Below are 72,089 nucleotides of genomic sequence, written 5' to 3'. Positions count from 1 at the left end.
ATGATGTGGAAAAACTAGTTCATGCTTTTGTTACCTCCAGGTTGGATTATTGTAATGCCTTACTGTCTGGATGTTCCAATAAGTGCATAAACAAGCTCCAGTTAGTTCAAAATGCAGCAGCAAGAGTCCTTACTAGAACTAGAAAATATGACCACATCACGCCTGTCTTATCCACACTGCATTGGCTCCCAATCAAATTTCGTATTGATTATAAAATACTACTATTGACCTTTAAAGCACTGAATGGTCTCGCTCCACAGTACCTGAGTGAACTTCTGGTCCTCTATGACCCGCCACGCCTACTTAGATCAAAAGGTGCAGGCTATCTGCTAGTACCTCGTATAGTGAAGGCTATATCAGGGGGCAGAGCCTTTTCTTACAAAGCCCCACAGTTATGGAACAGCCTTCCAAGTAGTGTTCAGGAATCAGACACAGTCTCAGCATTTAAGTCTAGGCTGAAAGCATATCTGTTTAGTCAAGCCTTTTGTTAATGGTGTTTATGAGGTAAAGGTGTAGATCTGGAGGATCCTCAGACATAGAGTGTTTTTGTAAACTGGGATGTATGGATGCTGTCAGTCCCCCACTCGCTTGCTCACTCGAGTTTGTTGACGGTGTAGTGGCTGCTGCTTTATGTCCTGGGACTCCCTCATGGCTGTGTTACCTTCTGGCTCTCCCCTTTTAGTTATGCTGTCAGTTAGTTGCCGGAGTCCCTGCTTGTACTCAGTGCAATATGTATACTGTTCCTACTTATTCAGGTGACATTGGGCATACCTAACAACCTGTGTCCCCCCCCCCCCCAAAAAAAAAAAAAATCTGTCCCTCTGAGTTACATGTCGATCCTGGGATCAAGATGCTGACCTCTTCTGCTCCTCGGACCTGCCTGATCCATCCTGGTGCCTTGTGTCTGGTTGGAGTCTCATCGCATCGCTCCTGTGGAGGATGGCCCCATGTGGACAGTTGGGGGTCGTGCCTGGAGGACGCTCTGGACTCTTGCAATGGTGCTTTTGTGGCTGGGGACTGCAGTTGACTTGCTGACTTTAGGACTGCAGTTGACTTGCTGACTTTAGGACTGCAGTTGACTTGCTGACTTTGGGACTGCGGTTGTCGTGAACGGTTTTGCACTCGGGTTTCCATCAGTGGGGGGTTTATAGCATCAACAAAGCTGACCTTATGCTAGGACTGTTAATGTTATAGTCATGTTGTCTGTTGTTGCCCAAATGAGGATTGGTTCCCTTTTGAGTCTGGTTCCTCTCGAGGTTTCTTCCTCATGTCATCTGAAGGGGTTTTTCCTTGCCACCATTGCCACAGGCGTGCTCATTGGGGATAGATTAGGGATAAAATTAGCTCATATTTTAAGTCGTTCAAATTCTGTAAAGCTGCTTTGTGACAATGTTTATTGTTAAAAGCGTTATACAAATAAACTTGACTTGACAATATGATGGGGGCATGACATCAATTGTCTTACCTTACTGTGCAAGGTGTTTCATTAGGAGAGGAGCTCTGGTGCGGGCCTCGCGGCCCATCTCCGTTTCTGTGCATCCTAATGAAGCAGTCATCATAACTAGCGATGGACGTCCGCTGCCGATTAGAAACACCTGCTCTTTCAGGCTCATTCTTGACTGACAGGAGCGGAACCCGATATCGTCTTCTGCTGTTTGAAGGTTCTGAGATACTTTTCTGCTCACCATGAGTGTAAAGAGTATTTGAGTTACTGTAGAATTTCTGTCAGCTCCACCCACTCTGGCCATTTTGTTCTGTTCTCTCTCATTAACAAGGCGTTTCTGACCACAGAACTGCTGCTCACTCGATGCTTTTTTTTTCTTTCTCCGCACTATTGTGTGTAAAGCTCTGGAGACTCTAGTGATCAGCAGTTTGTGAAATCCTCAAAAACGAGCCCATCAGACACCAACAACCACACCATGGTCAAAGTCAGTGAGAAACTCTTGATTTGTATCTTCATGATTTTATGCATTGAGTAACTCAAACACTCTTTACACTCATGGTGAGCAGAAAAGTATCTCAGAACCTTCAAACAGCAGAAGACGATATCGGGTTCCGCTCCTGTCAGTCAAGAATGAGCAAGAGATCAGCTGATTGGTTCGAACGGCATGAATCAGCAGGGGCGTTTCATGTTCCTATTAAAAGGAACTACTGAGTGTATTTTTGAAGTATTTATAAATAATTAATGTCCTGAAAGTGATTTTACATGTATGCAGTTCCAGAGTTTCATGGGACCTTTTGGATGTTTCTTTCCCCCCGGGAATCTCACATAGCATCTGGACCCGATAGTGAACACAGAAAGTAAACAGGAACGTATTTTGGATTCACCCTTAGGAATTAATTAATTAATTAGTGGATTTTTTTTTCTAGCAAAAATATATAAGGCAACATTACTATGGGTTAAAAAGCAAAAAAAAAAAAAAAAAACCCTAAACTTTAAAATTAAAATAAATCAGACTCACTACTGTTTCTTTATAGGACCATCTGAAAACCATGTGAAGGCAGTGTTACTATATACTACAATACACCAGAGAGAGAGAGAGAGAGAGAGACTGTGTGTGTGTGTGAGAGAGAGAGAGAGAGAGAGAGAGAGAGAGACTGTGTGTGTGTGAGAGAGAGAGAGAGAGAGAGAGAGAGAGAGAGACACACACACACACACACACACACACACACACACACACACACACACACACACACACACATCTGGCCACAGTGCTCAGGAAACAACTGCTTCACTTCACTGCTGTCATCACCTAGCTGTGTGTGTGTGTGTGTGTGTGTGTGTAGAATGTCTGCATTAGCCTGACTCAACACGTTTGGCTGTAATTAAGGTTGAAACTTCGTTCCCTCTACAGATGTACAAGACAGCCAGATCTGAGTAAACCTCTGGACAGCAGTGTGGTGGAAGCTGTTGAACTCTGTGGCTTCCAGATGGCTTCAGTGTGAAGAGTTGTGTGTGTGTTAGTGCACCTGTGTGTATACATGCACGCATGGCTGTATGTGGCTGCTTGAGGACAAAAAAAAATAAATCAATCTGGAGATGGCTGAGAGGGCTACTATGTTGGAAAGGAGATGTGACTCAGGCACACCACTTTCACACTCACCCTCTCTGACACACATTTCTACTTGACCACATCTCACGCCCTCTGAAGCTGCACTGCCTTTTGCCCAACACTAGAGGGCAGTGTGAGCCTGCTGTCTAGCATGCCGGTCTTTATTGTTATTGACCCCCAGGATGGGGACCACCAACATCCAACTGGTCAGAACAGCTCCAGCTTCATGTCCATCATATTCAGTGTCAATGAGTTTTCCAGAACAGCAGCTCTGACGACACTCACATCTGGATTATATGAATGCAATCAACACATATGTTTGTGTTTCTAGAGTAACAACTCAAAGAACTTCTATGGTGGATCATTGATGGAGTGATTGTGTCTTAGATGTTCATTTAACGTTTATGGAAGGAGTCTCCAGTGTGAGTGCTTTGTAACAGTCAGTAAGTTTTGAGGTTTTTTTTGTCTTATTACTTCACCCATGATGGAGTAAGCGGGGCGAGATATTGTAATCAGTGCAGTTTGTTTGCTTATCTGTTTGTTTGTTTGTGTGTCTGTCTGTTAACAATCTAGTGTCGAGACGGTTGCACCGATTGACTTCAAATTTTCAGGGAAGGTGGCCAATGGTCCATAGATTACCTGATTAAATTTTTGGGGGTAATCTGGTCAAGGTGAAGGTCACCGGAAAGGTCAACCTTTCGGTCAAAATAACATTTTCCATTCTAACTCAAAAACAGTTGCCGATAGACAGATATTTACTAGTATGAGCATATAGGAACTCCCATATGGCCTTTCATTTGGCACCATGATCTTTGACCTTGAGTTTGACCTTGAAAGGTCAAACTCAAGGTCATGGATTTTCAGAGGGCTGTAACTTGAAAACGGTTGATGGTAGACAGATATTTACCATTATCAACTTATAGGAAGTGCCATATGGGCTTTCATTTGGCACCATGATCTTTGACCTTGAGTGACCCTGAAAGGTCAAACTAAAGTTCATGGGTTTTCAAAGGGCTATAACTTTAAAATGGTTCATGATAGCCAGATGTTTGCCATTATCAACGTATAAGAAGTCCCATATGGGATTTCAGTTGGCACCATGACCTTTGACCTGGAATGACTTTGAAATGTCAAACTCAAGATCATGGATTTTCATAGGACTATGACCTGACAGCTGATGATTGAGAAATATTACCATTATCAACATATAGGTATAAAATAAGCGCTGCCGGGCGAGGTTTGTTTTGTTAACCTCAGTGGAGAAAAAAAAAAGACTGCGTTAAAAAAAGAGATGACAGTTGTTTACAGCTGTTCTAACACAAGCGATAACAGAAACTAACTTGTCTCCTGGATATTCCATACTTGGTCATTTATTGGTTAATAAATAAATAAAAATTGCAGTTGTTGGCAAATTGCTGTGAATTAAATTAAGAGGGATAGATCAGTTCAGGGTGTGCAATTATAGCAAAATAATCAGTGTTATTCTATCCACATTCGCTGGATATGAGCATGCTCTGATTGGCTACTCTGCTACTAGGATATCAGCTCATATACCGTGAGGAGAGAAAAACAAAATGGTGGCACGCATCAAATAATAATAATAATAATAATAATAATAATAATAATAAGTTGAATTTATATAGCGCCGTTCAAGAAACCCAAGGACGCTTTACAATTATAGACAAAGAAAAAAAAATATAAAGGAAAAAAAAAGTCAGATATATCACTTTATCAAGTATTTAAAAAGTATTAAAAAGAAACAGAAATAGCTAAAGAAGATATTTTTTTGTTTTTTTTCCCCCCAATAGCTTCTGGTCCAGACTCCAGCCCAGTCGGTGGCAGTAATGCACCTTTAAGTTGGTTTGCCAACCGCTAAAAAAAAAACCCTAAAGAAGAAGAAGAACTCTACTTGAACACAACCCCCCCCCCAAAAAAAAGCAACAAAATATGGAATAAGAGTATTTGATGCAAAGAATGTATCTTTTTTTATTTTTCAAGATTTATTTTTTCCACATTTTTCACAAATTGCTCCTGTCATTTCGCCGGTTTGTTTACACTCTATGCAGAAATAATTTTGTCAGACGTTTTGTATGAAGTTCTTATTCTCATCTCATTATCTCTAGTCGCTTTATCCTGTTCTACAGGGTCGCAGGCAAGCTGGAGCCTATCCCAGCTGACTACGGGTGAAAGGCGGGGTACACCCTGGACAAGTCGCCAGGTCATCACAGGGCTGACACATAGACACAGACAACCATTCACACTCACATTCACACCTACGCTCAATTTAGAGTCACCAGTTAACCTAACCTGCATGTCTTTGGACTGTGGGGGAAACCGGAGCACCCGGAGGAAACCCACGCGGACACGGGGAGAACATGCAAACTCCACACAGAAAGGCCCTCGCCGGCCACGGGGCTCGAACCCGGACCTTCTTGCTGTGAGGCGACAGCGCTAACCACTACACCACCATGCCACCCTGTATGAAATTCTTATTTATCGAATTTGCAAAAAATAAAAATGATCCCTTTCTCAAAATCCAGTGAATGTGGCCAGAATAAAACGGTTATTCCACTCAATCTTGTTGTACATGGATTATAGCCAACTCGGTGCTACGCGCCTCGTCGGCTATCAGCTCATGTACAACTCGATTTTGTGCAGGGTTTGAATTATGAATTCATCTTTGTGAAGGTCTCTTTTAAAAAAAAAAAGGAAAGGTGTGTGGATGCGGTGAGTAAATATATAAATAAATGGCCTAACAGGTGCGCTTTCCGTGAGTGAGTGGCTACCGTATGTGGTTTGTTCGGCTATACTCGCATACACACAGAGTAGTCTTTTTGTTGTTGTTGTTGTTGAACATGTTTTTGATATTTTCCTCTCGCCTACACTTTAAACAGAGGGAAAATGGGTTCTACTAGTAGAAAATAAAAGCCATTCTCTTACCATCACACAGACAAAATAGTCCAAAGTGGTCCGTTTTCAGCAGGCTGTGGTCATGATGTTTTTCTTGAAAACTTAACCAACAAATGAAACCAAGGTCAAGTGGTTCTTCTTCTGAAAGGATTAATGTGTGTGTGTGTGTGTGTGTGTGTGTGTGTGTGTGTGTGTGTGTGTTAACGTTCGCAAGCTCTCAAAAGGATAGGATATTCTTTTGGAAAACATGTTTATTCTTATTCTTATTATTATTTAAGGCTATTTGTCTATCTTTAATGTAAATATTACTCAGTATATTAAAGGAAAATGAGCTTTATTTGTGATCAAAAATATAATGATGCTGCATTTTTAGAGACGTCCAGAGATATACGATTTTACTGCTTTCCACATAATCTGAACCATGATTTTGTGAAATAACAGTTAATTGTTCTCTGCTTTGCATCAGACCATATCACACCACCCTGTCATGGATTATTCTCCGATAGCAGCATGCGCCATCATGTTTTCTTCCATGAGCATACAGTGGTGCTTGAAAGTTTGTGAACCCTTTAGAATGTTCTATATTTCTGCATAAATATGACCTAAAACATCATCAGATTTTCACACAAGTCCTAAAAGTAGATAAAGAGAACCCAGTTAAACAAATGAGACAAAAATATTATACTTGGTCATTTATTTATTGAGGAAAATGATCCAATATTACATATCTGTGAGTGGCAAAAGTATGTGAACCTTTGCTTTCAGTATCTGGTGTGACCCCCTTGTGCAGCAACAACTGCAGCTAAGCGGTTCTGGTAACTGTTGATCAGTCCTGCACACCGGCTTGGAGGAATTTTAGCCCGTTCCTCCGTACAGAACAGCTTCAACTCTGGGATGTTGGTGGGTTTCCTCACATGAACTGCTCGCTTCAGGTCCTTCCACAACATTTCCATTGGATTAAGGTCAGGACTTTGACTTGGCCATTCCAAAACATTAACTTCATTCTTCTTTAACCATTCTTTGGTAGAATGACTTGTGTGCTTAGGGTCGTTGTCTTACTGCATGACCCACCTTCTCTTGAGATTCAGTTCATGGACAGATGTCCTGACATTTTCCTTTAGAATTCGCTGGTATAATTCAGAATTCATTGTTCCATCAATGATGGCAAGCCGTCTTGGCCCAGATGCAGCAAAACAGGCCCAAACCATGATACTACCACCACCATGTTTCACAGATGGGATAAGGTTCTTATGCTGGAATGCAGTGTTTTCCTTTCTCCAAACATAACGCTTCTCATTTAAACCAAAAAGTTCTATTTTGGTCTCATCCGTCCAAAAAACATTTTTCCAATAGCCTTCTGGCTTGTCCACATGATCTTTAGCAAACCGCAGATGAGCAGCAATGTTCTTTTTGGAGAGCAGTGGCTTTCTCCTTGCAACCCTGCCATACACACCGTTGTTGTTCAGTGTTCTCCTGATGGTGGACTCATGAACATTAACATTAGCCAATGTGAGAGAGGCCTTCAGTTGCTTAGAAGTTACCCTGGGGTCCTTTGTGACCTTGCCGACTATTACTTGCCTTGCTCTTGGAGTGATCTTTGTTGGTCGACCACTCCTGGGGAGGGTAACAATGGTCTTGAATTTTGTGAAGATCAGACTTTGATAGATCCCTGTTCTTTAAATAAAACAGGGTGCCCACTCACATCTGATTGTCATCCCATTGGTTGAAAACACCTGACTCTAATTTCACCTTCAAATGAACTGCTAATCCGAGAGGTTCACATACTTTTGCCTCTCACAGATATGTAATATTGGATCATTTTCCTCAATAAATAAATGACCAAGTATAATATTTTTGACTCATTTGTTTAACTGGGTTCTCTTTATCTACTTTTAGGACTTGTGTGAAAATCCGATGATGTTTTAGGTCATATTTATGCAGAAATATAGAAAATTCTAAAGGGTTCACAAACTTTCAAGCGCCACTGTTTACTAATCCTGATCCAACCCAACTACACATCTTTTGCAAGTACCTTTCAAGCTGTGACACTACTGGGATTTGTTCTGGTCTTTTCATTTGTGCTGTATCAAATCCCAAAGTAAAGTAATAACATCACTGATTTACAGTACATTAGGTAAACTGAGTAATAAGTTAGAAAGTGATTCTTGTAATCTTTTCAGTTGTCCCAAGTTGTGTTTGTGCCACAGAGGATGAATATGGATTTGCACTAGATGCCTGCCTGCCCTTTGACCCCAACCTTGAACTCTGACATTTTGGATAAAGCCCTAATAAAGAGCCTTTGCACCTCCATCCTGCTGCCTGTGGCTCCCATGTGTTACACTATTTATTTGACAGAAGGCTCATTATTCTTCTTTGGCACATGTGCAGAAACCTGGAACGTGATGCTGACTGATGTGTGGCATTGATTTCGATTCACCTATTCACCTATATTACCACACAAAAATATACTGAAAGAGAAGAAACCCATTTTCCGATCAAATCTTGACTGAAATATAGAGAAACTAATATAATCTTTTAACGCAGCACGACAATGTTGTTGTTGTACAGTTTACGCCAAGGCCTTTGTAACGATATTCATAGAAGTGTGTGTGTGAGAGAGAGAGAGTGCAGGCAGTCCACCAGAGTTTTATGAAGTTATTTGGTGTTAAAATATGCCTTAATGGATTGCTGGGGATTCATTTCTTACAGAGCAGGAAGCAGACCAGGAGTTTTTCAGGACTATTAATTTGACCGCATGGTGTTATGCCAAAGCCTCCAGGCTGGAACACATTTTTGAGGATGAACGCAAGACGTTTTTGCTCTGTGTGTGTGTGTGTGTGTGTGTGTGTGTGTGTGTGTGTGTGTGTGCACATGTGTGAACACTGGCTTTCCCTCATTCCCTCCTTTGAGCCATAGATATAAAAGTTGGGTGAAGTTGAGGAAGTACAGAGGATAATATAAGTGCAGAGGATGTGAAGATAAATTTTCCCCTCATATAGACACACGTATAAGGGATCTATCCATTTTTCTGCTTTACGCTGAATACGCTCATATAAAAAGACAAGCATGCCAGAGCACTATCTTCATGTTGAGGAAGTAAAAAAAAAAAAAAAAAAAGATACAAAATAAAATCTCTAGGGCATACTGTCATTGGAAATTATTCTCTCCACAGTCGCTGGATATGAGCAATCGCACGCTCTGATTGGCTACTCTACTACTAGGCTATTAGCTCATATACCATGAGTAGAGAAAATCAAATTGGCGGAGCATATTGCTGAACCAACCGAGGATGAAATAAAAACTCTACTCAAAAACAACCCCCCCCCCCCCCGAAAAAAAAAAATGCAACAAAATATGGAATAAAAGTCTTCAATGGTAAGGACATATCTTTTTTTAATTTTTCAAGAATTATTATTATTGCATTTTTTCACAAATTGCTCCTGCCATTTCGCCGATTTGTTTACATTCTAAGCGGAAATGATTTTGTCGAACATTTTTTATAAAGTTTTTATTTATCGAATTTGCAAAAAATAAAAGTAAAAATGCTCTGTTTCTCAAAATCCAGTGAGTGTGGATAGAATAAAACAGTTATTCCACTCAATCTCGTTGTACATGGCTAATAGGCAACTCGGTGCTTCGCGTCTCGTCGGCTATCAGCTCATGTACGACTCAATTTCGGGGAATAACTGTTAAATAACCAGCAGGGTGGTACACCATATCAATTTGCTAACATGTACAATTTATTATTTATTAAAGAATGATAGGTTGTATGTTTTATCTATTTATAGTTACATTTATTGTTGTGGAACGTCCAGAAAACAAGGCAATTTATAGAATAGAATGCCTTTATTGTCACTGCACAAATGTACAACAAAATTTAGTTCATCATCGGAGAGCAAAGCCGCCACCCCATGTTAACCTAACTGCATGTCTTTGGGGGAAACTGGAGCACCTGGAGGAAACCCATGCAGACACAGGGATAATACGCAAACTCCACACAGAAAGGCCCCCGTCGGCCACTGGGCTTGAACCCAGAACCTTCTTGCTGTGAGGCAACAGTGCTAACCACTACACCACCATGCCACCCTGTTACTGTTATCATTACACTTATTAACACATACAGTATGTTTAATAGCTCCCACTAGTCATTCCTTCACAAATCTCTCTTTTTTCTCTCTTTTGGATTTGATAAGATTTAAAAAACACACACACACACACACACACACACACACACACACACACACACACACACAACCCCCCCCCCCCCCAAAAAAAAAAAAACAGCATGCCATGTTCCCGAGAAACCATATGTGCATCGTTCTCCATCCTGTCCTGAACTTTACTGTGTCAACAGTTCACATCAATCAATCGACAGTTACACAATCAATCAATCAATCAATCAATCAATCAATCAATCAATAAGTAAATAGGTTAAGTATTACAAGAGTTTTTTCTTTCTTTTTGTATTTGTTTTTGGCTTATCTTTCCTGCTTTTTGCCTTTTTTGTCATTACTCTTTTACTTCTATTATCTCTGTTGTTCTAATTTTTATATCCCCTTACTTCTTATACGGTCTGTCATTCCTGTAGTCTGGGAGGAGTGGAGGGAAAGAGACAGGGAGAGAGGAAGGGAAAAAGAAAATAGGGGCGGGGATAAACGGTGGCTATTTTGAAGGATCTCATCTCATCTCATCTCATCTCATTACCTCTAGCCGCTTTATCCTGTTCTACAGGGTCGCAGGCAAGCTGGAGCCTATCCCAGCTGACTACGGGCGAAAGGCGGGGTGCACCCTGGACAAGTCGCCAGGTCATCACAGGGCTGACACATAGACACAGACAACCATTCACACTCACACCTACGCTCAATTTAGAGTCACCAGTTAACCTAACCTGCATGTCTTTGGACTGTGGGGGAAACCGGAGCACCCGGAGGAAACCCACGCGGACACGGGGAGAACATGCAAACTCCGCACAGAAAGGCCCTCGCCGGCCACGGGGCTCGAACCCGGACCTTCTTGCTGTGAGGCGACAGCGCTAACCACTACACCACCGTGCCGCCCTTTGAAGGATCTAAAATATTAAATTTTTTTAAAGACTTTTTGTTTGTCACATTGTTCCGTATGTTGTTTCAGAGTATTGGTGTCTTCAGTATTGTAGAAAATGGTAATACAGAAAAACCTATGAATGAGTAGGGGTGTGTAAATTTTTGACTGGTATGGCATATATATACACACACTACAAAATCACTGATACTGTATAAATCACTTAAGGAGTTAATTTGTACTTTAAAAATCTCTCTCTTCGTTTTGTTCATTACACATCTTGTATTCACTCTCTGTGCTCTATTATCTTTGTCTATGTTTTGTTATATTGTGCAACCTTTGTGTTGGTATAATAAAAAAAAAAAAAATCGGTTAACGTATTTATGTCCTGTATGTACTGTTTACATGAGCTTTAATAAGAACCTGTATGGTTTCAAATGAATGGAAAATGTCCAGCTTTGTGTTTCCATGTCTTCTCTTCAGTTTTCTCACTCTGCAGTAGCTGAAGCGTGTGCATAAATGATGAAGAAAGAAAGAGGAATGTGACCCCAAGCACACACTTACACTTTTATATACGCCCATATAAACTATCCCTTACATCTTGATCTCATATGCTGCATTCCTTAACTGTTTGGAACATGCCCTTTCTGAATTCCACTCAAATCTCAGAAGTATGCATCAGTGCCATCAGATGAGTGGCCGCCTACAGCATAAGGGAGGTAGGTGTGTGTGTGTGTGTGTGTGTGCACGCATGTGTGAGATGCATGTGCCAGATCCTGACACACTTCTCCACCTGCATCTCCTCTCACTCCCCAGATTTGCCCAGTTCATTTTGATGTCTGGAGTTGGGAATGATCCCACATGGCTGTCTGAAATATTTGTGCTTCCCAAACCCAAGACTCACCATTACTGCAGTAGATAATCTCACCTAATCTCACTAGAAATGTGGTTCTAATCTTAAAGTACTGTATGTCTTTACTTTTCAACACCTGTCTAAAGTAATGATTTACCGGTACAGTATCATCTCATGATCTTCTTCTTCTTCTTCTTAAGAAGAGAAGATGATCCAGTGTCAGACTGAAGAATTTTGGTTTCCTTTTGAGTCTCGGGGCTTTTCCTTCAACACTGATTACTGTAAAGTTTCTTTGTGACATTTAACAGTTATTCCACGTAATCGAGTCATACATGAGCTGATAGCCGACGAGGCGCATAGCACCAAATTGGCTATAATCCATGTACGACGAGATTGAGTGGAATAACTGTTTTATTCTATTCACATTCACTGGATTTTGAGAAAGGGATCATTTTTATTTTTTTGCAAATGCGATTAAAAAAAAATTATACAAAATGTCCGACAAAATCATTTCCGCTTAGAATGTAAACAAACTGGCGAAATGACAGGAGCAATTTGTGAAAAATGCGATAATAATAATTCTTGAAAAATAAAAAAGATACATTCTTACCATGAAATACTTTTTATTCCATAGTTTCTTGATTTTTTTCCCCTATTTTTGCGGTTTTATTTTCAAGTAGTTTTTATTTCATCCTCCGTTGGTTCAGCAACATGCTCTGTCATTTTCTTCTTCTTCTTTTTTGTTTTTTTTGGTGGTTTGCAAACCAACTTAAAGGTGCATTACTGCCACCGACTGGGCTGGAGTGTAGAACAGGAGATATGGGGGGGGACTCTTCTTTTATCTATTTATGTTTCTTTTAAATAGTTGATAAAGTGATATATCTGACTTGATGCACTCCACCATTTTGTTTTTCTCTACTCATGGTATATGAGCTGATAGTCTAGTAGTAGAGTAGCCAGTCAGAGAGCGTGATTGCTCATATCCAGTGAATGTAGATAGAATAATGTGTATTATTTAATATATGATAATACACAAATAAAATTTAATTGAACCTAATGGTGATTTTTTTCAAAGATGAATGCTATAAGTATATGCTCAATGAAGCAATGTAGAGTTTTTATTCCCTATTTGTAGTACTCAGAAAGGGACTGGTAGACAGGCCTGAGAGGAGTTACTAATCTACTAATCCAATGTTTTTGGGAAGTGGGAGGAAGACATCAAGCCCACATGGACACTCAGTGCGTTTACATGTACATAGAGAAAATCGAATTTCTGCCATAGCTCGACTGAAACCGAAGTTCTAAGTGCCATGGAAACACCTTAGCTCGGCTGAAATCGAACCGAACTGGATTTCTCGTAATCGAGCTACGCGACCTAGATTATGCGATTGTAGCTGAGCTACTTAGTGCATGTAAACCCTATCGAGCTACGTAGTCGAGCTACTTACTTCAGCACCGCCCCTTCCAGAAGTGAGGAGTGACAAGACCACAAGCGGGAAACACAACAGCCTTGGTCGGCATGACAACAGTAGTAGAAACGTGCACTTCTGGAGCAATGAGGAGACAGAGTTCATGCTCATTCAGCTTAAGGAGTTGAATATATACACACACACACATATATATATATATATATATATATATATATATATATATATATATATATATATATATATCGATGTTGTTGTCCTCGTCATCATTCTTCTTGTGAACACGGAACTGATAACTTTGTTTATACGCTTGAATAGCTCTTCTTCATGACGACAACCGGAAGTGTACCAACACGATGGGGCGTGTAGCGCCCCCTGTGGCTCTGGTGCACAATGTACCTCACACAATAGCTCGATTTCCTTGTGTGCATGTAGGATTGGATTTCTCTGGCACCCCTGCTGGGACCCTTAGCTCGATTACCGACAGTAGCTCGATTTGGATGTGCATGTAAACGCACTGAGTGTTACTCCTTTTCGACCAACAGGGGAGCAGATTCTTGAACCAGTTCCGTTCAGGATTCTTTGAATCTTGGTGTCAGCTTGTGAACCATCCCATGTTTTCGCTAGTTTTGTTTATGGGGGAAGCCATGACCGAAAGGTTAGAGAAGCAGCTTTGGGACCAAAAGGTCACTGGTTTGGTGCTTCTGCACAGAATTGATGAATGGCTTCCTCCTTGTGTAATACAGTTTCAGGTTGCATTTCTGGATGAAGCAGCGAACTTTGTTAAGTAACAGCAATTTTCTGAAGTACTCCAAAGGCCATGTGGCTATATTTGTCAAATTAGCATGACAGTTTTTCAGGCAGTGCTGCCTGAGATCTCAAAGGTCACGCACTTTCAACAGTGGTTTCTGACCTCGCCCTTTACTCACTGAGATTTCTCCGAATTTCCTGAATCTTTTCACAATATTATGTTCTGTAGATTTTGAAAGACTTAAATTCTCTGCAGTCTTGCATTGAGAAATGTTCTTTTTGAATTGACTAACAATTCTCTCAGAAATTTTGGCACAAAGCAGTGAGCCACGCCCCATCCTTGCTTGCAAAGACTGAGCCTTCGGTGCTGCTCCTTTTATACCCAATCACGATAGCATTTAACCTACTTATTGTGGAATCTTCCAAAGTGGTGTTACTTGAATATCCTAAAAACTTTTCAGCTTTATTTTGCCTCTATCCCAACTTTTTTTGAATGTGTCCCACGCATCAAATTCTAACATCATTTATATTTACAAAATACAATTAAGTTGGTCAGGGCAGCACAATGGTATAGTGGTTAGCACTGTCGCCTCACAGCAAGAAGATTCTGGGTTCAAGCCCCGTGGCCAGCGAGGGCCTTTCTGTGTGGAGTTTGCATGTTGTCTGCGTGGGTTTCCTCCGGGTGCTCCGGTTTTCTCCAAAGACATGCAGGTTAGGTTAATTGGTGGCTCTAAATTGACCGTAGGTGTGAGTGTGAATGGTTGTTTGTCTCTGTGTGTCAGCCCTGCAATGATCTGGCAACTTGTCCAGGGTGTACCCTGCCTCTCGCCCATAGTCAGCTGGGATAGGCTCCAGCTTGCCCACGACCCTGTGCAGGATAAGCGGTTACGGATGATGGATGGAATTAAGTTGGTCAGTAAAACTACTGAAACAATTTTCTTTGTACATTTGTCAGTTAAATAAAGGTTCACGCGAATTAACAAATCACATATTTTTGTTTTTATTGCCTTTTGGAAAATATCCCAACTTTTCTGGAAATGGGGTTAGTAGAATATCCAGATGTTTAATATGTGTTTTTATACATATCCGGATTTGCATCAAAAGCTAAATCAATTGTTCCTTGGCCCATGGCCCACCTTTCCTCAAAATTTCATCAAAATCAATTCACTGGTTTTTATGTTGCACTGGGAACAGGCAGACAAACAAACAAACAAAACAAAACAAAACAAATAAGTGGCAAAAACAACTGCAATAATCAAAATCTTGGGCGTCACCTAGAAGAGGACTGGTTTCCCTTTAGGTTAGTCTTATAATTCTTCCTTTTCAAATATGAGATAGTATCTCAATTCATCCATCCATTATCCATAACCGCTTATCCTGTGCAGGGTCGCAGGCAAGCTGGAGCCTATCCCAGCTGACTATGGGTGAGAGGTGGGGTACACCCTGGACAAGTCGCCAGATCATAGAGACAAACAACCATTCATACTCACATTCACACCTACGGTCAATTTAGAGCCACCAATTATCCTAACCTGCATGTCTTTGGACTGTGGGGGAAACCGGAGCACCCGGAAGAAACCCACAGAGACACGAGGAGAACATGCAAACTCCATACAGAAAGACCCCCGTCAGCCACAGGGCTCAAACCCAGAATCTTCTTGCTGTGAGGCGACAGTCCTAACGACTACGCCACCATGCTGCCTATCTCAATTCAATTCACTTTTATTTATATAGCTTTTAATTTTAACAATAGACATTACAGAAATGTAGATCTGTAATGCACAAGCCAAAAGGTAACAGTGGCAAGGAACAACTCCCTGAGATGAGATGAGGAAGAAAAGGAAATCACCCTCATCTGGATGACGTCAGGATTGTAAATCTTTACAGTATACAGGTGTAGAAGGGTGAAGAGAAAGGATGTTCAGGAGCAGATTGTAAATATGAGTCCTTGGATGAGCACAGGATGGTCTATCTTTTGTTCTTAGTGACAAAATATTCTTCAGTATCCAGGTGATAATATCCACTGGGGCAAAGGAATAAACTGCTTTTAAGTTTTTTCCCCTGTCACTGTCACCTCAGGTTTGCTTATAAACATCTACTGTATATATTATACGAGATTGAAATTAGAGAATATCATCATCAATGTGGCCTCAGCCGAGCTATACGCCTGGTGGCTCAGTCATCACGATTGTTGATGCACGATGTTAGTTCAGAGAGACTCTGAGCCCCAGTGTCCCTCATTAGTGTGTCTAGAAAGGTGGCTGGAGGGCAACCCCTCCTCAGATGATCATGGGTTGGGCGGCACAGCATCAACTGGCTTGTGGGAAGGTCAGGGTGGTGATAGCAATGTCCAACAAGGCCAAGCCTCCTGTAGAAAATCTTGTCCGGGATGTCACCATACAACTCCAAATTGGTGATATGGCCTCTCCGGTTGATGTTAAGTACCCTAGGAAGCATGTGCATGTAGGTGCCATTTAGGGATTTCTCCAGTGCAATTGTGAGGGTCCAGCCCTCACAGCCATAAAGCAAAACAGATTCGACAGTAGCTGAGAAGAAGCAAAGCTTTAGCTGTCTAAATAGAGTCGATCGCAAGAAATGGTGAAACAGCGTCCTTAACGTGGAACCGTACAGCAGTTTTTATAGTATTGGCTCTGATCACTGTGTTGTTGTTATGAGGACACGCCTAAATCTGTGGTCTCCCAAGTGACTCCCTGCCAGTAAACAGCACTACGACTGGAAATTATTGTCTTTGAATCCTGACCTGTAAACAAGATACACCAGGGAAGTACGAAATAGTGGGGCGGCACGGTGGTGTAGTGGTTAGCGCTGTCGCCTCACAGCAAGAAGGTCCGGGTTCGAGCCCCGTGGCCGGCGAGGGCCTTTCTGTGTGGAGTTTGCATGTTCTCCCCGTGTCCGCGTGGGTTTCCTCCGGGTGCTCCGGTTTCCCCCACAGTCCAAAGACATGCAGGTTAGGTTAACTGGTGACTCTAAATTGACCGTAGGTGTGAATGTGAGTGTGAATGGTTGTCTGTGTCTATGTGTCAGCCCTGTGATGACCTGGCGACTTGTCCAGGGTGTACCCCGCCTTTCGCCCATAGTCCGCTGGGATAGGCTCCAGCTCGCCTGCGACCCTGTAGAAGGATAAAGCGGCTACAGATGATGAGATGAGTACGAAATAGTTTCCAATTACTTGAAGTTGAGGAGGAAGACCCCTCTGAAAGATACGAAAGGTTCGTCGATGCTCACATCAATGCAGCTGAGAAATGGGTACCTAAAAGGACAAGGACAGCTTCCACAAAACTCTTACGTCATCCTGAAATATCTTCTGCAATGCAAAGGGTTAATGCCGCTCAAGCTTCATTTGCATTTGCAATTAGAGAATAGACTGTACAATAAAGATTATATTATATTATACTACCTTGATTTTCTGTAGTTAATTAGGTCGTTAGTGTATCACTGACATTTCGAACCGAGTCTAGTTTTTGAGATCGCATAATACAGAAAATACCTTTTAAAAAATACTGATAAAATGTTTTCTGTTTCTAATTGGAAGTATATATCTATGTAATTTTAGCACTGTGGTTAAAGAATATTTACCCAAACAACAAATTACAGTATATCCTCAGGATCAGCCATCCAAAAGGAACATTTTCTGAGCTTCGGGGTACTTTTAAGATCTTGATGTTTTTATCTTGACAGGCAAAGTGCAATTGTGTTTGCTTTTTGTCATTCTAAGTGGTTCTGCTTCGCTGAAGACCATTCGAGAACCAAGAACTGTTGTTATCGTTGGCTTCAGCAGTGAGCAGAAGTTAGTGAGCTATGTCCCGTGTGCGCTTAAAACGTCTCAGATCAAAACACATTACAGTTCAGTGTGTCAAATCTGGACGGCTCAACTTCAAAGTCAGCGTAGTCCCTACTGTGAGAGAGAGAGAGAGAGAGAGAGAGAGGCAGCAACAACTGAAGAACAAGACAAGTGATGGAAGGTGAAAGTTGAATAAGAGGTGAAGATTATTTTTATCAGAATAGAAAGGATTGTGCCAGCTGTCTCTGACAATGTGTGTGAATATTTTGTGTTGGTGTGTGTGTGTGTGTGTGTGTGTGTGTGTGTGTGCAGGGGTTATTATGGTGTTGTATGTCCTCTCTTCACTGGCTGACTGCACCTGAGACCAGATACAGTTAATTATCCACCACACACACACACACACACACACACACTAGGGGTGCATGAAGCAACCAGACTGACAGAAGAACCTTCCCCTGGAGGGACACAAGTAAAGAATTGTGAGAAGAACGACAGACAGAGAGAAAGAGAGAGAGAGAGAGAGAGCGAGAGAGATCTGGAGCACAAACTAAAGAACTGATCCTCAACATTAAAGCATCTAGAGAAGGCAGTGTTTCATACAGAAAACATCACATCAACATTTAGGAGTGAATTACAAAGGAACAGATAACAAACATCAACAGAAGAATGCAAGAACTCACAGGAAATCCAGATCACACATCCGTGTCGTTCCTCACCTGCTTCCTCCATCTCACTTCATCGTCTCAGTAGCCGTGAACCGACGGCTCAGGAACAGGTGGCACCATGCCCACTCCGGTCAAGTCGTCTCTAGACGGTATGGCATGTGACCCAGGGGAGCTGGAGCAGGTGGAGCGGGCAGTCCCAGCAGGTTTTGGGAAAGTGCCCCGAGACTTGGTGAGAAACTTCCCACATACTAAACGTGTGGGCAGCTACCTGGTGGGCAAAATGATCAACAAAGGCTCTTTTGCTAAGGTGATGGAGGGGATGCATATTAGCACGGGAGAGAAGGTGAGACCAACACACACACACAGACACTGCTGTCAATCAATGGAATAACATCACATGCTAAAACGTGCCAGTCAGTACTACGTTGAAGGACCGTCATCCATATTTTATGCTGTTTCTCAGTTTACGGTGTGTGTGATAGTCTCCCATCAAGCCTGCGATATGGTCATAGATGAAAAGTGGCTGCACCGTCGTACGGTACAATATAACAGCACTGTTTAATATAAAAATCAAAAGTAGTTTTTTGACTCAATGATATAAAAAGAATGGTGATTGCTAAATTTAAAAAAAAATCGGACATAAAAATATATATTTTTTTATTTTAACCTCTACTTTCAAAGATAACCATAGGATCAAGTTGGAGATGCAGCAACAACAAGACAGAGATTTCTAAATACATTTCTGCTTTCTTTTCAACAGTAATATGTTTGTTCATGTGACTGATCAGGCTTCCTGTTAGTTTCATATAAAAGGTATTAACATTATGATTAAATAAAATGAATAAAGTGGATTGTTTTATGGAATTCCAACTTACTATCATCAGGCTAACAGAACTACATTATGGACTAGAGATTTCCCAAATTAAAGCATGTCGGTGGTACGTCATTCCAGAGCTTTAGTATGACTTTAGAAATTTTAATATTAGATTTGTCTACTGTTTTTGAATTCATTCTTTTTTATCCCCCCAGCATATAATTCAGGGGGATAAAGCTATAGCTCTGTCCCTCTGTAAACATTTTAGTTTCCTGAGCATAACTCAAAAACTATTAGGATTTTTTTTTTTTACGAAACCTGACAGTTATGTTAAGTGGCTAGAGAAGTTGTGCCTTTTGAGATTTTGGGATTCCTGTGATTTTAATTTTTTCCATATTTCCACGGCAACCAATTCAATGCAGGAAAATCTGGAGTGGGGTTTCATGTGGGGGCTGAGGGGATAGGTCATCTCTTGATGACTCTTGTTGTTGTTGTTGTTGTTGTTATTATTATTATTATTTGTAATGAAAAAGTTATTTGTAGTATAGAACAGTGTTGTAGTCGAGTCACTAAACCTCAAGTCCGAGTCCAGTCTCGAGTCCCCGGTGTTCAAGTCCGAGTCATTAAAAAAATTTCGGGTCGAGTCCGAGTCCAACACTCCAACCGCACCATTTGATGGTGTCTGTTTCAGCACCATTAATATTAGTTTGTTCCTGAACATGGCGTATGAACAGGTGAATGTGCTTCTCTTTGTCAGGGAGTGCGAAGTATTCTGTCAGAGACGGTTGGGAGATGGATGTAAGTGCAGAAGGTGTGTTTATTTATACAAGTGAAGACGGTAAACAATCTAGAATGGCAGGCAAAATCGTAAAATGGTGAAACAGGCGATAGGTCGAGTGACGCACAAACAGGCTATCGTAGACTCGGCAGAATCAAAGACGAGAAACAGGAAATCAGGGATCAGGAAACCAAACAAGGAAATAAGGCTCGGTAATGTATCAGCAATGCAACTCAATACTTCGCAAAGTAAGTGTGTTTTCACAGTTTTTATATCGGCACGCTGACTGCACCTTAATCCTGTGCAAGTGCAAGTCGTTTACGGAGCACGTGCGAGAGTCCGCTTGGTGCACGCGCTGTCGAGAGCGCGCCCAAGAGTCTATCTGATGCATGCACCACGGTGCACAAGTGTGACACTTGCACAAAATTAGTACAAACATTAATGTAGATATAAATATCTTATGCCAAATTATTATGGCATGTTACAAAAAATAAAGAAAAAAATCAGAGTCCTCGTCGCCAATTTACAAGTCCGAATGCAGTTAATGTATGAGTCCAAGTCCAAGTCTGAGTCATCAGTGCTCAAGTCCAAGTTGAGTCACGAGTCCTTAAAATTAGAGCATGAGTCAGACTCGAGTACTACAAGCCTGGTATAGAATAGAAGAGGATCATTAACTCGTACGCCTTAATGATACTCAGTTAATTAGCAGTATAATTGTTGCATTTGTATCAGGAGGTAAGAAGGGAATAAATAACTAGACACTCAATTGATACGTTTATCAATTTCACAATGTGTAATCTCCTGATAAATAGATGCTGCGTGATATATTTCTTTTTATCTTGCCGAAATGTTTTTTTCTTGAGCGAACTCAAAAGTCCCCTCAAGTTGAGCAGATACACAATTGTCACAAAAAAAGCATTTTCAGGTTGACTGAATTCTCCATTTGCAATAAAATGCAACACTTTTTAATGCTTTATTTATTAACTATCAGGATCATTTTTACATGGTGTGGCACAGTGAGCACTGAAATAACTAAATAAAAACTGAGTTGATGGCAAAAAAAAAACCCTTATAGCAAAGTATATTTGGAATTTATCCATCCATCCATCCATTATCTGTAAAGCGCTTATCCTGTGCAAGGTCATGGGCAAACCAGAGTCTTTCCCAGCTGACTATGGGCGAGAGGCGGGGTACACCCTGGACAAGTCACCAGATCATTGCAGGGCTGAAACATAGGCCCTGTCCACACGGCAACGGATTCAGGTGACTCCGATACAATTGCTTATCGTTTAGGCCTGGCGTCCACATGGCACCGGCGTTTTGGGTGCCCAAAACGCAATCTTTGTTTGGAAAGAGTGGAAAGATCTGGCAACGTTGCCGTTGTGAAGTCGTCTGGATGAGTAGAACGGATTTGTTTACGATGACGTCACAACCACATGACTGTGAGTGCTTCACGCCAGGTAGAAGTGTAACGAACTCGATGCGAGTTGTCAACAAATCCTATAACTTGGTTCATGAAACGCGCTTACAAAATATTTTCACTGTGAATATTTATTGTGTAATGGTGCAAAGTGAGAGAGAGAGAGAGAGAGAGAGAGACTCTGCCCTTAGGGCAGAGTCAATTCCGCCAGCAAAAATAGGGAAAAAAAGGAGCGATCTCACCTCATCAGATGTTGGTTTAAGTCCTACAATACATTCCTCAAAAAGGGCGTAGAAGAGCAAATTAATCCATCAACGTGTAGCATTCAATTTATTCCGGACCATTAAAGACGCCGCCTTCCGCGTAGAATCATACGTCATCCTCGCCGCCATATTGGATAGGACAAAGCGGAGAATAAAGATTCATGTGCTGCGTTTAACTGTACCAACAGGTTTACCATCCAAATGAGATCACATGGGATTACCTTTCACAGGTGAGAAACAACAAATTAATCCATCAACGTGTAGCATTCAATTTATTCCGGACCATTAAAGACGCCGCCTTCCGTGTAGAATCATACGTCATCCTCGCCGCCATATTGGATAGGTCAAAGCGGAGAATAAAGATTAGCTGTGTTTAACTGTACCAACAGGTTTGCCGTCCAAACGAGATCACATGGGATTACCTTTCACAGGTGAGACTGGAAAAATTATTTTCATTGTATTTGGTCATTATAATGTAATTTTACGAACAGATTTTTCTGACTTTGTGGCTAATATGAAGTCTCGCGCATAATAGTTTATGCGCATGCGTCCTTACTTCTTCTATTGTTCTGGTGTCTCTGAAGGGACCGTCTTACAGCGCCCCTAGAGGTGTGGCATGTGTATTGCATCGTTTTCAGCAAGCGTTGCGTTGCCATATGGACCTGATATTTTACTGATCATTGCCCATTTGGACGCGATATATTTTTAAATAACATCTCGTTGCCGTTGTCGTGTGGATGTAGCCATAGATACAGACAACCATTCACACTCACATTCACACCTACAGTCAATTTAGAGCCACCAGTTAACCTAACCTGCATGTCTTTGGACTGTGGGGGAAACCGGAGCACCCGGAGAAAACCCACACAGACAAGGGGAGAACATGCAAACTTGAGATGTCCGAGGCCGAGAATCCATTGGCCACTGGGCTCAAACCCAGAACCTTCTTGCTGTTAGGAGACTGTGCTAACCACTACAACACCATGCTGCCCCACAGTTGGAATATAGATCAACATAAAAATATTGGAGTAACAAATTTTCATGAAAATGAAAATTATACACAAGTCCTCCTAAATTAAATTATGTCATATATTGTACAAACAATCTGATTTGCTACAACTTACAAAAGGTACTTTAAGGTGGCTTTGAGTCACATCCTATGGCGTATAGGGGATTAAATGAGACCTGCTGTTCAGGCTGCATCATGCGTTATTTTATCACATTACCATAGCAACACAATTCAAAATAGCACTTTAACATCATGAATATATTAACATCAAGCTGGCCATATATGAACAAAAGAAAGAATCTGATCTATAAGGCAGTTTGAAAAGATTGGTTTATAATCCCCACTTCCTGTTGCAGGGTGGTGTAGTGGTTAGCGCTGTCGCCTCACAGCAAGAAGGTCCTGGGTTTGAGCCCTGTGGCCGGCGAGGGCCTTTCTGTGCGGAGTTTGCATGTTCTCCCCGCGTCCGTGTGGGGTTCCTCCGGGTGCTCCGATTTCCCCCAAAGACATGCAGGTTAGGTTAACTGGTGACTCTAAATTGAGCGTAGGTGTGAATGTGAGTGTGAATGGTTGTCTGTGTCTATGTGTCAGCCCTGTGATGACCTGGCGACTTGTCCAGGGTGTACCCTGCCTTTCGCCCGTAGTCAGCTGGGATAGGCTCCAGCTTGCCTGCGACCCTGTAGAATAGGATAAAGCGGCTAGAAATGATGAGATGAGATGAGACTTCCTGTTGCCAGATGTGGGAATGACAATGAATCACTAATCTCATGTCTATGTAACTACAGTCCTCTCATTTATATGCATATGAACTTTTGACCCACAATGTAGAGTGCAATTATGGCACACTTTGTTTGTATGGTGTGACATATTAAACTGGTCATGTTGCCATGGTAACATCGTTGAAGCTTCCCAAGAATTCCTTTGAAATGTAGCAAGACTATATTGACATTGGGCTTACCAAGTTTGGTAAGAATCTGATGAAACTTCTAAGAGGAATGTTGAAGAATTTGGATTATACGTACACCTCACTTCCTGTGCCCAGTTGGTAGCACTATGATAATGAATCACTTGTGTTATGTCGATCTAAACTATTGGCATGATTTAATACACTGTACAGTGGGGCAAAAAAGTATTTAGTCAGTCACCAATTGTGCAAGTTCTCCCACTTAAAAAGATGAGCGAGGCCTGTAATTTTCATCATAGGTACACTTCAACTATGAGAGACAAAATGAGAAAAAAAAAATCCAGAAAATCACAGTGTCTGATTTTTAAAGAATTTATTTGCAATTTATGCTGGAAAATAAGTATTTGGTCAATAACAAAAGTTCATCTCAGTACTTTGTTATATACCCTTTGTTGGCAATGACAGAGGTCAAACGTTTTCTGTAAGTCTTCACAAGGTTTTCACACACTGTTGCTGGTATTTTGGCCCATTCCTCCATGCAGATCTCCTCTAGAGCAGTGATGTTTTGGGGCTGTCGCTGGGCAACACGGACTTTCAACTCCCTCCAAAGATTTTCTATGGGGTTGAGATCTGGAGATTGGCTAGGCCACTCCAGGACCTTGAAATGCTTCTTACGAAGCCACTCCTTCGTTGCCCGGGCGGTGTGTTTGGGATCATTGTCATGCTGAAAGACCCAGCCACGTTTCATCTTCAATGCCCTTGCTGATGGAAGGAGGTTTTCACTCAAAATCTCACGATACATGGCCCCATTCATTCTTTCCTTTACACGGATCAGTCGTCCTGGTCCCTTTGCAGAAAAACAGCCCCAAAGCATAATGTTTCCACCCCATGCTTCACAGTAGGTATGGTGTTCTTTGGATGCAACTCAGCATTCTTTCTCCTCCAAACACAACAAGTTGAGTTTTTACCAAAAAGTTCTATTTTGGTTTCATCTGACCATATGACATTCTCCCAATCCTCTTCTGGATCATCCAGATGCTCTCTAGCAAACTTCAGACGGGCCTGGTCATGCACTGGCTTAAGCAGGGGGACACATCTGGCACTGCAGGATTTGAGTCCCTGGCGGCGTAGTGTGTTACTGATGGTAGCCTTTGTTACTTTGGTCCCAGCTCTCTGCAGGTCATTCACTAGGTCCCCCCGTGTGGTTCTGGGATTTTTGCTCACCGTTCTTGTGATCATTTTGACCCCACGGGGTGAGATCTTGCGTGGAGCCCCAGATCGAGGGAGATTATCAGTGGTCTTGTATGTCTTCCATTTTCTAATAATTGCTCCCACAGTTGATTTCTTCACACCAAGCTGCTTACCTATTGCAGATTCAGTCTTCCCAGCCTGGTGCAGGTCTACAGTTTTGTTTCTGGTGTCCTTTGACAGCTCTTTGGTCTTGGCCATAGTGGAGTTTGGAGTGTGACTGTTTGAGGTTGTGGACAGGTGTCTTTTATACTGATAACGAGTTCAAACAGGTGCCATTAATACAGGTAATGAGTGGAGGACAGAGGAGCCTCTTAAAGAAGAAGTTGCAGGTCTGTGAGAGCCAGAAATCTTGCTTGTTTGTAGGTGACCAAATACTTATTTTACCGAGGAATTTACCAATTAATTCATTAAAAATCCTACAATGTGATTTCCTGGATTCTTTCCCCCATTCTGTCTCTCATAGTTGAAGTGTACCTATGATGAAAATTACAGGACTCTCTCATCTTTTTAAGTGGGAGAACTTGCACAATTGGTGGCTGACTAAATACTTTTTTGCCCCACTGTACATGTGAACTCTCAACCACATCACACAACATAAAGTGGAACTATGCCTCACTGTATATGATATATGGGGTTAAAAATATTTCAAAATTAAGCAAATGGTGTGTAAAGAATTACTCATACTCATTATCTCTAGCCGCTTTATCCTTCTACAGGGTCGCAGGCAAGCTGGAGCCTATCCCAGCTGACTACGGGCGAAAGGCGGGGTACACCCTGGACAAGTCGCCAGGTCATCACAGGGCTGACACATAGACACAGACAACCATTCACACTCACATTCACACCTACGGTCAATTTAGAGTCACCAGTTAACCTAACCTGCATGTCTTTGGACTGTGGGGGAAACCAGAGCACCCGGAGGAAACCCACGTGGACACGGGGAGAACATGCAAACTCCACACAGAAAGGCCCTCGCCAGCCACGGGGCTCGAACCCGGACCTTCTTGCTGTGAGGCAACAGCACTAACCACTACACCACCGTGCCGCCCCTCCTGAGATGTTTTATTTTATTTTGTCTTCCTCAGGGTAGTAAAACTCACTTTTGCTGTGAACACTGTCATGACCGCTATCCATGCTATAAAATTAATGCTATTCTCCTGAGAAATGCTGGCAAAAATTCTTAGATTTTTGATAATCTTATAAATAAATCTTATAAAAAAAGATAAATGTTGACAAAAAATGCTACTATGTTTGTTGTTGTTGTGAATGAGCGAGTCGCCAGAAGTCCATAACTGGGGTCCGTAACTGGGGTCCATATCATAGGATACAGACCTGCTCGCCAGCCAATCAGAATGCAGGATTTGATGGAAACCGCACCGTGAATAAAATAAAAGACATTATGTTATATACGAAGGAAAGGAAACGCAGGACCAAACTGATAAATATGGGCGCTCAGCGAGCACCTCGGTGTGATCAGCTGTTCGTTTAGCGACAGAATGATGGAATTGTCAGTGCACGCTCAAAGGTAAACCTGTAGATGGCAGTAATGCAACGCTGTGGATGCCAGCTGCTGTAAAACCCAAAAGAAGAAGAAGAAGGTAAACCTGCGCATGCGCACACGGACTTCCTCTGTCTGCTTGACTGCGCGAAGGGAGCGATTTCATGCACATTATTTGCTTTAATCCCCTCAAATTAAATAACTTCCTCACCACAGGATGACCTGATGTTTTTTAGATATTGCAGAAATAAACATATATCACAATGACTGCATTTCAGAGGGAACTAAATTTCACTGATTTTATGAAATCGAAAAGCCGTCTTGCTTTAAATGGAATATTAAACCATGCCTTTTTTAAAAATATAATACATCGAAATGATTCTCTTAAACTAATTTGCCTGCATATCCAAATTTTTAGCATGTAAAACTTATAGTAGAAGTTTTTCGAGCTTTGGCAAAATTAGCTTTGTACCTCATTTCACTATTTACATATATCTACAGGGAAATAAATGGATAACTGCATGGTTAACAATTTGATCGCAAGAGCATTCAGGTGTTCAAGTGCCTGTGTTTTGGTGGTGGCACTTATCCTTAAGCTGTTTTTTTTTCTTCCCCCTGTTATTTTAAAATTTCAAAATAGCCAGGTAGTTCTATCAAAATTGCTGACTAGACATCTCATCTCATTATCTGTAGCCGCTTTATCCTGTTCTACAGGGTCGCAGGCAAGCTGGAGCCTATCCCAGCTGACTATGGGCGAAAGGTGGGGTACACCCTGGACAAGTCGCCAGGTCATCGCAGGGCTGACACATAGACACAGACAACCATTCACACTCACATTCACACCTACGGTCAATTTAGAGTCACCAGTTAACCTAACCTGCATGTCTTTGGACTGTGGGGGAAACCGGAGCACCCAGAGGAAACCCACGCGGACACGGGGAGAACATGCAAACTCCGCACAGAAAGGCCCTCGCCGGCCACGGGGCTCGAACCCGGACCTTCTTGCTGTGAGGCGACAGCGCTAACCACTACACCACCGTGCCACCCTGACTATACATTTAAAAACAAATTATTTTATTTATTTATTTTAGGGCACACTGTTATTGGAGCCTAGCTCTGTTGTGTGACCCCCACTTTTTTTTTTAAATTATGTGTTTATTTATTGTATCTGAAGTGGAAGCTTAATAAAATTTAAAAAATAAAATAAAAAAAAACATGACAATAACTAAATAGGATTTGAATTTTAATTCAATGCTATATTTTAGGGAATGGTTTTATGGTCATTTATATGGTAATGGGGATAAAGTAGCTTTGAGAAGATCTATAGTTTATGCACGTTAGATGGCGACCCAGTAAATTGGAAAATTTAGCCAGTTTGCTAAACAGCTATCAATTCTAGACTGGTGTTCCTTATAATAAATTAATTGTGTTCCAAATGAAATGTAAAATATAATTTTAACGGCACTATTGAACAGCACTAAGTAAGTGTGTGTGTGTGTGTGTGTGTGTGTGTGTGTGTGTGTGTAACTAAAATGAGAATGCTATGTCTCCTCGGCTTGGTGACCAACTCTTTCTAGGGTCACTGAATCTGGTCAGTTTTATCCATGTGTATGTGGATATCTGTGTATCCAGCTCTAGTTTGGGTCACTGAGTCCGTTCTTACCACTTTGTTTAGCTTCTGAAGTTACTATAGCGATGACCAAGTGTCTGATTAAATATCATGCATCAACTCAGTCCTGCCATGTGGGCCTCTTTCCCCATCGCTGCTCAGTGTCCATCATTAGATCACACAAACAGTGACACAAATGGATAACAGGATGGTGGAGTCATCACAATTTAACATTTAAACAAGTGAACTGAATCTTTTGAGGCTTGGACAGGGTGGTTTGCTCTGGAGAAGATGTCTTTGATATCTTTTGAGGCTGTGTTTGTACTTTCCCCAATGACTACGTCAACTCCACTTTCACACTTAGATACATTTAACTATATGCAGTTATTTGTCCAAAGCTACTTACAAATGAGGCAGAATCCAATCCAAGCACAGATCTGTTAAAGAAGTTAACGGCTATATAAACTTTAAACTCAAAAATACAGCGCAGAGTGCTTTACAGTGGAGGCAAAGATCAACCAGTAATATGATTTGAAAATAAATTTAGAAAATCAATTAACAATAGTCATCAGTCACCTAAACAGGTAACAGCATAGATGAACCAGTGTTGTAGTCGGGTCACTAAACCTCGAGTCTGAGTCCAGTCTCGAGTCCCCAGTGTTCAAGTCCAAGTCATTAAAGAAAATTTCGAGTTAAGTCCAAGAACAAGACTCCAACCGCACCATGTGACAGTGGCTGTTGCTGCCTTTATGTGAAAGCGTCTCTGCTACTGTGTCAGACTAACGTTCCTGCTCGACTGCCCCATTTTAGTGAACAGGCTACAGATAAAAAAGCTTGTTCATTGCTCAGCAAGCCCCGCCCACTATCAACAGGGCAAATAACATGAGAGAGGGTTAACATTAGCTAGTTCATCGCTCAGCAAGCAAGCCCCGTCCACTATCAACAGAGCAATGAACATAGCGTGTCAGTTCCTTCTCTGGGTGGAGTCTTACCAAATAATGATTGAAGTTCGAGGTTGTCCCCATTGTCTCCTCGATAGTTCTTCTATATATGGAACACATAGCAGTGCATTTTTTCCCACTGCATGAGAAGTCTGTATAAGCAAAGCAGATAATCCTAGAGGTGTTCTCTCCAGGCATTTTAGCGCCATTAACGTTAGTTTGTTCCTGAACATGATGTATGAACAGGTGAATGTGAATTCTCTTGCACAAAATTAGTACAAAAATTAATGTAGATCTAAATATCTTATGCCAAATTATTATGGCATGTTAGAAAAAATAAAGAAAAAATCAGAATCCTCGTCTCCAGTTTATGAGTCTGAATGCAGTTAATGCACGAGTCTAAGTCTGAGTCATCAATGCTCAAGTCCAAGTCGAGTCACGAGTCGTTAAAATTAGGGCACGAGTCAGACTCAAGTACTACAAACCTGAGATGAACACACCTAGAGTGATGTATACACACACTCGTGTTTATGTTCGCCAATCAGAAGAAATTATATGTACAATTTCTACATTTGATTGACTTGTCTTGATGTCTCCTCAGGTGGCCATTAAAGTAATCGATAAGAAGAAAGCACGGCAGGATGCGTATGTGTTGAAAAATATGAAACGTGAGTCGAGGATCCACCAGATGATCCGTCACCCCAACATCGTCCTTCTGCTGGAGACCCTGGAGACCGAGAACTGCTACTACATGGCCATGGAACTGTGCACCGGAGGAGACCTGATGGACAGAATCTGTGAACGCAAGCGTCTGGAGGAGAGGGAGGTCCGCCGATACACGCGGCAAATCCTGTCCGCTGTCAATCATCTGCATACACATGGTATAGTGCACAGGTAATGGAAGTGAGGGTTCCTGTGCACCAAACTGAGCTTTTTTATTTTTATTTGCTCGCTTAATTTTCTAAGTAGAGTGGGTTGTATCTGGGAGTTGCCCATACAAAACAAACAAACAATGACTTAACCCAGAGTTTTATCTAACCTACAGTTGTGGTCAGAAGTTTTCATACACTCATCCTAGACATGAAGGTTTTGGCTGATATCAAAGTCAGAGTCCTTCCTGTGCCAGCACCTGAAATTCCCAGGCAGTCTCCCATCCAAGTACTAACCAGGCACATTGGGCATCGCTGATCTCCGTTTCTCTAGCTCTTTGCCTCTCACCTATAACTACAAGAGTTTAACTCCCTTCTCACATCTGTATTGTGGCATGCCTTGGCTGATGGCAGTAGGTACTATTTTTATGATGGTCTTTGGGATGACCCAACCACTAGTAGAACTCACAATCTCCCGTTCGAGACACACACATGCTAACCATTTGGACAACTTTGCAGTGTGTTGGCTGATATGGCACACCTTATATGAAGTTAAATGTCCTTTAGCAAGTTTCTTCTTGACCAGACACTTTTGGTAGCCATCAACAAACTTCTGGCAGAATTCTGGTTGGATATTTGACCACTCTTCTTGGCAGAATTAGTAGACTTCACTTTAATTTGTTGATTTCCTGGCACAGACCTGACTTTTAAGCACAATCCACATGTTTTCAATATGTGGTCAGGACTTTGTGACTTTACAAAAGCTTAATGTTTGCCTGCTTTATCCATTCACCAACCAGCTTTGATGAGTTTGGGGTGACTGTCTTGTTATAACACCCAATTGTGTCTAAGTTTCAGCCATCTAGCTGATAGTTTGAGGTTCTGTTGAAGAATTCTGAGGTAGTCCTCCTTCTTCATTATTCTATCCACTTTGTTGACCCACGCTTAACAGTTTCTTAACAAGGTTCTTGAGCTTGAATGCCTCACCTTTACTCCTCCAAACATATCTAGTCAAGTTTATTTGTATAGCACTTTTAACAATAAACATTGTCGCAAAGCAGCTTTACAGAGTTTGAACGACTTAAAACATGAGCTAATTTTATCCCTAATCTATCCCCAATGAGCAAGCCTGTGGCGATGGTGGCAAGGAAAAACTCCCTCAGATGACATGAGGAAGAAACCTCGAGAGGAACCAGATTCAAAAGGGAACCCATCCTCATTTGGGCAACAACAGACAGCATGACTATAACATTAACAGTTTTAACATGCAGACAGTTTCGTTGATGTTATAACTCTTCATTGATGGAAACTTGAGTGCAAAACTGTTCATGACAACTGCAGTCCTAAAGTTAGCAAGTCAACTGTAGTCCTCAGCCATAAAAGCATTACTGTAAGAGTCCAGAGCGTCCTCCAGGTGTGACTTTCAACTGTCCTCATGGGGCCGTCCTCCACAGGAGTGATGCGATGAGACTCCAACCAGACACAGGGCACCAGGATGGATCAAGCAGGTCCGAGGAGCAGAAGAGGTCAGCATCTCGATCCCAGGACCGACATGTAACTCAGAGGGACAGATTTGGGGAGAGGGAAGAGGGAGAGAAAACACAGGTTGTTAGGTGTATGCCCAATGTCACCTGAATAAGTGTAGGCAACAGGTGTCAATGTCTAAAAATAACACAAGTATTAAGTCTGTGTGGTAGGCTCGCAGAGACGAGAGTCCTGACATCAGGCATAATACACAACAATGGCATGTTAATATGGTTAAAAAATATCATGACCTGCTCTGGCTGGATGCTTGATTGGGTGATGGGTGCACACTCCTCAGCAATGAGACAGTTGGAATTATAGATCAGAGTCAGTGCAGGCAGATGCAGATGGGACCCTTAGGGCTGGCCAAGACAATTCAGTTACATTTCACCGGGTCTGGGACATGCGACAGAATGTCAGACGGCCGATTCCCTGCAGGTTACAAGAGCTAGTCGAGGTCTCCACCCTCTCCACCAAAAGATTTCCTGTTGACTCCATGTAACTCAGAGGGACAGATTTGGGGAGAGAATCTCTGGTCTTTATGGACAAATAACTCAATCTTTGTCTTATCCAACCATAAAACTTTCCTACAGGTTTTTTTCTTTGTCCATGTAGTCAACTGCAAACTTTTGTGAGCTTGAAGGCGTCAATTTTGGAGAAGGGGCTTCTTTCTTAGATGGCAGCCTCTCAGTCCATGGTGATGGAAAACTCACTTGATTGTAGACAGTGACACTGGTGTTCCAGCAACTTCCAGTTCATGGCAGGTTGGTGCCTTGATGGTTCCTGGATTGTTCTTGACCACCTGAACCCATTTCCTCTCAGCTGAGGCTGACAGTTTGGGTCTTCTTCTGGACTTTGGCAAAGTGGCTACAGCCCCCAATAACAACAAACCCTTTTTATGTTGGCACAGAGAAGCTACCAGCTGTAGTCAATCATGATCAATAACAGGAAGTTTAGAGGCCTTGGCTTTGACATGTAAAAAGACGTTTTGTAAGTTTCAGCATGATTGAATTAATAATTGAAGCATCTGACATTGTGTTGATTTCAGAAAACCCAAAATAAATTAAAATGTGTTCACCAAATTATTGGTTTCTTTTCTATTAAAGATGTACTTAAGTTGTTGTACAATCATTCTTCCCCAGAAAAAAGATCAGTTCAAAGAAATCATTGAAAGCCTAATACTGCCGTGCCATTCATTTCCATGACGAGTGTACTGTACCGTATATAACCTTCTGACCACAACTGTATAACAGAAATGGCAAAGCACATTTAGAAAAAAGGGAACAGCCAAAGTGATACACAAACTTCACAAGCAACCTATAACACGGGTAAAAACAAAGCAAGAGCAATTAATCGAACAGAAAAAGGGGACACAAATTAAATACAATGAAGGTTTCTCAGGAATATAAGCATGGTCATACATTCATGTGATTATGGAGCACAAATGCACATGTATATGTAAATAAATGTGTAATATCCTGGAAAAAACCTTCACGTGACAACATTTTAGTGTTTTCTAATATATTGCTGGGTTTCAGTCATGTGACTTTTCTTAGTGGAAAGTTTTACCGGAAGTGAAATAGCTGGAGGTCTAAACGGCTGCTGTAGTGCAAACAACTAGCGATAACTTATCAGAGTACGCTCATAATCTAGAAGCCACTGCTGGCTTTAGATATATCCAGAAGATTGCTGTGTGCAATGGAAACGACCCCTACAGTCTGGGAAAGAAGGATTTGTCATACGATCTCGAAAACTACCCTTCAGTCGAGTTCCCCGACATCTCGAACTATCTGGTGTTGCAGACGTCCTTCTACACCGCAAAACAGATGAAAGTGTGGAAGAGTATGGAGACTTACTGTACAACTTTTTTGCATGTGGCTGGGTAAAGGATCTCGTTATCAAGTCACTGCCGAATGAATCCTGGATTGTTTTTGCCCGTGTAAGTGTGTTTTTTAAAGCTTTTCGATTGCATCTTTACAACGAAGCGCTGTAAGTTGAAGTGTAAACAAACAACAGTTGGCTTGATTCTCACTTGTGTTGGCTCTTATCTCTCAGCTAAATCATTCACAAAGATCATCAGGAACCCCTTTAAAGACCTGGATCTTAGTTAAACAAGACGGAGAAGCGATCACGGCGCATTGTAACTGTACGGCTGGGGAAGAATTTTGTCGCGACCTTCATGCATATGGACTTTGTGAGGAGTAAACAAAGAAACAGTTGGGGACTTTAGCACTTTGTGACTAAAAAAAAGTACCGTAAAATAACAACACATAGCAAGAAAAGTACTTGGAAAACACTAAGGCCAGAGCTGAGAGGGAAATACAAACCTTTCACCAAGTGATCACTGCAAACTCGAGCATGCTTCGACTCGGCTCCCTTCGATTTCAGTCAGAGGTTCGAAAGTCACCTTTCTCCACGTCTTTTTGTGAAATCCTGTGTTCGTTCACCCTTTTTTATTAGTTCACGGGGAACCCTGAAGAAACTTTTCACGGTTTGATCGATTCAAACAACCTAAAACAACGCAAGCGTAAGGCATTTTTCATGCGAGCAATGAACCTTCTCCGTACAAATGCTTTGTCAACTGAGCTTTGGTAGACCACCAGCTAAAGTTTTGAATAACTAATGAGGTGGATGTGACGTCACGTCAAACCCAGCAATACAGTATACAATACAAAACTACAGGTTTTCCTGAACAGAAATGTTTCTCATATGCTCAAATCCAAGTGAGATTCAAGCAGGACCAAAAGTAAAAAAAGAAGAAAATGGCCTTTTCAGTTTACAGCCAGTATCTGATTATAAACTAAAACTTATTCAGCTTATGACTAGAGCACCAACAACTTCATCACTGTGTGAGAAAATCGCACTTACACTTACTATAACTAGCAAGGTTTTAGACATCTTAGCTACACTGACTGTTTTTACTCTAATATTTGTTAAAATGGCTCCTTACACTGGGTCAGAGTAGGTTATCGGCAGAAAAACCCAATTTTGTTTGTGAGAGTTCAGCCACAGTGACTTTTTAAAGGGTTTCCCAGACTGCCACACAGGTAATGAGTAGCAATGGGTTTTACACATGCCTCTTTTCCACCAAATCAGTTCCAGGGCTGGTTCGGAGCCAGTGCTGGTGCTGGTTCACAACTCGTTCAACTCGCGAGCCAGCTGAGAACCAGTTTGCTTTTCCATAGCTCGCGGTGCTAAGAGAAGCCACGTCATTACGTCGCTGTATACGTCAGTTACGTCGCTACGTTTGCATAAACTGTGGCGCAAATATCAAAGCAAAAACAACACGGAAGAAGCAGCAGCAGCAACAACAACAATAATAATGGCTGACTTCGCGTTTGTACAGCTGCTGCTTCTTGTCGCTTAAAAATGGCGATCTTTCGCGGTCTTGTTATTGTTGTTGGTCTTAACAACTCCGCCCCCCCACTGACATAAGCGGTTCTTTCCTCTGGCCCAGCAGAGAGTTGGTGCTAGCCTGGAACCGGTTTTTCTGGCCCCAGAGCCAGTTCTTTGTCAGTGGAAACAGAAAACCCGGTTCCAAACTAAGCACTGGCCCCGAACCAGCCCTGGAACTGCTTTGGTGGAAAAGGGGCATCAGAGAAGCTGTGTGTGTGTGTGTGTGTGTGTGTGTGTGTGTGTGTGTGTGTGTGTGTGTGTTCAGGAGCCTGATTTTTAAATTACAAAGCTTCAGCGTGGGACTCCATTAGTGAGAAAGTCTGTGAATGATGTGCTAACCAAAGCAGAAATTAGGTCATTGAGAGGCAAATGTATTCCCACTCTCAAGCCCTGTGGATCAGTAACACACACACACACACACACACACACACACACAGACACAGACACGTGCACTCAGTTCAGAGGTCCAAGCTGAGACCAAATCATCTCATCCTCACCTCCAAGCCAAGTCTGAAGTCCCTAATTCTTTGTGTGCAACCACGTGACAAAAGTGTGATGTATGCATCCACGGCCATGTTGTATGATCTACAAATCCAAAATGTCATCTCATGCGAACAAGAACTATGATGCATCTCGGACTTTCTCAAATTATGATTCTCTGGGGTCCTCTGCCAAGTGGAGATTCAGAGAAAAAGTTGAAATTTGTGGCTCTGAACTGATTATGGTAAAGCCGTTCGATTATACAGAGGATTTTGCCTCATTACCAGCGATTGAATTTCTTGATATCAGTGTGAACTATTTCTCATCTCATCTCATTATCTCTAGCCGCTTTATCCTTCTACAGGGTCGCAGGCAAGCTGGAGCCTATCCCAGCTGACTACGGGCGAAAGGCGGGGTACACCCTGGACAAGTCGCCAGGTCATCACAGGGCTGACACATAGACACAGACAACCATTCACACTCACATTCACACCTACGGTCAATTTAGAGTCACCAGTTAACCTAACCTGCATGTCTTTGGACTGTGGGGGAAACCGGAGCACCCAGAGGAAACCCACGCGGACATGGGGAGAACATGCAAACTCCACACAGAAAGGCCCTCACCGGCCACGGGGCTCGAACCCAGGACCTTCTTGCTGTGAGGCGACAGCGCTAACCACTACACCACCGTGCCGCCCGTGAACTATTTCATTCTACAAAAAGAAAAAAAAAAAGAAAAAGTGCATCGCTAATATCTCACCTGGCAAAGCTGACCCACATTGTTCTCTTTGTCTATCCGAACTCGCTAAGGTTTGCGCTGCTTCTAATCTGGCTTTCTTGGCAGATCTTTCATTTATCCTGTTGCTTCTTGATACTGCAAGATGAGTTTTTGTCTTGATCTTAGCACAGTGGTGTGGTGGTTAGCACTGTCGCCTCACAGCAAGAAGGTCCGGGTTCGAGCCCCGTGGCCGACGAGGGCCTTTCTGTGCGGAGTTTGCATGTTCTCCCCGTGTCCGCGTGGGTTTCCTCCGGGTGCTCCGGTTTCCCCCACAGTCCAAAGACATGCAGGTTAGGTTAACTGGTGACTCTAAATTGACCGTAGGTGTGAATGTGAGTGTGAATGGTTGTCTGTGTCTATGTGTCAGCCCTGTGATGACCTGGCGACTTGTCCAGGGTGTACCCCGCCTTTCGCCCGTAGTCAGCTGGGATAGGCTCCAGCTTGCCTGCGACCCTGTAGAACAGGATAAAGCGGCTAGAGATAATGAGATGAGATGAGATGAGGTTTGCCAGCACTCCTGCAAGGTGAGAAGCAGTGTGTTCGCATTAAAGCTCAAAAGTTCAATTTAATCAGCAGAAAACACAGCTTTAATTAAATGAACTCTTCCCAGATATAAAGTGGTCACCACACACCCACACGGGTGTAATTAGCTTTTTCCTGAGTTAAGTCCTTACAAGGGATGTTTTTGAACCATAGTGTACACACGGTGTTCTCTGGACAGTTCTTCATCTGTTTTGTCACTGGTTTTAATTATTTTTGGAATTCTGAAGAACCGTTTCTCTGTCACGAGTCACATTATTACTGCAATTATATCCTGCACACAAAGTCGGCATTGTCTTTCTTCAAAGGCAATGAAATCAAAAGAAAATCATGAAGCATTGCAGCAGCTCACATGTAAAGCACCGCTATCTTGGTTGTTGTTATCATCCAAAATGGCGGACTTCTGGTTCAGAAAATAAGCATGACGTCACTTGCACACAAAAAATTTGCTACTCTGGTCAAGTCAAAGTACAGGAATTTATCTAGTCTATTTGCACATGACAGAAATATACAAAATTCAGTAGAAGTTGAGTTTTGTGTCATAGATAAACAATAAGCAAGAATTTGCACATCTCTGTGATATAAATGATACAACTACCCACTGTGTTCTATGGAAATGACTACATCTGTAAATCTGTACACTCGGTGGAGTGGGTCTATCTATCTATCTATCTATCTATCTATCTATCTATCTATCTATCTATCTATCTATCTATCTATCTATCTATCTATCTATCTATCTATCTATCAGTCAAATGCGTGATTCCACAATTATGGTCCCATTCAGCGTTTGTAGCTCTTAAAAATGAAAACTTATTTTTAAATCATTTTACAATGTTTAATCTAAGAAAACATTTTGCTCTCTTTAACAAGGTTAAATGCACTTTTTAGTGTAGAATTAGCAAATGCATCAAACATTGTTCACAAGCATCCATACTGATGACATGAGAACATTAAAAGACTTCTAATCATTTATTTAATTTATTTTATTTTATTTATAAAGCATATTTATATGTAGTATTCTAAAGTGCTTGACAAAATACTATAAAAGATACAATGAAGTAAATATATATATATATATATATATATATATGGGGCGGCACGGTGGTGTAGTGGTTAGCGCTGTCGCCTCACAGCAAGAAGGTCCTGGGTTCGAGCCCCGGGGTCGGCGAGGGCCTTTCTGTGTGGAGTTTGCATGTTCTCCCCGTGTCCGCGTGGGTTTCCTCCGGGTGCTCCGGTTTCCCCCACAGTCCAAAGACATGCAGGTTAGGTTAACTGGTGACTCTAAATTGACCGTAGGTGTGAATGTGAGTGTGAATGGTTGTCTGTGTCTATGTGTCAGCCCTGTGATGACCTGGCGACTTGTCCAGGGTGTACCCCGCCTTTCGCCCGTAGTCAGCTGGGATAGGCTCCAGCTTGCCTGCGACCCTGTAGAAGGATAAAGCGGCTAGAGATAATGAGATGAGATGAGATATATATATATATACACACACACACAGTCCTGTTTTGTTGCATTACAGGCTGGAATTAAAATGGATTTTTGGAGGGTTAGCACCATTTGATTTACACAACATGCCGACCACTTTAAAGGTGCAAATTGTCTCTTTATTGTGACACAAACAATAATCTCATCTCATTATCTCTAGCCACTTTATCCTGTTCTACAGGGTCGCAGGCAAGCTGGAGCCTATCCCAGCTGACTACGGGCGAAAGGCGGGGTACACCCTGGACAAGTCGCCAGGTCATCACAGGGCTGACACATAGACACAGACAACCATTCACACTCACATTCACACCTACACTCAATTTAGAGTCACCAGTTAACCTAACCTGCATGTCTTTGGACTGTGGGGGAAACCGGAGCACCTGGAGGAAACCCACGTGGACACGGGGAGAACATGCAAACTCCACACAGAAAGCCCCTCGCCAGCCACGGGGCTCGAACCCGGACCTTCTTGCTGTAAGGTGACAGCGCTAACCACTACACCACCATGCTGCCCTACAAACAATAATTATGATGAAAACCCCCCCAGAAATCTGGAGTGTGCATAGGTATTCACCCCCTTTCGTATGAAACCCCTAAATAAGAGCTGGTCCAACCAATTCACTTCTTCATAAGTCACATAATTAGTTGATTAAGATCCACCTGTGTCCAATCAAAGTGTCACATGATCTGTCACATGATGTCTGTATAAATCAACCTGTTCTGGAAGGACCCTGACTCTGCTACACTACTAAGCAAGCAACATGAAAACCAAGGAGCCTCCAAACAGGTCACAGACAAAGTTGTGGAGAAGTATAGATCAGGGTTGGGTTATAAAAAATATCCCAAACTTTGAATATCCCACAGAGCTCCATTAAATCCATTATAGCAAAATGGAAAGAATATGGCATCACTACAAACCTGACAAGAGAAGGCCCCACCCACCAAAACTCAGACCGGGCAAGGAGGGCATTAATCAGAGATGCAACAAAGACACCAGTGATAACGCTGAAGGAGCTGCAAAGATCCACAGTGGAGATGGGAGTATCTGTCCATAGGACCACTTTAAGCCATACACTCCACAAAGTGGGCAGGGCTTTATGGAAGAGTGGCCAGAAAAAAAAGCCATTGCTGAAGAAAACATGTTTGGAGTTTGCCCAACAGCATGTGGCAGACTCTCCAAACACTGGAAGAAGATTCTTTGGTCAAATGAGACTAAAACAGCTTTTTGGCCATCATGGGAAATGCCATGTGTGATGCAAACCCAACACCCTGAGAACACCATTCCTACAGTGAAGCATGGTGGTGGCAGCATCATGCTGTGGGGATGTTTTTCATCTGCAGGGACAGGAAAGCTGATCAGGACTGAAGGAAAGATGGATGGCACTAAACACAGGGCAATTCTGGAGGAAAACCTGTTTGAGTCAGCCAGAGGTTTGAGACTGGGACGAAGGTTCACGTTCCAGCAGGACAATGACCTTAAACATACTGCTAAAGCTACACTGGAGTGGTTTAAAGGGAAACATTTAAATGTCTTGGAATGACCTAATCAAATCCCAGACCTCAATCCAATTGAGAATCTGTGGCATAACTTGAAGATTGCTGTACACCAACGCAACCCATCTAATTTGAAGGAGCTGGAGCAGTTTTGCCTTGAGGAATGGACAAAAATCCCAGTGGCTAGATGTACTAAGCTAATAGAGACATATCCCAAGAGACTTGCAGCTGTAATTGCAGCAAAATGTGTCTCTACAAAGTATTGACTTTGGGGGTGAATACCTACAGTATGCGCATTCCAGATTTCTGGGGGGTTCCATCTTAATTATTGTTTGTGTTACAATAAAACAACAATTTGCACCTTTAAAGTGGTAGGCATGTTGTGTAAATCAAATGGTGCTAACCCTCCAAAAATCCATTTTAATTTCAGCTTGTAATGTGACAAAACAGGACAAACACCAAGGGGGATGAATAATTTTGCAAGACACTGTACATAATCCTAAAAGCACTCTTGAAATAATAATAATAATAATAATAATAATAATAATATTTATTTATTTTTATTAAGCTATAAATTATACAAAATTCTAAAAAACAGACAAAAAAAAACTTTCAGAAAAAGACACAAATATCATTGTTGCCAATGATATTTGTGGGGAGGAAGGGGGGAAAAAGCCCTTTTGACTAAAAAAACTTCCAAAAGACACATAGAATTACTTGTTGGCAACAGTGTTATTGTAACTATTATTACTAAATGTCTAAGTGTTTCTTAAATAACTCAAAATCAGTTTCAAAACAAAGAAACTTCACATCACATTATCTCTAGCTGCTTTATCCTTCTACAGGGTCGCAGGCAAGCTGGAGCCTATCCCAGCTGACTATGGGCGAAAGGCGGGGTACACCCTGGACAAGTCGCCAGGTCATCACAGGGCTGACACATAGACACAGACAACCATTCACACTCACATTCACACCTACGTTCAATTTAGAGTCACCAGTTAACCTAACCTGCATGTCTTTGGACTGTGGGGGAAACCGGAGCACCCGGAGGAAACCCACGCGGACACGGGGAGAACATGCAAACTCCGCACAGAAAGGCTCTCGCCGGCCCCGGGGCTCGAACCCAGGACCTTCTTGCTGTGAGGCGACAGCGCTAACCACTACACCACCATGCCGCCCCACAAAGAAACTTACTTAGAAATTTATTTGAAATAATTGTTGTTGTTTTAGGCCCACTTTACTCGGGGACGGTCTGAAACAAAAACGCAAAAGTCTGTTTTCGTTCTCACTTTTTTCCGCATCTACACGACCGTTTTCAAGGAGGAAATCTGCGTCTATACGGTGACGCATAAATGTGTGGAATTCAATTGGATGTGCATGCCAGGCAGCTAGGTGGTGCTGTGAAAGACCTCCGCTATGTCTGCACGCATGTACAACGTCTTCCGTCTTGTCTGATCTGCACATCTGCGCCGCGAAAACTTTGACTACTCTGGCTATGGTAAGTAAGAAAGTAAGTAAAAAAGTAAGAGCATACTATACCCGCCTCTGTTCATTAACGGTATATGTGCAGATTTGGTATAGATGTTCGAAGGACTCCTGGACGTTTATTAAAGCTGCCAGAGCAGCTTGAAGGTCCGTTGGATCGATGTAATCAGACATGCTCTTACTTTTTTACTTACTTTCTTACTTCCCGGGCTGGCATGTACAGTATATGACATATGTATGACGTAAACGCGTACCCGACGTGAGCAGATCCGAGCAGAGTTTCGCATATTGGGTAGTTTAGATGGATATGCAACGGGGGCTGTTTTTAACTTATCCACTCTGGAAGGCGTTTTCAATTTTTTCCGTTTTTCAGCCTCGGAAACGCCGTCCCCGTGTAGACGAAAGGCACTTCCGATAAAATATTTAGTCGTTTTTACCCGACAGCGTCCTCGTGTAAATGGGCCCTAAAATTAACAAATTACTTCCAGTCTACAATTTGGTTAATGCATTTGTAACCCCTAGGGGAGTTTTCTAGTTAACTATCAGCTTAAACAACAACTTAAATTTGAAACCCCTAAAACAACCAAGCAGGCTATCCCAACAAAGGGAAATAAATGGAATGAGAGGCACTGGAGTATTATAAAAATAAAGACAAATGTTTATTATTCTCTTTTTAAAATGAAACACACATGAAAGACGTACATTAGGCCTTCGGGGCAACCAATTCAAAGACGGGGCAATAAATTTCACAATAAAGGTGTTTGAATAAATAACACACGGTTAAATGTCAGTAAGACTTGATAAGCAAACACTCAATGAATAGGGCACATCATAAGTCACACACAGAAAATCATTTATACTCTGCAAACCAATGGCCACAGCAAGATCATTGCCTCTCCAGAATATTCACTAACCCAGGGGCTTTCAAAGTGTGGGAGAGTCAGCCCCCCCTCAGAGAGCAAATAAACAACAGCCCCCCCCCCCCTTACAATTTTTGTTGTTGCTATACTTAATGTTCCATTCGTATTTTAAAAAAATGGCTGTTGTACACATTTTTATATTTTTCTTTTACACATTTTAAACATCTGTGTTTTTTAAAACATCTTTTTTTAAATACATTTTAAACATCTCATAGCATTGTTAGCTAGCACCTCTTGGCAGACAACACACTGTGGCAGTGGAGCATCTTCAGATCCAGTCCATGAAAATCCAAACTTTAAATAATCGTGGTCATACTTCCTTCTTTTTTCAGTCCCCCCAGGATTCCGCGGGCCTTTTTTGTGATTGTTGCGGGCTAAAATGTCTGATGTTGCGGGGGTTCCCAAAAAATTGCGCTGAAAGTTGCGGTGTTTTTTAGGTTTTTGTTGCGATTACATTGCGAGAGGAAGTGAAAATTGTGAGAAATTGTTGCGATTTTCTCTTTTTGTGATTAAAATCGAGTGATATGTTAAATATTAAGTTATTACTGAAAAACTATTGATTAAAAAAACAAAGACACTGAGAAATGGTCCTATAAACAACTTTACCAATATAAAAGATTACCAGGACTACAGAAATGCAGAAAAATAGGCTTTACTTATCCAAATGCACCTGTTGGTTCAAAAGTTAAAGTGCATAGAACCTCACAGCACAACATGAAGTTACCTTAAAATATAATATAAATGCCTCAGCTTTCATGTAAGAAAAAACACTATTAATACTAGTACTGTGTGCAGGCAGTCTCTCCTGAAGACTAAATTAAACAATAATTATAAACTAATAAAATAAATGGCTCAGGCTTCATAGAAGAAAAAAAACAATTTGAACAGAATCTCACAGTATGATGCTGAAGCTGCCTAAACAATGGAAAATAAAATACCATTTTGGCAAAAATGTTAGCATCCATTAATTTCTTGTATTAAGTAAAAAAAAAAATGTAAAGTGCACACAGTCCTTCACTGTAAACATAACACACTTTCAGTAACAGAATTTAAGCCGATATAAACACTGACTCGCACATGCAGTGTTGCCAGATACTGCTGACGTTTTCCAGCCCAAAATATGTTCAAAACCCACCAAAATGCATTTAAAATCGCCCAATCTGGCAACACTGCGCGCATGCTGCTTCTCTTGAACATATACACGGAAGTAAGGCGGAAGGTAGTTTGTCGACGTCACCTCAAGATGACACCAACGATTGGTCAAATTTGCGGGAAGGTTGCAATGATTGGATATAATTGCAACACCACCCTGAATTCGCGGGATTGGTTGAATTTGCGTTGACGTTGCAAATCGCAACATCACGAAATCCTGGAGGCTCTGTTTTTTTGCTTGGCCCAGACTCTGTCTCCTCACTCACTGTAGCTTTAGGTACTAAAAATCGGTCCATTTTGTCTCTGGCAAAGGCTAGCTGAAGTTCGCTAAATGTCCGCAATAGTAACTTATTCTGGTTTATTTTTTCTCACGTTGCGCCCCCCCTGAAGAACTCTGGCGCCCCCTAGGGGAGGCGCGCCCCACACTTTGAAAAGCCCTGCACTAACCCAATGGCCTAGAACACGAATAGTACATACAATAAACATACAAACCTTAAACACAGCGGGGAAAACTGATGAAGTAAAGCGGTAGGCTTCCCCCCCACACACACACACGCACGCACACTCACCAAAGTTGAACACTAAAATCAAGGCACAGGAAAAACAGTGGCTAAGGTAGCGGATGATGGTCCTCCTGTATAAACGCAGGCTGCAGTGCTGAGCCGGGAGACTATTGTGGTTTCGTAGCGATCTCATAGTGGGCCCGTTTTTACTTGTACATTCGCAGGCAAAAATTCTCAGCACAACAAACAGCACTCAGTAGGCTCGTAATGACCACACATTTGTTATTTCATCAGACATCAGTCAGTATCACTGCAAGTCAAGAAAAAAAAAGACAATTTGTTTTTGTTCTTCCTATGATCTTTGAGGAAATTTGGATGATGCAACTTCCTGTTGAACATGTGACTTGTGGAATATTCCACATATACAGGGTTAGTCAAAATTATGTTAACACTAACAGATTATTCTTCTCCTGAATGTGTGGTGCGCCGTGACCGCTGCTGGCGTAATTGGGCCCTACTTTTTTGACACCCCAACAGTGACGTCAGACGTCTACTTACAGATGGTGCAGCAGTACGCCATTAATGAACTTCCACTACAGATCTGATTGGTTGCTACCATTTAAGTGTTAACATAATTTTGACTAACCCTGTATTATCAGGAATGTGTTCAGAAACAGAGTTGAATGAGATTTTTGAAGGACATTAATTAAATGTACATTTTTCAGAACATATAACAGATGTCAAGTCAAAGTCCCTCTCACAGCATTATCTGGTCTTCCCAGGCAGTCTCCTGTCCCAGTACTAACCAACTCCTTAAGGCGTATGGGTGTGGTGCCGAGCTCTGTTTATCCCTCAGCCTCTCGCTTATACACAGGGGTGTAGTGGGCGTGGTACGCGGGGGTACGCCGTCCACCCACTTCTCCCGAGGTGAGATTCAAAAAAAAAAAAAACTGTCATTCAATGGCCTGAGTTTATACGCTCTACAGTAAGTGACATGTGCCTTTGTGCTCATCATCAATGCCCCCCCCAATCGAACGTTACGTAAAACGTAGTGACGCAAAGTAGAATGCATTCTAAATGCAGCCGAGATATTAGAATTATGTAAACGGTTGACTCCGCCATTTTAATGGCTGCATGTCATGTATTTTGTATACGAAGGTGCCTCAATCGCGCCAGACTAAATGCTTGATTTATTCGATTGGTGCCTTTTATAATAAATTTCAGCCCATTGCTGGTTTGTATGCGATGTGAGTGAGTGACGTGACGTGACTTTTTTTTGAACTTCTGGACACATGCTGTAGCTGTTGCCACGGCAGTAAGTAGGCTAGTAAAAATATCGAATTCCGAATGCAGCTCGGCTCAAATGAACATGAATCGAACATGAACAAAGGTGTTTGTGTATCATAATTTCCAATATTTTGGCTTCACGCCTGATAGTCCATGTTAAACCTATGCAAGGTTTATGTTGAGTTCCAGCAGCAGAGTGGTGCTGTCTACGATGATGCATTCGGAAGGAGAAGGCGAATTTGTTCCTCTTTAGCCATTTCGGCATATTTATTGGAGACAAAATAAACCGCGGCTTTTCGCCATAACAGTTGGGCTGTACTGACAAACACGAATGAAAATTGCACACATAAAAATGTCTGAAAAAAAGTGTCTTCTTGTGCCCTTAAAAGAACGTAACACTTATACAAATCATTCATACCAAACATAGGCGACCAAACAAAGGCTACCACTTCTGACATGATATCAAATCGATGACGTCACGAATCGCGTACCCCCACTTTAAAAATCTCCACTACACCACTGCTTATACAGCTAGGGCTACAGTGAGGGGCTGGTCCTCTGGTAACCATGAGAGTTTGACTCGCTACTGTATTGTACAGACTGTAGTAGGTACTATTTTTACGATGGTCTTTGGTATGACCTGACCGTGAGTAGAACTCACAATCTCCCGGTTGAGAGGCGGACACACTAACCACTAGGCCAACTCGCTGTATATCATGGCTGACTTGTGGAAAAAAACACATTTCACGCATAAGATGCTTAATGCATACATACACTAATGCAAAAATAATAAGATTTCTGAAGTATTTTCATTAAATTAAGTTATTTATGTGAAATATGTACCTGGGATGTTGTGAAGGACAACCCGATTGTCTATTCATACTGATTCGACTTCTTTTTAAATCTAAGGAATTGTATAAAGAACACAGTTTCAGAGTCTGAGCATTGTTTACACTTAAACAGAGAGCTCGAGTTACTTAACTTTTTCCCCCCTCACTGTTTGCACAGGGATCTGAAAATTGAGAACTTTCTCCTGGATGAACACAACAACATTAAGATAGTTGGTGAGTGTTTATTGTGTATTAGCTTGGTGGGCTAACAGGCTTTTATGCAGCTGAAATACTTTAAGTGGATTATTAGTACTGTATTTCTTTAAAAGCTTCCGGAGTTTGGAACTGATCATTATTATCAACGCACATGAATACAATTGTTTGCCAGTGAGATAAAAGCCACAACTAGTCCAAGTGAATATTAGCCCTAATATAACACCCTTAAAGTAAACATACAGTGCTGCATAAAAGTCTCCGGCACCCTATATTTTATTTTTATTTTTTAAAGTACAAACTTTGTTAGATATGAATAGCACGCTGTGTGAGCACAATCGCTATCAGGCGCGTTAAAATGTAAATAACTTTTCTAGAATTTCACCAAAACTCATTGAATTTTCAGCATTGTAAGAGAACTCCCTAAAGTATTATTCAGCAAAACACCAGAATGATAGCACAAATCTAGAATTTTTAACAGAATTTTAGTTCTTAAAATTTAACGTAATTATGGACGTCACGCGTAACATTTACACCCGTGAAAAATCACTTTGAATGCTGTTTTGATCAAATATTCTCTATAATAAAAAAATCCCTTAAATATTATAAACACAGTCTTTTAATGTATCAAAAAATAATTTTGATAAAGCAAGGAAATTCGGAAGAAAATTTGTTTTTTCTTTTGTTTGTTGTGCGCGTCACGCTACCAAAATCTTACTAACCCCTTCACGAACAATTCCAACTTTCATGGACTTGTAGCGCGAATAAACCTTTCAAAAAAAAAAAAAAAACTTCTCACCCAGTAAATCAGAATCCTGGTGATTTATATCCTCGTAGCTTCAGTAGATCTAGAGATTTAGTTGATTTAGTAAATCCCAAACGCTGTGAAACACACCAGCCATCTATGGTGAGAAGTGCTGCTGTAGTTGAGAAACTCTCATTTCTCCCGCTTCCAACTAACTCCGTGACCCAGACCAAAATAACAATGTCCCGCTCATCACTTAAGGATGATTTATGCCAAGTTTCATGGAAAAATACAGTGAAATAAACTTGCTAGAAGCATTTTTCAAAATCCCAAACATTATGAAACATTTCTTGTAGGGTTTCAGGTTACAAATTTCGAGAATAGAGAAATTGCGGCGCAAAAGTTTGCCACTAAACTTGCGAAAATACTCCATCCTAGCGAGTTTCACAATCGAACTAGGCTACGTGACAGTCCATGACCACCCAGGAATGTTCTAGAAGGTACGCTTCTAGGCACGTGCGATCGAGAAAGACGCCACGTGAAGGTAGTAAAGGTAGTATTTCCACTGTCTTATGACGTTTTTGCTTGTTTTAGCGCGATAAACAATGCATTATGGGTAATCATTAAAATGCTGATTTCAAGGTTAAAATGGGTAAAAACAACTAATTTATATAGATATTGTAAAAATGGTGCCTAATAGTTATTTCAGTACATAAAATCAAAACCTGAATTTTTTATTTTTTTCCCTATGTTACACCATTGTGCATCTATAGCATGCTACTCATCTAGAGAATTTTATTTGATGACTTGTACAGCGTCGAGTCAGTACAAAAACATTTTCGATTCCAAATATTCGGTTTTCAGCACAAAATTAAATGTTACAGAAAAATGTTTCTATGTCAGTAAAGAAAGCAGAATATTAAATGAAACTGTTAAAAAAAAACATAATGAAGGCTTCTGGGTTTTGCTGAAAAAATAAGAAGCAAGTGCAACAGAACTGTGGCTGGTTCTGCAAGATGTTCAGTAAAATCTCCATCTCATTTCCTTATAAAACCGCACTCACTGGACCTGAGACGACTATTTTTTACTTATATTTTATACTTACTATTTTACTATTTACTTATAAATATACTTACTATTTTTAAAGCAAAGTGTTCTCACACCAAATACTGACTTTATCTCATTTATTACTCTTCACTGCACTTTAAAGTATTTTTAAATGTATTTAAAATGTATTTATTTTCAATATTTCTGAAAGCATCTTTGCTGTACAGTACATCTTTGCATGTGTTTAAGACTTTTACATTACTTTATATAGTAACTGAGATGCAGATGCTGTAAGATTGTGTACATTAACAGTTATTTCATGAAATTGAGTCGTACATGAGCTGATAGCCGACAAGGTGCGTAGCACTGAGTTGTCTATATGCCATGTACAACAAGATTGAGTGGAATAACTGTTTTATTCTCTCCACATTCACTGGATTGTGAGAAACAGAGCATTTGTCTTTTTATTTTTTGCAAATTCGATAAATAAGAACTTTATACAAAACGTCTGACAAAATAATTTCCACTTAGAATGTAAACAAACCGGTGAAATGACAGGAGCAATTTGTGAAAAATGCGATAATAATAATTCTTGGAAAAAAATGTATGTGTTCTTACCATCAAAAACGTTTTATTCCATATTTTGTTGCTTTTGTTGTATTTTTGGGGTTTTGTTTTCGAGTAGAGTTTTTATTTTGTCCTCGGTTGATTCAGCAACACGCTCCGCCGGTTTGTTGTACTTCTTTAGGGTTTTTTGGTGGTTGGCAAACCAACCTAAAGGCGCATTACCGGCACCGACTGGGCTGGAGTGTAGAACAGTAGATACTGGGGGGAAAACAAACAAACCCTATATTCTTTTAGCTATTTCTGTCTCTTTTAAATGCTTGATAAAAAAAGCTGCCATTTTGTTTTTCTTTTCTCATGATATATGAGCTGGTATCCTAGTAGTAGAGTAGGCAATTGTACGCTCTGATTAAGACTCTTTTTACATTAGTTTATATAGTACCTGAGATGCAGATGCTGTAATGTTTTATACATTAACAGTTATTCCATGAAATCGAGTCATACATGAGCTGATAGCCAACGAGGCGTGTAGCACCGAGTCGGCTATAAGCCATGTACAACGAGATTGAGTGGAATAACTGTTTTATTCTATCCATAGTCACTGGGTTGTAAAAAACAGATCATTTTTATTTTTTTTGCAAATTTGGTAAATAAAAACTTTACACAAAATGTCCGACAAAATAATTTACGCTTAGAATGTAAACAAACCGGCGAAATGACAGGAGCAATTTGAGAGAAAAAATATATATGAGTGATTCCACGCTTATGGGTACTGAAATGGGGACATGAACTTATTTTTAAAAATTCACCTAAAACCATTTCTTTTTTTACCATCAGGTCACAAAACATGTAATCTTTAATGAATGATATGTTAAAAGATAACTTTAATTTTCTGAGATGTAATAAAAACATATTTATATGCCAAAGTCAAGCCTATGAGTTCCAAAATGATGTCTGTTACATTACTTCTGTTACGATTGTCCATCTCGCGTCTGTTACAAATTAATTACAATCTAGCTATATACCATGTTAATCTTATTGAATGTGTATGTTTATTCTACTACACATGTTTATTAATTATATTTGCTAAAACATCACCTTCCTATGTTTCAAAAAGTAATTCTACATTGTTAAAATTGAGAATATATATGTCCACAACACTTCTGTTACGTTCTGACTTTGGCATATAAATATGTTTTTATTACATCTCAGAAAATTAAAGTTAGAAAAAAAGAAAAAAAGAAATGAAAAAAGAAAAAAAAGAAATGGTTTTAGGTGAATTTTTAAAAATAAGTTCATGTCCCCATTTCAGTACCCATAAGCGTGGAATCACTCATATATAATATATATAATATATATACACACTCTTGTCTTTGCTTACTAACAGGAACTGAAACCTGAAAATCTCTCTGTCTGCTGTGTGTGTGTGTAATACAGACTTTGGTCTCAGTAACACTCTGAAGCCAGACTCTCTCTCACCGGATCTATTAAACACTCAGTGTGGAAGTCCTGCATACGCTGCCCCAGAGCTTCTTGCACACAGGAAGTATGGCCCTAAAGTGGATGTATGGTCTGTGTGAGTAACATTCTATATGTCACATCAGTAAAATACAGCTGTTGGAAAATAGAGTCAGCAAACTATAACTTGTCATTCATTCATTCATTGATAATTTTGCTTACATATGAAAGCTCGAGATCTGACATGATTCTTAACCAGATCAGGCTTTTCCATACTAAAACCATGTACAGGAGGCTAATATAAAATCCGACTCAATTATTCAACAATATGTTTAATACTAAAGCAATTCAATTATTTCCACTCTCAGAAGTTCTGGTATGAAACTGAAATCTACGTAAATACCCTGAGACAATGTAAAAGTATTTCATTACGATAATAACATGAGCATTTTTTTTTTTTTTTAAAGCTGCAGTGTTGATCGTTGTCAACTCTTAAAGCCTACATAGACAAAGAAACGCCTGGACATAGTTTTATATTTTTGCTCATTCTGAGCTTATTTTTTTCAGTCAGTATCACATGTTATATGTCATATGATTCAGTGGAACCGACCCTTTCATTCTAGTGCAGCGTAAAGTCACAATCATGCATTACCTTTCTGTGAGCATTCAATATTTGACATTTAAAAAATGCCCAGTGTAAAAAAGATTGTGTTTTGTTTAACTCCATAGTCGAAAAGGTTTTTTTTGTTGTTGTTTTTTTGTTTTTTTCATTTGAAAAGGTGTATTGAGGTGTTTTGGAGCTCCATGTGAAGTTTGGTGCAAATACACGTCTTCTTCAGTGACTGACAGCTCAGTGACTTCTCAATTTTCACACTCGGAGGTGCAGGATTCAGCAGAATTGCTGTACAATCCTCCCAATGTGAGAGATGTTCCTGTCCAGTAAACTTCAGTTCCATTAGCATGTGATTACATGCAGCATAAATCAGCCCTGGTTATTGTAAAAGCACCATTCAAGTTGCATTTTTAATCAGAGAATCTTGCCATTTAGAAACAATTTAAAGCTCATCTCTCTCATAAATGGTTCAGAGGTTATGTAATGTTATGTGCACTGTAAAATATAAATTGTGAAGATGTGCAAATCATGGAAACTCTATATGTCACTGAAAACAGTACAAAGGCAATATGATTTTTTTTTTTAAATATATGCTCCTTTTAAATTTGATGTCAGCAACACATTTTAGAAAAGTTGGGACGGGGCAACAAAAGACTGAAAAAGTTGTGAAATGCTAAAAACAACTAATTTGGTTAATTGGCAACAGGTAACTTACATGATTGGGTATAAAAAGAGCATCCCAGAGAGGCGGAGTCTCTTAGAAGTAAAGATGGGGAGGGGTTCACCACTCTGTGAAAGACTGCATGGGCAAACAGTGCAACAATTTAAGAATAATGTTCTTCAATGTAAAATTGCAAAGAATTTGGGGATCACATCATCTGTGGTCCATAATATCATTAAAAGATTCAGAGAATCTGGAGAAATCTCTGTACGCAATAGACAAGGCTGAAAACTGACAGTGGATGCCTGTGATCTTCAGGCCCTCAGGAGACACTGCATTAAAAGCAGACGTGTCTGTAGTGGAAATCAGTGTATGGGCTCAGGAACACTTCAGAAAACCATCGTCTTTGAAAACAGTTCATTACTGCATCCACAAAAGCAAGTTAAAACCACATATCCAACGTAAACAATATCCAGAAACGTCGCCACCTTCTCTGGGCCCGAGCTCTTTTATGATGGACTGAGGCGAAGTGGAAAACTGTCCCGAGGTCTGACGAATCAAAAGTAGAAATTCTTTTTAGAAATCATGGACACCACGTCCTTCAGGCAAAAGAAGAGAGAGACCATCCGGCTTATCAGTGAACAGTTCAAAAGCCAGCATCTGTGATGGTATGAGGGGGCATTAGTGCACATGACATGGGTAGCTTGTACATCTGAGAAGGCATCATTAATGCTGAATTATATAAACACGTTTCAGAGCAATATGCTGCCATCCGGACAAAATCTTTTTCAGGGAAGGCCTTCCTTCTTTCAGCAAGACAATACCAAACCGCCTTCTGCACATATTAAAACTGCATGCCTCTGTAGTAAAAGAGTCTGGGTGCTAAACTGGCCTGCCTGCAGTCCAGACCTGTTTCCCATTTAAAACATTTGGTGCATTGCAAAATATGACAAAAGATACCCCAAACTGTTGAACAACTGAAATTGTATATCAGGCAAAAATGGGACAACATTTCTCTTTCAGAACTATAACAATTGGTCTCCTCAGTTCCCAAACGTTTATAGAGTGTTGTTAAAAGTAGAGGTGATACAACACAGTGGTAATCACGCCCCTGTCCCAACTTTTCTGAAACGTGTTGCTGACATCAAATTCAAAATAAGCATATATTTTTCAAAACACAATAACATTTCTCAGTTTCAACATTTGATATGTTGTCTTTGTGCTATTTTCAATGAATTATAGGGTTTTCACGATTTGCAAATTATCACATTCTGTTTTTGCTTACAGTGTACACAGCGTCCCAACTTTTTTTGAAACTGGGGTTGTAGAATATGAGTCTGCATTGCATCAATCCAGTGCTCAGGTTTTAAGGATTAAAGGTAGGGTAGATAATGTTGGAGAAGCCAGCAAGAGTAAGCTAGATATTGAAAGCGTCTGGCTGAAAAATCCCATCCCCTCCCTTCAGCCCTTCTTTCAAAGCCACTCCTCCAAAACACATGAACGCGTACTGCCTGATTACTGCTGAAGGATGAGTCTACGAGCATAAACATGGTGGGTGGGGGTTGGGTGTAGCACGTTGTTATCATATCCATGTACCTCATGTCTCATTCACATGTAAGAAAACATTTAACATGATCTGGCGTAATGTAAGCAATGAACATGGTTATTGTTAGTAGTCCAGGGACAAATCCACCCCAAGAATCTGACCGATGCACACTTGCAGAAATATTTTCACTAATTTTACCAGATTGCTATGGATTTTCATAGGGGTGTAGAGCACGCCGAGCCTTTTCCAAAGAGGGCAACTACAGCCTGCTATGAACTTGGCCCAGGCCACTATTCACCCCTGAAGCCCTGCACAAGCACAGCACGCCAAAAACTTTAATATGAGCCCTGGCTCCAGCTGTGCGCGCATGCTGGGATTTAAAAATTCATAACTCAGCCACCGAAAGTCCAAGCCCCGCCAAACTTTACAGGCACCTCCCTCTCCCCGAGACCTTTTGAAACAACCCAGGCTCAGCCTGCTACAACCACAGCTTGATCCATTATTTACTCCCAAACCCCCTGCATGAGCACAGCTTGCCGAAAACTTTAATATGAGCCTGAGCTCCAGTTACATGCACACGCAGGGATTTAAAAATTCATAACTTGGCCACTGAAAGTCCTAGACTCACCCAACTTTACAGGCACATCCCTCTCCACAAGACCTTTCGAAACACCTCCGGCATGGCCCATGACAACTGCGGCTTGGCCCGTTATTCATGGCAAACTTTGACCTCTTTCTGGAACATTTTATTGCTTTTACCTAGATTCTTTATCTCAGGTCACGCTATACAAAGCATTGTGAGAATACAGATAATTAGGTCAGGTAAGTATCACTGCTTATCACAGGTGGTCGGATCCTGAACCATTGGTCTGTTGGTTGTGTGTGTCAATAGCCCATGTAGCCAGCTAGCAGTAAAGTAAACAAACGCCCCATGACTGATACCAAGTGGTGCACATACAGTATATTTCTGACCGATGCATGTGCATTGGTTGCATCGGCCTGGATTCTTCCCTGGTACTCCCAGCTGTCGACTAGCTCACTAGCTTTAGGAATATGTCTGCAATATGTCTGCCAAGCCTTGTGGAAGGATCCAAGCACACAAAATAAGTGCACAGACAGAATGCATGCAGGTAGGTGACAGGCAGGTAGGCCATCCAGTCGTTTCATTCAGACCAAATGAAATGATTGGACAGGCTTTTTAAAGCCCTGCAACTGCCACAGATGGTATTCTTTTTATTTTCAGTGCTTTTAATTTATTCATTACTGTCGGGGTATAAAGAGAATTCAAGAAATATAATAAAAATGTTAAAAAAATAAATTACCTACCCTACCTTGAATAACTGACCTCTGACACTGATTCTATTGCATTATGCATTGTCTTCAGTTAAAAAAAGAGAAACTCTCTCTCTCTCTCTCTCTGTGTATGTGTGTGTGCAGGGGTGTGAGTATGTTTGCCATGATGACCGGTACTCTTCCCTTCACTGTAGAGCCATTCAACATAAAGCAACTTCATCAAAAAATGATTAATGGAGAAATCAGCACAATCCCCTCTGACATTAGTAAAGGTTAGTAACCGTAACACACACCTTTACACTCATGCAGGCTTATATTAGGAAAATTTAAAATTGTTTGTTATATCTGAAAATAACTTTAGTCGATTTGCTGGATAGCCATAATTTTAGATTTAAGTTTACATTTTATGAGATGCTGTTATCTATAAAAATGGACCAAGGAACATCATGAAGAGTCACAGCAGCCTTGTTGATGGTAGAGTTGAAATCTTTGAGTCTTTTAATCAGTTCAGCTAACTGATTCATTTTGATTAATTCACCGACTTGTTCAGCTGCATGGTTTATCACAAACAAGACAAACCACTAGCTTATTGCACACACTGAAATGAGAAAAATCTCCAGCTCCATCAACCAAGTCATATCGAATGGGACTCACTGAAGCCTCTCAAATGACTTCCTGAACACAAGTGAAAGATTTGCTGACTCACAGTTGACATCTCATCTCATCTCATCTCATTATCTCTAGCCACTTTATCCTGTTCTACAGGGTCGCAGGCAAGCTGGAGCCTATCCCAGCTGACTACGGGCGAAAGGCGGGGTACACCCTGGACAAGTTGCCAGGTCATCACAGGGCTGATACATAGACAACCATTCACACCTACAGTCAATTTAGAGTCACCAGTTAACCTAACCTGCATGTCTTTGGACTGTGGGGGAAACCGGAGCACCCGGAGGAAACCCACGCGGACACGGGGAGAACATGCAAACTCCGCACAGAAAGGCCCTCGCCGGCCACGGGGCACGAACCCGGACCTTCTTGCTGTGAGGCGACAGCGCTAACCACTACACCACCGTGCCGCCCTCCTGATGCAGTCGAGATTCTCAAATCCAGTGGGTGCAGATGCAGTTTGGAGCAGCGAAGGCCGTCAGCAGCAAATGACTGCCTTTTGAGTTCATAAAATCGGTGAAACTTAGTTCCCTCTGAAATGTGGTCATTGTGATATATGTTTATTTCTGTAATATCTCACAAAATATCAGGCCGTTCTGTGGCTGGGAAGTTATTTAATTTGAGGGGATTAAAGCAAATAATGTGCATGAAATTGCTCACTTTGTGGAGACAAGCAGACAGAGGAAGTCCGTGTGCGTGTGTGCAGGTTTACTTTCTTCTTCTTTTGGGTTTTACAGCAGCTGGCATTTACAGTGTTGGATTACTGCCATCTACAGGTTTACATTTGAGCGTGCACTGACAGTTCTATCATTCTGTTGCTAAACGAACAGCTGATCACACCGAGGTGCTCGCTGAGCGCCCATATTTATTAGTTTGGTCCTGTGTTTCCTTTCCTTCGTATATAACATAACGTCTTTTCTTCTCGCTTTCCGTTACTGTAGTCAGTCTTTCACGCTTCATTCTCACACTCACGTCCTCCATTTTTCTCTCCTGTTTCAAATTTGTATCCCACAATGCCTTGCGTGAACGGGGAAAGCCCACCATGTGATGCATGATGTAATATCTTGAATTGGGTCATGGTGAAGCAGGAAAAAATAGCGGCGAATTTAGGGTCACCTGGATCTAAATTCATTAATTGTTCTATTTAAAAAAAAAAAAAAAACTAATAAAATTGGAAGTCTGTGATTTGAATTCAGTAGCTTTCAGTCCACTAAACAAAAATAATTGGGTGTCAGGGAAAATTCCTTTTATGACCTACACTAGAAAAATCTGAAAGGCAGGCTACCTTTAAATATTCATACAGTAAGACTGAACCATTATCAAAGGAAACACATTTAAACTAGAAGTGTACTTGGTAGAGCGCATACCTCTGCCAAGCCACATATATGGATTCGCATCAAAATCTAATCAATTGTTCTTTGGCCTATGACTCATCTCATCTCATTATCTCTAGCCGCTTTATCCTGTTCTACAGGGTCGCAGGAAAGCTGGAGCCTATCCCAGCTGACTACGGGCGAAAGGCGGGGTACACCCTGGACAAGTCGCCAGGTCATCGCAGGGCTGACACATAGACACAGACAACCATTCACACTCACATTCACACCTACGCTCAATTTAGAGTCACCAGTTAACCTAACCTGCATGTCTTTGGACTGTGGGGGAAACCGGAGCACCCGGAGGAAACCCACGCAGACACAGGGAGAACATGCAAACTCCACACAGAAAGGCCCTCGCCGGCCACGGGGCTCGAACCCGGACCTTCTTGCTGTGAGGTGGTAGCGCTAACCACTACACCACCGTGCCGCCCGGCCTGTGACTCAACTTTCAAAATTTCATCAAAATCTGTTGACTACTTTTTGAGTTATGTTGGGAACAAACAAACAAACACAGAAAGAAACAGAGATGAAAATATAACCTCCTCGAACAAATTTGGTGGAGGTACCGTAATCATATCCTTATTGTACAAATGGTATTACTGAACCAAACAATATCGTAGCAGTGTTATAGTGGAAGTACCATGGCTGTTTTGTATATGGAACTGAGAAACTTTATTAGTTTATTGCTGAAGGGATGTTTTCTTGTTTTGTGTTAACTTTAAAATAGACTGCATTGGGATATAATTTTCTTGTATGGGCTGTGTACATGTGTTAGTTTTGTTGGCTTTGGATCTATACGAAGTTACCATTTTTAAAAATAGGGATCTACTTTCAGTATTAGTGTGCCTTCTCTGTACTGGTCTGGTACTTTTGAAGCAAGTGCGTGATTTAGGCAAACAGTTTGCACAATGCTAAACTGTTGGCCTTGACCTCCCCTTACTTGCTAGCAATATTATTCCCAAAGCTCCAGTACGAACTAAAGAAACAAACTTTACACACCAATGATTGAGTACATTTGAGGTAAGGGGATCGAGCGGATACATAGATCACCTTCAGTTACACAGAGACAGGACAGACAACGTGAAAAAGAGACAATAAGAGGTTTAGAAGGAGGGGGTGACCTAGATAAGAGGTGTGGATAGTAACGCATTACAAACTGTTCTTCTCCTAACTCTGATTATCTCATGATCTGATCCAGCACATTAATTATGGACAAGGCAACAGTGGAGATTTAACAATCCCAGTCACTGAGACACACCCTTAAGCACCGTGCTGTTTATGTGGCCACCCATGAGGAACAATCAGTCCAGTACGCTCGCAAAATACACAATATGTAACTGATAGCACTGTAGATCAACAGGAACTAATGAACATTTAACATACCTTTGTGTTCTCTTTTGTACTCCTGTGCACTCCAGTAAAGCCTAAATGAACATGATGCATTAAAAATGGATGACATTTTCCGGAAGACATTAATTGTAGAATATTTGCTACATTTAAATATTGGGAAAACTGTATATGTGTGTGTGTGTTTAAAGTCCCAGAAGCTAAGCGTGGCCCCTAAATGAATGTTTAAACCCAGAGGTTAAATGAGGCCCATAAGTGAATGTTTAAATGTGATCGTCTCTGTCTGATGACACTAAGAACACCTCCACCTGAGCAAGTAGGCCACGCACAAAGGCAACGTTTTGGGTAGCATTACCAAAATGCACACACAGGCCATGCAGTGCTAAGCCGACCTGCCAATCGTCAGTAACCTCTGGACCGTGAAGGTGGTAAGAAAGATAATCGTGCCATTTAAACTTGATCTCCAGTGATGTAAGAGAGCTAAAACCAGGAGACCTCAGAAAGGTGAATGTGCATGCGAGAGATCTTATACAACTATAGTTATCAGTGTAAGAATGTTAATTTTGGTTGCTGAAGTTTAGCTATTAAAGTTTAGTCAAATTTGGCATGAAAGATCTATTGCAAGTCATATCACATGTCAACTTTTAATTTTTTTTAATTGTTTTTTGTACATTTAGGGGCGGTGCAGTTTGTTTTGTCTTTGCTGGAGCCGGACCCAGAGAAGAGGCCGAGTGTGAAAGCAGCACTTGAGGAGAGCTGGCTTAATGAGGGCTACACCAAGAGACTTGTACACACTGTGGTCTATAAGAACAGGTAGAGTGCCTTGGAATAACCCATTTTAGACATTTATTCAATGAACATACAATGTACCTAAAAGTTTAAAGGTAGCCTGCCTTTCAGATTTTTCAAGTGTAGGTCATAAAAAGGATTTTCCCGACACCTATTTATTTTTGTTCATTGGATCGAAAGAGACTGAATTCAAATTACAGACTTCCAATTTTATTAGTTTTTTTTAAAGAGAACAATTAATGAATTTAAGGCCATGTGGCTCTAAATTCTCCGCTATTTTTTCCTGCTTCACCATGACCCAATTCAAGATACTACATCAAGCATCACGTGGTGGGCTTTCCTTGTTCACGCAAGGCATTGCGGGATACCAAATTTGAAACAGGAGAGAAAAATGGAGGACGTGAGTGTGCGAATGAAACGTGAAAGAGCGACTACAGTAACGGAAAGCAAGAAAAAAGACGTTATGTTATATACGAAGGAAAGGAAATGCAGGACCAAACTAATAAATATCAGCGCTCAGCGAGCACCTCGGTGTGATCAGCTGTTCGTTTAGTGACAGAATGATGGAACTGTCAGTGCACGCTCAAAGGTAAACCTGTAGATGGCAGTAATGCAACACTGTGGATGTCAGCTGCCGTAAAACCCAAAAGAAGAAGAAGAAGGTAAACCTGCGCATGCGCACACGAACTTCCTCTGTCTGCTTGACTGGACGAAGCAAGCGATTTCATGCACATTATTTGCTTTAATCCCCTCAAATTAAATAACTTCCCAGCTACAGAATGTCCTAATATTTTGTGAGATATTACAGAAATAAACATATCACAATGACCACATTTCAGACGGAACTAAATTTCATTGATTTTATGAAATCGAAAGGCCGTCTAGCTTTAAAGGAGAAAATCCACCCTGAACAGCTTGAATATTACTCTTTGTAATTAACATGTGATCTTAAGTGGTATCATATATAATATTGCAGTAATGAATATCTTAGCTTAAATGTCTTAGTTATAGTTGGGTTCTTGCCCAAACTGATAATCACATCATCAGTTTTTCTTTGGCTAATCAGATACAAGGTACACCATCATTCTTGCCAGAGCAGTTAGGGGTTAGGTGCCTTGCTCAAGGGCACTGGAGTCAGTCCTGCTGGTTCAGGGAATTGAACCAGCAATTTTTTGGTCCCAAAGCTCTTTCTTTCACCATTTGGCCATTGCTTCCCTCAAGTCTATATTCACTTTTGCAAACTTTCCTACATTACCCACAATGCAGTTCAACTGCCTGCTGAAAGTGGTGACAGTGGGATTTAGCTCATGCTTCATGAGCACCTAAAGAGAGTGATGCAGAAGAGCATTAGTCCTTTAAAGTGCATATCACGGGTAAATTCAGGAGCAAGATCAATGTAATTCTCCTATTTTATATTAAACTTTGGTCAAATATCTGTCACATTTTGCATTTTGTGCAATTTTTTTATCTTGCGCAATACCAGAAAAATGCAGTTGAAATCAAGCCATTTGAGGCGAATTGGTCCACCTCTGAAAAAAACTTGGCATTTGGATTTCCTGGGAAACAGTGATTTTCGTGACTTCACGTGCGGGACGCCTCCTTCTGAATCCTACGTCAGTGCTGGTTTGTTTATGAGAAAACGACCTGGTGGTTTTCTGCAAATTTCTTCAACGTTATCACGTAATTATTAAAATGGTGAACAGATGTATCGTAGGAGGGTGCAGCAACATTACATTCTTCATCCAAAGGTGAAGTAACATTGCGCTCAAGTGACAATTCCATATTTCAATGCAAAATCGCTAGCTGCTAAACTTGGTCTACACAGGCTGTGCACTGAAACGGTGCAAGCTCTCGCAGCCTGCTGGCGCTTCCGCAGGTGACGTCACGAATCTGGCTCCAGACTCCCCTGGGATTTTTCCAGATGCGTTTTGTTATTTTATTTTTTTTTCTGCTGTAGACAGATGCCCTTGCAAAATTACCCTTCTGGATGAGTGTGTAAAGGGACATACTTTCATATAAAAAAAAAATTTGGCCCAGGATATGCACTTTAATTTGTCCAGTTCTCTCACCTCCTCATCTGCACATGCTGAAACAGATCAGGTTCCAAAACCTCAGCTTTTATATGAATACCATAGTCAACACCATCATACTCATTATTTATTAGAGTGCTAGCTAACCAGGCTGAGTCTCTTTGTTATAACTGCGTGTAATTGTATTATATATATATATATATATATATATATATATATATATATATATATATATATATATATAAATTAAAATAAATAAATATATATATATATATATATATATATATATATATATATAAGGCAAGGCAAGTTTAGTTATATAGCACATTTCATACACAGTGGCAGTTCAATGTGCTTTACAGAAGTAAAAGCAAAACAGTAAACAATAGAAAATAAAATTACATAAAATAAATGGGGAAGAAAATTAATAAGAATTAAACAATAGTAGAAATAAAATAATAAAATGAGATAAAAGTTCAATTTAAAAAAAACAGCAGAATAAAATAGAATAAAAGTTAAGTAAAATTTAAAACATGGAGAGACTGTAAAAGTAAAGGGTTTAAAACATGTAGAGATGGCAATATTAATAATTTAGCAGAAAGCATCTGAAAACAGCTTGGTCTTTAGTCTAGATTTGAAGCTGCCAACAGCAGGAGCATTTTTGATGTCCTCTGGCAGTTGGTTCCATAGCTGTACTGCATAGTAGCTAAAAGCTGCTTCACCACACTTTGTTTTAACAACAGGTTTTACCAGTAAATTTTGCTGCTGTGATCTGGTAGATCTGACTGGGTTAGGCCACTGCAACATAGAGAGGTAATTGGGCCCTGTACCATTTAGAGATTTGTACACCAGCAGCAATGCTTTAAAGTCAATTCTGTAGCTTACTGGAAGCCAGTGAAGGGACCTTAGAATTGGAGTAATGTGCTCTGTTCTTTTTGTTCGTGTGAGAACCCTAGCTGCTGCATTTTGAACCAGCTGAAGTCGTTTGACGGTTTTTTTTGGCAGGCCTGTGAAAAGGCCATTGCAGTAATCAACCCTACTAGAGATGAAGGCATGTATAAGTTTTTCCAGATCATTTTTTGACATAAGTCCTCTTAGTTTGGAAATGTTTTTTAGGTGATAAAATGCCGTTTTAGTGATTGCTTTCATGTGCCTCTCAAAGTTTAGCTCACTGTCAATGAAAACACCAAGATTTTTAACCATTTCTTGTTTTAATCCCCTTTGTGTCAAGAATAGTGGTAATCCTGAGTCTTTCATCTTTTTTCCAAATAGAATTACTTCTGTTTTATCTGTGTTCAGCTGAAGAAAATTTTGTGACATCCAGTTGTTGATTTGATCGATACACTGGTAGAGACATTCAAGGGGGGCATAATCATTAGGTGATACAGCAAGATAAATTTGGGTATCATCTGCATAGCAGTGATATAAAATTGAATTGTTCTTGATAATTTGCCCAAGTGGGAGCATATAAAGGTTGAATAGTAATGGTCCAAGAATCGACCCCTGGGGGACACCACAGGTCAAGGACATTGACGCTGAGGTACAATTTCCCATGGTAACACAGAAGCTTCTATCTTTTAAGTATGATTTTAACCAATTGATAACTTTACCAGTCAACCCAACCCAATGTTCAAGTCGATATAGCAGTATGTTGTGATCAACAGTATCAAAAGCTGCACTGAGGTCCAGTAATACCAGGACCGATGTTTTGCCTGCATCAGTATTAAGACATATGTCATTTATAACTTTAATCAGCGCTGTTTCAGTGCTATGATTGGCACGAAATCCTGATTGAAAGTTATCAAAACAGCTGTTTGATATCAAGAAGGCAGTTAATTGATTGAAGACAATTTTTTCAAGGATTTTCCCGATGAATGGTAGATTTGATATTGGCCTGTAGTTATTTAATACTGAAGCATCCAGATTATTCTTTTTAAGTAGGGGCTTTACAATGGCTTTTTTCAAGGACACAGGAACAATGCCAGTCTCTAGGGATGTATTTATGATTTGAAGCACATCTGTAATTATAAGATGTAGAACAGACTTAAAAAAGTTGGTGGGCAGAATGTCCAGTTCAGATGTTGAGGAACTGAGATTTTGTACAGTTTTTTCAAGAGTCTCATAATCAATTAAACAAAATTCTGACATTGTGTTGAAGTTACCTGTTTGTGTCACTGGTGATTGCAGTTTTTCAATTATTTGCAACTGAGATATATTATGAGCAATATTATGTCATATTTTATCAATTTTACCTTTGAAGAAGCATGCAAACTCATTGCATTTATTAACTGAGAGAAGTTCAGGTGCTAATTGTGGTGGGGGATTAGTTAGCTTCTCTACTGTTGAAAATAGCACACGGGCATTGTTCATATTCCTGTTGATGATGTTGGAGAAGAAAGACTGTCTTGCTTTACGAATTTCATAATTATATTTACAAAACATCTCTTTATGGATTTGATAATGGATGTGAAGTTTAGTTTTGCGCCATTTTCTTTCAGTCTTTCTACACTCTCTCTTTAACAGTTTAACAGCTGGGTATTGCTTCCATGGTGCTTTCTGCTTATCATTGACTCTTTTGATTTTGAATGGAGCAATATCATCCATAATTTGGGTCATATTTAAATTAAAAAATTCCAGTAAATCATCTACAGAGTCTGACATTTTGGTTGAGATCCGTGAGAGAGCTTGCTCAAAGAGAACACGTGTTGTCGTTTATGACTCTCCTACCCATAGTCATTGAGCTGTTCTGAATGTGAGGAGACATAGAAACATCAAAGAAAACACAAAAATGATCAGATAAGGCCAGGTCAACAACAGTAGTAGAAACAGTAAGACCCTTTGTGATGACGAGGTCAAGGATATGACCACGAGAGTGGGTCGGCCCCTGTACATGTTGTACAAGGTTGAAGTTGTCAATAAGTGCAAGTAGTTCATTGGCATAGGTGTTTTCAGGATTATCTACATGCAAGTTAAAATCCCCAGATATAATAAGACAGTCAAACTCTAAGCAAATGACTGACAACAGTTCACCAAACTCTTCCAGAAAAACTTTGGCTGAATGTCTCGGAGGCCTGTAAATAGTTAATAATAATATGTTAGGAGAGCATGTAACAAGTGCACATAAGTGTTCAAAGGATGTAAAATCACCAAGTGAGGACTGTTTACATTGAAAAGAGAATTTGAATATATTTGCTATCCCTCCACCTTTCCCCTGTCGGGTAACATTCATAAAATTAAAATTTGGGGGAGCTGCTTCAATAAGGGTGGTAGCACTCTTTGCTTGATCCAACCAAGTTTCGGTTAGAAGCAAAAAATCAAGATTATGTTTGCAGATAAGATCATTAATTAAAAATGACTTGTTTGAAAGTGATCTAACGTTCAGAAGAGCTAGCTTTACAGAAAGTCTAGAAGTAATATCCGCTTGGGCACTCTGATGTTGTTTTGAAACAGGAAGGAGACTAGACTGGTTTACCCCCGGGTTAAATATGCTCTATGTTTTCTATTTCTTATCAACACAGGAATAGAGAATGGCATAGGCATACTGGGTCCCAGCTTGTTTTCAAAACTACACCCAATGCAGGGACCCCCAGCACATCATAATAGACTTTCTTTATGTTCCATTTTGTTTGAGATTGAGAGGATTGGAGATGTCATGTATCTTTTTAGATGGTGAAAAAGATTGGTAGCCAGCTGAAAGTCCTGGGTGAACACAGATCAGTCTGTTGGTTGATTTTTGATGAACTGGGTACACAGCTTGTCGCGACAGATTTGGGCTGGAAAAAGAGAGTGTAGCCATTTGCATCAGTCTTTGCATACTATTTGGGAAATCCATGCATATATATATATATAAATATATATATATATTATATATACATATATATATAAATCCATATATATATATATATATATATATATATATATATATATATATATATATATATATATATATATTTGTTTGTTTGTTTGTTTCCGGTTGAGAGTATGTCGTGCACGTTCTGGCTGCCGCTTCTCACCAGAGCTTTTTTTATTTTATTTTTATTTTCTTTCTTTTTCTATTTTCATTTTTTTAATTAAATTTTTTTTTTCTGTGTGTTTGTGTAGTTTGATGTTTGTTTGAGTGTTTTTGTCCGCCGGTTATGGTGTAGCTCTGGACCCAGTTTTGGGCATTGGTTCCCTCCAGGCCTTGGTTCGTTGTGGGTGATGCCTGCGCTCCCAGCTGTGGACTGCAGTGAGCTCGTTGCTCATTTTACATCGTGGTTGTCCAGCGCTCTGTGCTTTAGTGCTTGGCGTGATGTTCTGAGCGATGTTGCTCAGTGGCGTCGCAGCGGCTGTGCAGGCGGTTTGGGACACACCAGCGCTCTGCGTGGCGGAGCTTCTCTGCTCGCTTTGTGGATCCATGGCGTGGTGTTCTAGCGATGTTGCTGACGGCGTCATGGAGGCGGTGCTGGAGATGTGGGACTTGTTTTCGTGCGCCTTTTGATGGGACTGTGGCTGCTACACCACGGGAATTACATCCTGACCCCTACTTGGTGGACTTTTTACTTTTTATTTTTTTAATTTTTTATTATTATTATTTATTATTATTTTTTTATTTTTTATTTTTCCTTGTCTATAATTGTAAAGCATCCTTGGGTTTCTTGAAAGGCGCTATATAAATTTAACTTATTATTATTATTATTATTATTATTATTATTATTATAGTAGCTGCAGAAATTCTTCCAGCATTTAAACTAAATTGACCCCCCCTTCCCCCACTATTATGTTAGCAATGCACGAATATGCTAACTTCTCACAGGAATAATAAAAATTCAGCACCAAACAATAAATTAGCAACGTAACCATTAAGCACATCACAATTTTTTTTTCAATATAAACATATTTACTTTGTCTTAGGGTGGAAATTTCCTTTTACATCTTCAAAATATACAAATACTGTACCTCAAAACTACTTTGGATATATTGATTTCCTTAGACTGCATCCGGAAGAGCTCAACTCAGCTGTGTTAAACTACATGACTGAAGCGCTTGGCTATGGCCTCTCAGACATCATACACACAGTCATCAACAACAAACCCTCCACCATCTTAGCTACCTACCAACTCCTGCTAAAAAAACTGAGCAGGCATCAGAAAGGATTCAAGAACATGAAGGTAAAACACTGAAACACACTACAACGCAAAGAACCTTGCACACATGGCACGATTTTTGATTTGTGAAATTAATATGATAATGCCAATGTATGTATTAATTTGATAAGCTCATTGTAAAGAAAACATGCTTCTGATTTGAAGGATAAACTGACCAAGCACTCATCTAATATGTTTACAGTTCACTTTGTTGAAAATTTTGTTCATTACAAAGTTCAGTTCTAAAATCAGCAATATCTCAGACTAAGAAGATACGGTAACTCTTCTGATGTCCTCCTTGTAGAAAAATCCACCAGTCCACCAATGTACATAATTCCGATGTTAACGCCTCACTATACACTTGTAACTGACAGCCCATAAACTTTAATACCGGAGTCCTCAATCTTAACTGCAAGAAGATAGTACAGCACCTGGCTTTCATTCCGGCAAAATAGTAGTTTGATTTTTTTTATTCTACTTGATCTCAATAAAACTATTAGGTACTGTATGTCTCCTTTTTTGCTACAATGGAAACTTACATCAGCACCTTTGCAGATTTCCCCAGTTTAAGGATTCCATCAAGTGTAAAAGTGTGAACATAATTTTTGACCAAACCATTTTAGCCCAAACTAGGTTCAAAAGTACTTTTGCTTTGCTAACAGATTTCAAATGTTACACCCCTTTTGCGCTGCTCCATTGAGGTCAAACCAGGCTAGGAACATTCATTATTGACCATGAAAAAAGTAACTAAGAGTAGGTATATCAAACAAAAAATTCAAATTCAATCCAAATTGCTTGAAACTGCTCTCAATGAATTCAGAATTGTATGCAAAACAACACCCATTTTACAGAATTAAAATATGTTTATCCGTTCTTGAGAAATTACAAATCAAAGATTGAAAAAACGGCTTAATTTTTAGAAAACTGCCATAATATTCTGTATGAGGATCACATGGTCCAAAATGGGCCTTATTAATCAATGAGATCGAATGTTTTTTCTGAATAATGTTTCTATTTTTCAAGATATTTACATAGAAATTGGCAGGCACATAGATGGTTGTATACTGAATACAAAATTTAAAAAAATGGTAAAAACAAATTATGCAAATTAGTATTTAATTAGTGTTGATTATGCTAATTAGGTTAAAATGTTAAATGGGTACACTCTTTTCTTCAAAGTTTCACCAAATGGCTTCATTTGTGCAATAAAGCTGATCTTAACTCATTTATACATGACAAAGAAGGAGAAATCAATGTAAATTACAATTACACATTACAAATACAATTATAAAGTATGCATAAATAAATACTGAATGTCATTTACATCTACCATTCTCTATCAAAATAAAAAAGTAATAAATGATTATTTCTAATCCCCTCTTTGTGCTCTGTAGGTCTTTTGGATTTCTCAAAAGTAGGGCCTACTAGTGTTTATATGAAAGAATATCTCATCTCATTATCTCTAGCCGCTTTATCCTTCTACAGGGTCGCAGGCAAGCTGGAGCCTATCCCAGCTGACTATGGGCGAAAGGCGGGGTACACCCTGGACAAGTCGCCAGGTCATCACAGGGCTGAGACATAGACACAGACAACCATTCACACTCACATTCACACCTACGGTCAATTTAGAGTCACCAGTTAACCTAACCTGCATGTCTTTGGACTGTGGAGGAAACCGGAGCACCCGGAGGAAACCCACGCGGACACGGGGAGAACATGCAAACTCCGCACAGAAAGGCCCTCGCCGGCCACGGGGCTCAAACCCAGACCTTCTTGCTGTGAGGCGACAGCGCTAACCACTACACCACCGTGTAGCCCATGAAATAATATAAATGATTATTTTGATTAATATTCACAGCTTTCAAGGCGAACCTTGAAAAAACTGTGAGTCACTTCCAATAAACAATTCATATTAACTGAATTGAAATTGGCACTCACGTTTCTGACTTCCGGTTTTTTAAAATATCATTCCGACCACTAAGATCTCAATATTTTTCATCAAAACAACTACAGTTATATTCTAAAATAGTTATTTATTTACACGAATCAGTTTGATTTGAAAAAAAAAAGTAGTTAAAGCTATGAAAACTCACTTCAAAGTCTCCCGTGAATCAGAACATCAAAACTAGCTGACAGAAAATTTTGCTGAATACTTCATCAGAAACAGGGAGAGTGAGAGAACGTCCCTATAAAAGTTATCTGATTGATATTTACGAGTAATCCAGTGGGAAACCGATCAGAAGAGAGAGCTTGACCGCTTTCCTGTGACTCAAAAAGCACCGGCAGTTTCCCAGCGTCACGCGAACAGAGTTTTTACTCTGTTGTACCGACTTCAACCTGCTGTTACTCCCAAAGTACTGAACAGATCTTAACCAGATACATTTCTTTGGAAAGCAGAGACTATAAGCTTTTTTTAATGATACTATTCATGATAGAAAATATTCAAGAGTTAAGCAATGACAGATTTGGAAACTTGGATGAGCGTCTGCATGCACATTTTCATAGCATAGCATCTGATATGCCTAGTAAGAGAGAACAAGAAGATAAATTTGCTTACACACAAATGAGCAATAGGGGAGAGCGGGGTAAGATGAGCCACTTTTTACATTTTTCATCATAACTACATGTTAAAGCCATTTTTGCTTCCAGTCTACACACCATACCAAATTTCAAAGTGTACTGTTACTATCTGAGCAAAAAATAATTGATAAGCTCTTATGGTTAGAGTGATATTACCTCTTGAAAAAAAAATGTCAAGTGGCTCAACTTACCCCATGCACGGGGTAAGATGAGCCACTGTGTGGGGTAAATTGAGCCAACACAAAACATGTTAGGTTAACAAAGTAAACAACTTTTATTATTAGAAATGCAATCAATGAATCAAGTCAAGTCAATCAAGTGGGGGATAGGGCCGTTGCATAGAGAAGGGGAGATGAAGAGAGAGGTGATAGAACGAGATGGGATAGGGAGGGATAGATAGATGGATCGAGAGAAAGATATGCGTAGATAGATAGAAAGAGGGATGGTTAGAGAGAGAATGAGAGATATACTATATTATAGAAATTACTAAAACAGTAGAACAGTGCCAAAAAATCTTATTTCTTTCAGTAGGTTAAAACATTGCTAAAACATGCAGCAATCATTCCATCAATCATTCAGTCATTTCATCATTATTCAATGTTCCAAGCCTTCAAATTGCAAGGGAACACCATTTGCCTCTCCCTCCGTGCTGTCCCCCCAACAGTAAAGGGGCGGGGCAATTTTTTCACAATATGCTGTCTTGACAGGACAGCCTCATCTTTCTCTTTGAAGACAAAGGTTGGCTTTCTTGCAGAGCCATGGCATGACCGGCTTCTTTTGAGAAATCTTGCCTCTATTTCGAAGACATCCAATTTGATTATCTGGCCAATGAAGAAATGCACTTTCTTCTTCCCCGTGAATTTTGCCACAACATAATCCCCCACATCTAACAACTGGTCTTCCTCATCTGATGTCATATATATGTTGTTGTCATATATGACCAGTAAATGTGAAAACTTAAGTGTCATCCATATTGGGTAAGCTCAGCCACCAATGGGGTAAGTTGAGCCAGTGGCTCAACTTGCCCCACATCTAATGGCTCATCTTACCCCATGGCCACCATTTTGTAGAAAAATGCTAATAAAGGGGATTAGGCTAATCAAAATTATTTTTATTAGTATTCATATCATAGCTTAGAAAGCCACTAACTTAACCCTAATGTGTCTAAATATTATTCTACTTTTGTCTTCTCTAAATCATCTTCACTGTGGACAAACATGGAATTGACTTAGAAAGCACAAAAACACATTTTTATAAATATCTCCCTCACTTAGTTTGACATGTGGTGCTCCTCTCCACAAGTGTAAGTAAATGGTCCCGCCCCCCTTTGAATGTGGTCACATGGTCACATTTGTTTACTGTTTCTTAGAAACAGGGGGTGGCTCATCTTACCCCCGGCTCATCTTACCCCGCTCTCCCCTACTTTGTTTTTATTCTACCAAATTATTCTTATGAAAATATTACCCATCCATGCATATACAGATTAATTTTGACATGACAAAATTTTCTCAGAAGTTGGAATCCACCGAGTGGAATCTTCGAAATAAGGCTGGGTGGAATGAAAGGAGCAACACACCAGACAGGAGTCAGCAACAGGTAACATATCCAACAATGGTCAGTAATGTTCATGTGCCGCCTTTTACATAGCGCTCCTTGCTTTGTGCTGCTAGAAGTATTTCATCTTAAGCTATACACTCTTTGGCCAAAAGTTTCTGGGTACCTGATCATAACACCCATATGCAGGCCTTCTTCAAACTGTTGCCACAGTGTTGGAAGTACACTGTTGTATAGGACATTTGTATGCTGGAGCACTGCAATTTCCCTTAACTGGAACTAAGGGATCCAAACATCTTCCAGAATGACAATGCTCCTATGCACAAATTGAGTTCCATGAAAACATGGTTTGCCAAGGTTGATGCAAAAGAACTTGAGTGTCTTGCACAGAGCCCTGACTTCAACTCCACTGAACATCTTTGGGATGCCTGGCACAACACCAACTGTGTGCCAGTCCTACTTACCCAACATAAGTGCATGACTTTACTTATGTTCTTATGGCTAAATGGTAAATCCCCACAGACACATTCCAAAATCTATTGGAAATCCTTCCTGGAACAGTGTCTGTTATTACAACAGCAAAGGAGGACAAATTCTGGACCACATATGAGTGTAATGGTCAGGTGTGTACGGTGGTGTAGTGGTTAGCACTGTGGCCTCACAGCAAGAAGGTTCTGGGTTTGAGCCCAGTGGCCAACATTGGCCTTTCTGTGTGGAGTTTGTATGTTCTCCCTGTGTCTGCATGGGTTTCCTCTGGGTGCTCCGGTTTCCCCCACAGTCTAAAGACATGTACTGTAGGTTAGGTTAATTGGTGGCTCTAAATTGACCATGAGTGTGAATGGTTGCTTGTCTTTATGTGTCAGCCCTGCGATGATCTGGCGACTTTTCCAGGGTGTACCCCGCCTCTCGCCCATAGTCAGCTGGTATAGGCTCCAGCTTGCCTGCGACCCTGCACAGGATAAGCGGTTACGGATAATGGATGGATGTTCAGACATTCCTTACAATATGTCGATAATGTAAAATGCAATGCAGTTCACTTCAACAAATGCCCATTGACACTTGGTAATTTTTGTTGTCAGAAGACTCAGAGTGAGAGTAGCAATAACAGGAGCCAGAGGCAGTCAGGTAAAGTACAGAGGATCCAATCACAAGACAGAGATTCTCTCAGAAGGCCAGAAGAGGTGATCAGACAAAAGCAGTCAAGCTCAGATCAAAGAGCATCTACCCCTACCAATCAGCCTGCAGACGTCTTTACCAGCAATGACACTGCAATCATGGAGATAAGAGAGAGCCTGTTTCCTGAAGGTAGTATTGCTAATATATAATTAAGTGTATTAGCTGAATACTTTGTGGAAGCAACATAAATGCCTTTTTTAAACAGTTTCAATGATGCACTTAGATATATTTGCCCAGTTGTCTCTCTGTTTTGTTTGTGTGGTTTCAGTCCCAGTGCTTGGTGAGAAGGAACTGGTTCATGCATCACCCCTCAAATGCCCCTGCAGGGAAAGAAGCAGCTCAAAGCTTTGTAATTGCAATTTGTGTGATGCTCCAATCATTTTGGAAAGTAAAAAAGACTCCAGCAAAACACTACCTGATCATGACCTGAGACCAACACACTTTGAGAACTCTTCGAGAGAGGATCCTGCACACCAGCATGATGACAAATTGGAAAAGATACAGATGTTCTACTCTGAAAAAGTGGTATCGCCCAGAATGCATCTAGACAGTAAAGCAGGTCAGCGTTTTAAAAACCTCCTACTGGCCATTGAGGAAAAGTCCCACACTGCCCGTCACCTGAGCACAATGGAATCCACTTTGCAAACTGCCCCATTACCGCGGTTACGTCACAGGACTCTCAAAACCATCTCGCCAAGAAAAGTGGTCTGGGCAGGGCTAAAACATCACACTGGGCAATCCACAGGCTCCTCTCTTCTTTTGGTAAATGGCACAAAACCACCAGCATTTTTGTCCCAGAGACATCAGGCTCTGGTTATCAAGAGTCTGAGGCACACAAAGGAAAAGAAGGTCACCCGACCAGGGGGAGGAAGGATGATGGGCATCCCAGAAAACACAGCAAAAACTCAGCACTTTGTGCCCTTACGGACTAGTCAGCGCAGAGACACAGACCTAAACTTGCCCATGCTCCCTTCCAACTTCCAGAGCAAGGAAAAGAAAACTGAATTCCTCAGACTGGATTTTAGTTGAAAGAGTGTAGAGAGAGGGAGTTTTAGAGACAACGTAAATGTAATAATTATAATAAGTGCTAATTCCAACTCGAGTGACTGAAAAATATACTGCATGTATATAACTTTTAAGAAAGGACATTTGTTGAACCTCACAAGTAAAATTTACATCATTTGTACATTTGTACAATCCCTCCAGTCTTGAGGCATGCTTACGTTTGCACCTCTTTTAGCTCTTCAGCTATTTGTTAAACTTTTGTTGGTTACACAGACAGCCTGATGAGTTTTCAAGAGATCTTAGCATGGATCTTTTAGATCAGGGGCAAATTAAAACTAGGGGGTGCAACATTTCCCAGAACCAAACCTGCAAATTACTGCACAAGTGAATGTTTAATACTTTTGGAAATATCGGGGTCAAACTTTTCAAATGCGCGACAATTTACCAGTCCCAAGCCTTGCTATATCCCCCATTTCGTTGCTGCATAGCAATTATCTGATATAACCTCAGTCAAGCTTTAGCACTTTAGCAGGCAGATCAATGTTTCCCAAGGATATAGGTTGAATTTAAAG

General features: G+C 40.6%; 1 protein-coding gene across 1 annotated transcript; it reads left to right on the top strand.

Moving 5' to 3' along the window:
- The first annotated feature begins 18,414 nt into the window (after positions 1–18,414).
- LOC132896285 (hormonally up-regulated neu tumor-associated kinase homolog) lies at positions 18,415–71,541 on the top strand. The gene is made up of 10 exons (XM_060937023.1): positions 18,415–18,843; positions 29,586–29,878; positions 45,907–45,962; positions 49,735–49,873; positions 54,013–54,140; positions 57,935–58,070; positions 65,049–65,226; positions 69,295–69,378; positions 70,416–70,641; positions 70,781–71,541. The coding sequence occupies exons 1-10, from the start codon at positions 18,619–18,621 to the stop codon at positions 71,539–71,541; spliced, it is 2,226 nt and encodes a 741-aa protein (XP_060793006.1). The 5' UTR covers positions 18,415–18,618.
- The last annotated feature ends 548 nt before the right edge of the window (positions 71,542–72,089 follow it).

Source organism: Neoarius graeffei, chromosome 13, assembly GCF_027579695.1.
Source record: "Neoarius graeffei isolate fNeoGra1 chromosome 13, fNeoGra1.pri, whole genome shotgun sequence".
NCBI classification, from domain to species: Eukaryota; Metazoa; Chordata; class Actinopteri; order Siluriformes; family Ariidae; genus Neoarius; species Neoarius graeffei.
This window is presented reverse-complemented; position numbering and strand designations above follow the sequence as displayed.

Excerpts from the sequence above, each read along its gene's own strand:
- LOC132896285 (XM_060937023.1), top strand. The coding sequence starts at position 18,619 with ATGCCCACTCCGGTCAAGTCGTCTCTAGACGGTATGGCATGTGACCCA. Across the intron at positions 45,963-49,734 it reads CAACAACATTAAGATAGTTG|ACTTTGGTCTCAGTAACACT; the intron begins GTGAGTGTTTAT and ends TGTGTAATACAG. Across the intron at positions 70,642-70,780 it reads AGAGAGCCTGTTTCCTGAAG|TCCCAGTGCTTGGTGAGAAG; the intron begins GTAGTATTGCTA and ends GTGTGGTTTCAG.